The sequence below is a fragment of the Durio zibethinus genome, chromosome 4, assembly GCF_047325235.1.
Source record: "Durio zibethinus cultivar Kanyao isolate XHJ-2024 chromosome 4, ASM4732523v1, whole genome shotgun sequence".
NCBI classification, from domain to species: Eukaryota; Viridiplantae; Streptophyta; class Magnoliopsida; order Malvales; family Malvaceae; genus Durio; species Durio zibethinus.
Window position 1 is genome coordinate 3,606,955 of NC_143165.1, and position 71,401 is coordinate 3,678,355.

At 31.1% G+C, this 71,401-nt stretch overlaps 5 protein-coding genes and 1 pseudogene across 13 annotated transcripts in view; 2 read left to right on the top strand and 4 right to left on the bottom strand.

Annotated features, from left to right (window-relative positions):
- Positions 1-9,910: 9,910 nt before the first annotated feature.
- LOC111288169 (UPF0481 protein At3g47200-like) lies at positions 9,911-13,318 on the bottom strand. 2 transcript variants are annotated; one of them, XR_002690064.2, is made up of 4 exons: positions 12,821-13,318; positions 10,680-12,633; positions 10,411-10,466; positions 9,911-10,177 (listed from the first exon to the last, which is right to left on the bottom strand). XR_002690064.2 is itself a non-coding variant. In XM_022878939.2 (3 exons), exons 1-2 carry the CDS (start codon positions 12,887-12,889, stop codon positions 10,699-10,701), a joined length of 2,004 nt encoding a protein of 667 aa, XP_022734674.2. In that variant the 5' UTR covers positions 12,890-13,239; the 3' UTR covers positions 9,911-10,177; positions 10,680-10,698. The 2 variants fall into 2 exon arrangements, 1 of the variants encoding a protein (XP_022734674.2); XM_022878939.2 differs by lacking the exon at positions 10,411-10,466 and having other exon boundaries at positions 12,821-13,239.
- An 896-nt stretch (positions 13,319-14,214) lies between these two features.
- Positions 14,215-19,099, bottom strand: LOC111287673 (glyceraldehyde-3-phosphate dehydrogenase GAPCP1, chloroplastic). Its single transcript, XM_022878347.2, has 14 exons — positions 18,887-19,099; positions 18,334-18,413; positions 18,162-18,229; positions 17,978-18,016; positions 17,209-17,309; positions 16,810-16,922; positions 16,528-16,627; positions 16,289-16,435; positions 15,905-15,965; positions 15,721-15,818; positions 15,473-15,615; positions 15,228-15,311; positions 14,759-14,848; positions 14,215-14,532 (listed from the first exon to the last, which is right to left on the bottom strand). Exons 1-14 carry the CDS (start codon positions 18,995-18,997, stop codon positions 14,475-14,477), a joined length of 1,293 nt encoding a protein of 430 aa, XP_022734082.2. The 5' UTR covers positions 18,998-19,099; the 3' UTR covers positions 14,215-14,474.
- A 3,587-nt stretch (positions 19,100-22,686) lies between these two features.
- On the bottom strand, positions 22,687-41,851 carry LOC111288672 (uncharacterized). The gene is made up of 20 exons (XM_022879651.2): positions 41,412-41,851; positions 40,959-41,103; positions 39,905-40,236; positions 39,194-39,275; positions 38,824-39,103; positions 37,763-37,821; positions 37,311-37,400; positions 36,818-36,909; positions 36,540-36,638; positions 36,332-36,409; positions 34,209-34,293; positions 34,043-34,101; positions 33,873-33,942; positions 33,589-33,680; positions 30,803-30,865; positions 30,625-30,691; positions 24,659-24,922; positions 24,164-24,280; positions 23,468-23,620; positions 22,687-22,989 (listed from the first exon to the last, which is right to left on the bottom strand). The coding sequence occupies exons 1-20, from the start codon at positions 41,813-41,815 to the stop codon at positions 22,891-22,893; spliced, it is 2,730 nt and encodes a 909-aa protein (XP_022735386.2). The 5' UTR covers positions 41,816-41,851; the 3' UTR covers positions 22,687-22,890.
- Positions 41,852-42,114: 263 nt separating this feature from the next.
- On the top strand, positions 42,115-46,975 carry LOC111288673 (uncharacterized). 3 transcript variants are annotated; one of them, XM_089759143.1, is made up of 6 exons: positions 42,325-42,870; positions 42,985-43,345; positions 43,665-43,806; positions 44,326-44,484; positions 45,719-46,039; positions 46,218-46,975. In XM_089759143.1, exons 1-3 carry the CDS (start codon positions 42,470-42,472, stop codon positions 43,671-43,673), a joined length of 771 nt encoding a protein of 256 aa, XP_089615269.1. In that variant the 5' UTR covers positions 42,325-42,469; the 3' UTR covers positions 43,674-43,806; positions 44,326-44,484; positions 45,719-46,039; positions 46,218-46,975. The 3 variants fall into 3 exon arrangements, with proteins under 3 accessions (XP_089615268.1, XP_089615267.1, XP_089615269.1); XM_089759142.1 differs by lacking the exons at positions 43,665-43,806; positions 44,326-44,484; positions 45,719-46,039; positions 46,218-46,975 and adding an exon at positions 42,115-42,209 and having other exon boundaries at positions 42,468-42,870; positions 42,985-43,360; XM_089759141.1 differs by lacking the exons at positions 43,665-43,806; positions 44,326-44,484; positions 45,719-46,039; positions 46,218-46,975 and adding an exon at positions 42,133-42,224 and having other exon boundaries at positions 42,468-42,870; positions 42,985-43,360.
- Positions 43,338-46,356, bottom strand: LOC149519040 (G-type lectin S-receptor-like serine/threonine-protein kinase At2g19130; annotated as a pseudogene). The gene is made up of 2 exons (XR_016341367.1): positions 44,472-46,356; positions 43,338-43,469 (listed from the first exon to the last, which is right to left on the bottom strand). The product of XR_016341367.1 is annotated as a G-type lectin S-receptor-like serine/threonine-protein kinase At2g19130 (transcript).
- Positions 46,976-61,265: 14,290 nt separating the features above from the next.
- LOC111288601 (RAF-like serine/threonine-protein kinase 20) overlaps positions 61,266-71,401 on the top strand; it is a 10,455-nt gene continuing 319 nt past the window's right edge. Inside the window, exons 1-9 of one of the 5 annotated variants that reach the window (XM_022879551.2) lie at positions 61,266-62,151; positions 63,434-66,415; positions 66,508-66,588; positions 67,723-67,875; positions 68,209-68,372; positions 68,621-68,768; positions 68,861-68,983; positions 69,565-69,652; positions 71,286-71,401. The exon at positions 71,286-71,401 is cut by the window's right edge and continues 319 nt beyond it. In XM_022879551.2, coding sequence (XP_022735286.2) covers positions 63,707-66,415; positions 66,508-66,588; positions 67,723-67,875; positions 68,209-68,372; positions 68,621-68,768; positions 68,861-68,983; positions 69,565-69,652; positions 71,286-71,401 — 3,582 coding nt within the window. In that variant the 5' untranslated portion in view covers positions 61,266-62,151; positions 63,434-63,706. The remainder of the gene's footprint in view (positions 62,152-63,433; positions 66,416-66,507; positions 66,589-67,722; positions 67,876-68,208; positions 68,373-68,620; positions 68,769-68,860; positions 68,984-69,564; positions 69,653-71,285) is intronic. The other 4 variants (XM_022879548.2, XM_022879549.2, XM_022879553.2 and 1 more) reach the window with 4 other exon arrangements.

Below are 71,401 nucleotides of genomic sequence, written 5' to 3' on the forward strand. Positions count from 1 at the left end.
AGAGTATGTTTTTTTAGGAAATAAATGTGTTTGTAGAAAATTATATTATTACATGACTTTTAATAATTTAAAAAAAAATAAAAAATCTCCTAAGATGAGATCTTAAAAAAATTCAAGTAGTGATTCTTTAGGAATCTTTAGTAAGAAAATCTATTTAAAATGTCGTCAGTGTATTGGAGCATTTAGATTAATTTTCAATAAAGATTTTTCGTTTTTGTTTTATAGATAGCATAGAAATGAGTTTTAGAAAATACTATTTGCTTTAAAATTATAGATATCATATTTTATGTTTTTTAAATATAAATGATGATAATAAATATAAACCATCGAGGATAAGATTTTCGAGAATTTCGAGTAGCGATTCTTGAAAATTCTTTAGGTGAAATGGTTCCTTTTAATATTGTCAAAGTATTGAAATATTTTTTGAAATTTTTAATATGTAAGGTTCTTATTTATTTTTCAAGCATACTAAAAAATAAAAATATGTTTTTAAAGAAAATTAATTTTTAAAGACTAAAATTAATACCCTTTTTAATCAAAATCAAAAGATAACACATGATTAATTGGTATCGTTTTACTGTAAGGGTGCTAATTTTTTTTCACGCGTAATTGACTCTCAAACTCAAACTATTTTTGCATACCCAAAAATTATCTTTTAATAAATTTTAATTAATTTTAAAATTTTATTAAGAATGTAAGTTTTAATTTGTTACCAATTACACCTAGCCAAAAAAGATTGGTGGTAACTCCATCTTTTGTTTTCAAATTCATTTAGTGGTCTCCAAAACCGTTACGAGAAGTATGAAAGGCATCTTAGTTCGTTAGAAATTGATTACCAGATTTATTCAGGTACAATCAAGTATGTAAAGAACCAATGGTTGACAAAGTATAAAGACATATTTATAGCTACTTGGACGGATAAAGTAATGCATTTTGATAATGTTACAACAAATAAGTATGATTTATGTTATATTTTTAAGATTATTTATAGTTTAGGGTTTCAAAACAAAACATTAATATACCTTTATTAATTCATTTAGAGCCAAGAGTGCATATGCGAAATTGAAGAGGCACATTGGATCATCTCAAGGAGATTTTGAATTATCATGGAGGATAATCAATGCCTATATTAAGCTTCATCATATAGAGATCGAGGCCTTATTTAAGAAAAGTCTTACGATTGTCAATCATAATTACAAGCCTTCATTATTTAAAGAGTTGTGAGACTTGGTATTTAAAAGCACACTAAATTTGATGAATAAAGGCCAAGCAAGCTAATCATATCTTAGAGTATGTGATTAGAAGCAAGCATGGATTGCCTTGTATTTGTGACATTGCGAAGCATATAAAGGTAAGAAGTCTGATTTTTTTTATTTGAAATGCATTTTTATTTTAAAAAGTTGGATTTAATGCAAAGCCAAGTTAATGATGTCTTTGAAAAGTTGACAATTGACTAAGGTTGACCAAATCATAAAACACTTTAATGAATATGATGAGTTCGATAAAGTAGCCATGAAAAAAAAATTATGAGAACTTGGTTATCTACAAACAACTGCCTTGATTCCACCATTAGAGATGGCTAATTCAAAAGGTTACAAAGCTATAAAAGAAGATACTTCTGCATGACATGACCTGTCACATTGGAATATTGTATTATTCGGTCAGGATAGTACATCACCAACAATCACTACAAATTTAGTGAAAGTTACGATAAAAATAACTAAGCTTCTTATTAGTTAGACAGTTTACCAGTAGAGTTATATTCATATATATAGAGTATCGCTGATGTTAAGGTAGATGGACATTATGGTTTTTGTTATATCGAGGTGAATATGTGACTTTGTATGAATCCATAACGCATGTTGAAGAATTGTTAGAAACATTTTCATGTTTTGACACTTCTACTTTATACGATAAGTGGATGACCTTACCTAATATAGGTCATTTGATTGTCTTGTGATATATCGTCATACTAGTCCAAATCAGTTTGAGACAATGCTGGACATGTCCCTATTATATCTAAACCACCTGCACTATTGGAGTACAGAGTCATTACGATTAGATTTGCTAATGATTGTCATTTTATACAAGTACTAGTAATTAAGGTTGATATTCATCGATTCTATTTTGTGCAGGTGTTAATGAAGTTGTTTTCACCAATATCTCTAATTGCATATAATTAGCATGAGATTCGTTATAATTGTGCTCGAGGGTAGAATATTCCATATGTACCTCTTATAGAGGATTTTACGTAATTGTTTAGTACAAATTCTGATATGGTCACTCAAGAAACAATACGCACTAATTTATTATTTACAATACTTGTTTAGCAAATTAATGTATATGTTAACAGTTTATATAATGTTGTATATATATTGAACATGTTATCTAATAGGATGTGTTACATTAAATAGGTTATCTAATAGATGTTTTATAAACATACTTTATTAAATAAAAATAATAAAGTTACAAAATTACAACTATACTCCACAGTGTCAATACCTTACTTTCTCTCCCTCGACCTCTTGAATTGAATATATACTTGTTATGGACGAATGAGTTTTGCTATCGTCGATGCAGTCAATGCAAAAGGTGGAAAACTCACAAGTAAGGTCGATACTTATGTCACTATTAGGGATGGGGATGGAGTAAGCATGGGCGACCTCGGTAATGCATGTGTTAATGATGGGATTAGGAACAGAGCATGCACGGAAGGCCTGGTTTATGCATGTACCAAAAAGATTGGGGATAGAGTAGGAACGGGCAACCTAGATGATGTATGTGTCGATGCAAATGGTCTAAACTAAATAAGTAAAGGCTTTCTAAATGCCTAAAATGATGGTGTAAGAGTAAACATCCGATGCGATACTATTGGTCTAGACTAATTGCTACTGGCTACTATAGTTGATGACCAAGACAATATAGCATGTGCTCTGATAACTGCATCTCTCTATATGCTAACACTATTGTAATCCACTAGAGAAAACATGCTCAAGAACAGACAAAGCAATTGAGCTCCACTACAAAATATAAATAAAGTAATCAATATCAATAGCATATAATTAAAATTAACAAAGTAACCAATAACCATAAACTCATAAATTTATGACTTACAATATAATTGATAAGGGCATTGTCGATCAGTTGCGACTAAAATTTGAATCTAAGTTCTAAATTTTAAATTCGACGATGCTAAATTGATGCAAATCAAGCATCATAATTTAATGAACACTCACCTGATTTCTGACATCTTTAACCTTGACACTTAACCGACACAACATGCATGTCTCATCTCTTTTAGTACTAGTTCAAAAAGCTATAGGCAACATTGTACGTGTTGGACACTAAACTTCATTCAACTTAAAACGGGGCCAAAAGGGTTGGATGAATAGTTTGCACAAATCCAAATTGTCACAGGATCCTTTACGGATGATATGGCTCTACAATGGCCTCCCTTTTGACACATCCTGTAAAAAATACAATATCATGGTTCCCAAGACACATATGATATCGTCAACTTATTCAATCACTTCTGTAAGGCTAGTAATGTATAAGCATAAGTAAAAGCATTTTATCATTGAGCACACAATTTATCATCTATGTATGTCAATATGCCAACTAGACTTAATGATGGAAAGTACTCATAAATTCACTTTTACATGAAATACATAAGTAATCATTAATCACATGTTTGTTTAATAATAAATCAATCAAATAATTATAATATATTATGACAAATTATGGTAAAAATGTCAGATAACCAACGACTTGATGCATATTTGCCTTACTCATAATATCATGTTGCCTATACAAATATGTTTGGCAAACTGTCCCTCAAGCATATCTACTAATGGCATTGAAGTCGCTCAGTAAGATTAAGTACACATCGATACTTTCATCGTGCTCTTATCAACGAATAATGTACACCCTAGCAGATAAAGTAAAAAAAAAAACCATGATGAATACTCTATTACCTGATCATTTGATGTATTTGTTACATTTTTAAAAATATTTCACAATCATTATAACCTCATAACAAGTAGCAAACCCTATTAGTTTCTCTTGTTGCCTAAGATGCAAAAACTTAAAGTAACCTGACCAATAGTGTAGTCACCTCATCAATCATCAAATAATTAACTGAAATCATGGCCCTAGTGATCAGTATGTATAGAATCACGAACACATTGTAGACACCTAATTTTGTTTAAATCAATTTGAGTTTGTTCGATTTTAAGCTTGGTCTTAACATTTTAATTTGGGCTGACTTAAACATTTTAATTAAATTTATCTAATCATGCTCATTTAAGCTTTGTTTTGGATCAACCGTTTTTAGATCATTTTGCATAAATCAAACCCAATCTAATTTAATTTTGGATCACTTGAGCTTAAGAACCCAATAAAAGTCAAAACTTAATCTTAAAAGCCTAAGTTCAATTTAAGGCCCAGATTCAACTTTAATTAATTAAAAAATTAGAAAATTTCAAAAAAAAAAAAAGCTATAGCTTGGTCTGGTAGCTAGCTTCCACAAATACTTTTCTTTCCTTGTTTTTCTTCCTTTCATTTTGCCAAGCCTATTTTTAGCACACTAATTTCAACCTCTTTTTTTCCCTTTGGCACCATACACATATTTTTGTAAGCTCCCAATCGAAGTGTAGCAATTGTAGTAGCTGTTATTACAATAACAATCCAAAAATTTCAATTACTTTTCAAACCTAAATTGAATTCTCACAAATGTGTGAAAGTAGGTAATCAGGGTTTTGTTAACAAAATCTCATAAGGAATTCAAAAGGGAAGGAATAAAAAAAAAAAGAAATAGAGAAAGCTTCTCTCGACCAATAACCAAACTACCTAAAAAACCAATGCCCTCTATATCATCCATCATCAAGACCCTTATTGTTTTCATCGCTTTCATCCTAACCCATCATCAATCGAAAAGCTAAAAACCCTTCACCGTGCACACCATTGCCTTTGCACATAGCCAACGAACCCTTACCTCACCAATTATTCACCACACAAACCAACCTTAAACCTAACTCCATTCATCTTTTGCCACAACCTAATGTTGACACCTTATTTTGTTTGAGGATTTTTTGAAATTCATTGGGCTTTGATTTTTTATTTTGATTGTGTAATTAGGTTTAATCAAAAAAGTAAATTTTGGACCTAAAGATTAACCGTTAAATTTTATTTATATTTTAATTTTTTTTAATTTAATTTTTTATTTTTTAAGTTAATCAGTAAAAAAAATAAAAAAAACTAAAAAATAAAAAAAGAAAAAATGTGAGATTTTGCATGAAAAATCTTGGATTCAATTGAGCTATTGGATTCTATCTCAGATTTCAATTTTAATGGTTGAATAATTTTGAAAAGACTTAGGGCTCAAGTTATTGAAAAATGGAAGATTGCACAAAAATAAAATTTGAAGAGAAATCCTAGATTCGATTGAATTAATTTCTTCAAAATCAAAAGGAATTCAATCCCTATATAAGAATCTTGAATCTAAGATCAAAATGGGGGGCCTCATAGCAATTGACTTCAAAATCAAACAGAAGTCATTGAAAATAGAGAAAATTTGGGCAAAGTTTTGAATTAATAAGGAATAAGCAATTAAAAAAGAAATTTTTTTGCAAGAAGATCCAATTCGAGTTTTTAGAAGAAATGCTAAGATTTATAGTAGGAAGTATCAATTTTTGAAAGGTAAAAAATTGTTGGAACCAGTGATCCATTAAGGTAATGCTTGCTTCCTTTTTTTTTTTTTCATAACTTTTATAATATTTAATTGCTTCTCTTATTTTTATATTTATTACATGGTATTCATTTTTGTATGAATTTACATGACACATATTATATTTGCATGATAATTTATTTGGTTAATATTTTATTTGCATGATTAATATATTTGTGTGATTTATTAATATATTTGCATAACTATTAATTTATTTGCATGATTATCAATTTATTTATTTGTGTGATTGCATGATTATATATTTAATTGCATATTTTATATTGTTAATTGCTTAATTATTTATTTAGTTGCATTTTATATTGTTAACTGCATCATTATATATTTAGTTGCATGTTTTGTATTGTTAATTGCATGATTATATATTTATTTGCATGTTTTATATTTCTAATTGCATGATTATATATTTAATTGCTTATCTATTTGCATGATTATTAATTTATTTATTTGTGTAATTGTATGATTATTAATATATTTATTTGCATGATTATTATTATTGCATGATTTTATATTTATTGCATTATATGATATTATATTAATTTTCAATGATATCTAATTGCATGTTTTTATAATTATTATGTGCATAATTGCATGATTATAATTAATTACTAATATATTTGTGTGATTATATTTGATTTGCATGATATTATATATTTACATGATTGTTATTGTTGAATGATAATTAATATATTTGCATGACATTCTTGCACGAATATTTTAGCATGATAATTTTTGCATTGTATGATTTAATATTTGCTACATGATTGCTTAATATTTTGACAGAATTTTTGTATCATCATGTTTTGTAAATAAAAGGAATGGAATTGATTTATTTGCATAATAAAAATTATCTTTGATTAAGGCTTAAGTAAGATAACACATAATTAACTTGGTACCAATTTTGGGCATAAAGGGATGCTAATACCTTCTCCGTATGTAACCAACTCCCGAATCTTAGTTTTAATTATGTGAAACAAAACTTTTTCTTTTTAGGAACCCTTGGTTTATACTTAAAACAACCTTAAAAAAAATAAATTCACATAAGTGGTTAATCACACTTAAGTAAAAAAAATTGATGATGATTCCATGATTTTTGTGTTTTATGGGCAGGTTTTCAAACTTAGACGTTATGAAACCTAACATCAACACCTATCTCAAACACCACACTACCTTACAAACCATTACAAACGACCACCTGAAGCCTTATTTTGACCAAAATAGCAACAAAAAAAAAAAACAAAAACCTAACAAAAAACCATCAACCACATTCTTCGTAGGGAAGCCACAAACAAAGAAAACTGAAACCAAAAAGCAACAAAAAATAAAAGGGTAGCTATAGTGTTTTAGGCTAAGGGATTGGTTTTTGGGTTTGGAGATGCTTCTAGGTAGGTTTAGTTTGAGCTCGTGAAGAAAGAAGCAATGACAGCAAGCCATTGTTTGTGAAAAAAGCAACGACCCTAGGTTTGACCTAGTGCGAAGTTTCGTTTTTCTTTTTGATTTGATTTTTCTATTTTTCTATTATGTTTTGTTTGTTTTTATTGTTTTTTGTTTATATATATCATTTTGTAATTTTGTCTTTTAGTTTATTTTTTAATTTTGATCTAATTGAAAAATAATAATAAAAGAAAAAAATTTTGATGCGAACTTTGATTTTGTAATTTTTATATTTTTAATATTTTTTTATGATTGTTTTGTAAATAAATAAAGAGATATAAATAAATTATATTTTCATAAAATATTTAATAAATCTGACAAAGCAATCTCTTTAAGAGAACAACATGTTTCTTCAAATACTCTTAAAGTGAAAGAAATTTTTTTTTTGCTAAAAAAACTAAATACTTTTTTTTTCAATATTTAAATATAAAAAAAAGTAATAAAAAGCATTTGAATTGAGCCTTAGACAAGATAATATAATACTAATTTGGTACCAATTTGTAGCATTGTATGGTGCTTTAACATTATCAATATGCAATAAATTATTGAACTTAGCTCTGAAGATATAGATCAAAACTTATTCTTTTAGAAACTCTTAATTAAGCTTAAAATAACCTTAAAAAATATAAATTCACTTAAAGAATCAATCGTACATAAATAAAAAATATTGATAACGATTTCATATTTTTTTTATGTCTAATGCTCTAGTTTTCAAACTTGAACATTATAACAATCATTATTCTAAAAGTAAATTTTAGAACATTTGTAATTTTATATAAACTTAACAAAATAAAATTTTCAGAAGTTTAGATATGCATCATTTTAAAAGATGACAAACTTATGAGTTCATATCAAATCTCCTAGTAACTTGTAACAAACTTTTACACTATAATTATTCTAACATACATAATATTCAAATTCATGAACACACATTATGCTAAACAAAATAATCATGCAACTAAAATGCATTGAACTCAAATAATATGATATTTCACAATTTATTATAATCTTTTAATAATATCATATTAAATCAACATTATAAAATTATATATCTCATTTAAATAATCTATAATACCACATAACTTGTTAGTCAATATATATAATAAATTTTATTCAAACAAAAATGGATAATTTTGTCATCGCTTTTGCTGTACATTCACATGCCAATTAACATGTTGTGATTTCTCATTAAAAAAATCTTTATAGGTTGTTTTTCAACGTTTTCTTTCATCATTTTACGTGAACATGATTCTTTGATAAAAAAATCAGGTCATAGGAAAATGTAGTCTCAACCAATGACAATTAAATATATATATCCACTTGTTGAAAACTTCAATTCATGTTTTAAAACAAAATTTAAATCATTAATATGCAATTAAACCTTTAATTAACAATAGATACAAAAATAAATCATTTATTACTATCACTTATAGTAATGCAATGAATAAATATGTGCCTTGATGTACCAACAAGAGTTCAAGATTAGAAGAAGAGCAATCTTGAAAGATAATCTTATTCCATGTCAATCAATCTATGAACAAGAACTTGTGACAAACAATCATTGTCTTCCACCATGCACTATGATTATTCTTTAAGAATAAACTATATTGATTTTTTTTAGATCACCAAGTGCATCCTTAATGCTTTCCATAGTAATTCCTTCTTTCCTTTGTGCTTTCCATATTAATTTCTTCACTTCATGTTTGTGAGGCTTGAATGCAAAAGTTACCAAGGAGAAAAATATTGTCCTTAAAGTGTTGTATATGGAGTGTCGGCAACTTATGCAAACTACGTAAACTCTTTAAATTGTTGTGTGCATGTGAATGGCAACCATACAACTTTGTTGAAGATGAAATGAAATAGGAGAATAATTTGAAAATACTGTGAGAAAGCACTTCCAAGAAACTTTCTTAAGGATAATAGTTCCCCCACTAACTGCAAATGGTTACTAGAAATGTTATTTCTAGGATAACAAGCCCAACAAATAAGGATTGATTGCACTTCAACTCTTCTTTGATCTCCCTTGAACTATGAACCAGGAAAAAGAGTGTGAGGAGAAGAAAACTTGATTTGAATTTAAAAAGATGTTAAAGTCCCTTGAAAGTAAGTGTTTTAGGAAGTATATAAGCCCCAAAAGACGTCTCTCATATCCTTACAATGAATGGATGTCTTTTTGATGAAGTAATATAACATTTTGAATGAAAGAACATGTCCAACAGACTTTTTTTTTTTTTTTCAGGATGAGCAATCGACTTTTTTACAAGGGTAGGCTTTTTTCAGAAATAGAAACTTTGATTCTATTGGGCAATTGACTGCTCTTTTGGGCAGTTGATTGCCTACTATAATTTGAGTAAGAGCAGTTGATTGCTCTCAAGAGCAGTCCACCACTTTTCCAAACAGAATATAGGCAAAATAAGCATAAGCAGTGAATTGCCCCTTAAAGGCAGTCGACTTGTTTGCTCAAATAGAATGCAAGTATTTGAATGCCTTCTCTTCGAAAGTCGATTCCTCACTTTTTTAGTTAGAGCAGTCGACTGCTCTTCAAGTACAGTTAACTGCCCATATCTATTTTGTCAAAATGTCAACTACTCAGAGGCAGTTGCTTGGGCAGTTAACTGCTCTCTCTTAGCTGTTGAGAGGGCAGTCAGTTGTTCAAACAGCTGCTCCATCCTTCATTTTAATGTTCTTTCTATAGTTCTACAACATTATTTTTCAATTCTCATGCATAATAAATGATTGTAAAACTATGTTTTAACTTAATAAAATTTTTAAAAAACATATCCTTGGTAATATATACAACAGTATCTCCATGTTGATTGACTTGTTTCTCCCTAATACAACTGAAGCTTCAGATGTTGAAGGCATGATTTCCCCCTCATTTCTGGCGTGATGATTCACCTCCTCTTTAGGAAAATCTTCCTCCGTAGAAAATAGATTGGGATTTTTGTGCCTCCATTTGCAGACATCTCCAGATTTCTTGTATGATCTTTCTACAGTTGCCTGTGAATAACATTGTCTTCAATTTCTCAATTCTCATGCAAAAAGACAACAGCTGAATTAACTTTGAAAACTATATACAGGATACTTCTCTAAATAGGTAAAAACTACATGTACATATAATTAAGAACAAAGTTTAATTTCAAGCTTAGTAAGACTCTGAAAAGAGTTTACTATTTGATATAATGATGATTGATGATGAATAAATATCCATCCAAGAAAAAGAAAATGTTTACATTGATTTCATCAAGATCGAGCTCGGCTTCCAGTTCCTCATGGCACTTGTCTTGATCTAGATTTGAAATATACAAGAGATGTACAAAGGTTTTAAAACAGAAACTTATCAAATATTCTTATCTTTAACAGTGTCAGCAAGATTCAATTCTCAATTCTGATGTAATCATGGTATTCCCTCCAATATTAAGAAACCAAAATAAAATAGATATTTTCTAGTAGATCATTGTTATTGGATTTAAAATTAAAATTCCAAGTAAAGAATACTTACATTAACATGCAAGCTTGGTTCATATGGCTCTCAAAGTGAGATTACAGCTCAACATCCAACATGTTAGCTCAGTAAAATATCCACTGTATTTCTTCATGTATAGGACACAATAATAATTTTCCTCATTTTTGTTGATTGCCTTGCCCTTATGATCAATTTTGATCACCTTTTTGTCTACTGCAGCCATCTCATAAGAACATGACTCTCCACTACCGTCGCTCGTTGATTGTTCACTTTTGTTGGGTGAACATTCAACCTCTATATCTAGCTTATCAAAGTTGGAGGTAGGCTTTGAACTCACAAGGATCATAAGAGTGATCAGATTGAGGAAAAAGAAAACAAAAACCTTGCTAAGGCCCGACTCAGTATTAGGTCTCAACCGAAACTTAAGAAAAACAGGATCAAAGAAAAAACAGATGAGCCCCTGTGACAGTACACATATATTATCACCCAGAAATTTAACTACTTTTACGAAATGAGTTCTCAACTTAATAACCGATCTTAATAGGTTGAAACCAAACATAAAGTTTGTGATGCAGAATAAAATAATCCTCCAATATCTCAGAAAATGGCGCCACAAACACCGTGTTCTTCCATTTACTTCACTGGTATAGTAGCGTTCTGTTTCCATCAATGTCTTGGAAAGATACGAATCTTGAGTGTCGACATCACAAACATTTAACCAAAGCGAATGGAAAGAATCTGCCACCTTTTTATCATTGTGGGAAAATCTTGAGATAATTCCGTTTGAACAAAGCAACTCTACATCTCTAGGTTGTCTAATGAGACTACACATGAAAGAGACATAAGCAGTCAAATCTTTGGAGTTTCTCTTAGAACGCTGCTCGAAGGCCACACAGTTGTTAAGGATGGTGATAAAGAGGTCATTGATGGTTACAGGTGGGATTGTAAGCGCTCCGTTCTTGAAATTGACATCTGTGAACCTATCAGCTCTTCTTGTCCTCAACTCTATACCTGATGTTCGGAGTGCCATTACACTTTTTATTAAGTGAACTGGAGGCGGAGGATAACATTGTTGTTCAAGTTGGACTCTCTTTGAGATTGATGGGCGGATAGACTGGAGAAACAACTCAAGCAAATGGTCCGCTTCCAAATGGTTGGACTTGTAACTGAAATCCATGGATCGAGGGAAAGCTAGATCAAAAAACTTCAAGGCCATAGTCGGTAAAGAAACTGTTGCTGTCCTTTCGCTCTCGGATAAATCAAACAACTCTTCCAAAACAAAGAAAGGAATTTGGTTCTCTAGCATAAGCAGGTCTTGAACAAAAATGGGTATCCTCCATGGTTCAATGGGGAAAACCCCATGATCAGATTCTTCACTCCTACCAAAATGGCGCAGGACCTCTATAATGAAACATCCGTCAACTAACAGCATTTCAACGAATTCGGGACTGGACATTGGCATATCCTCGGCGTAGCATCTTCTTGCACGCCATTCCAGTGTCATCATATGTCGGACAAAGAAGCATAAATCTTTGCCTTGATTTCTTGCCCGAGACATAAATTTGTCAAGAAAGGAGTACTTGTAATTTTCAAGTGGAAGGTTTTTGGACTTGTGATAAGGGCCAATAGAAGCCAACTGAGGCTCCTGGAATTCTAATCCAGGAAAAGGAGTTCTAAAGATGCTGGGATCAGACGAGCTACTACAAGATTTATCTCCATGATGATACACTTTTTCCTCCCCAATCTTAACTGAAGCTTCAGATTTTGAAGGAATGATTCCAGAACAAATTTGAACACCACGATCCACCCCCTCTTCAGATAGATCTCCCTCCGCAGATTCGTGTTTGGGTTTATTCCGCGGTATTGCCTCCAAACGCTGCAACCGCAGTTGCTTCTTAAATTTTGCAATGAAGTCATCCGCATCAATATTCTCTGAAGCTTCAGATAGATCTAACTCCCCAGATTTGAGTTTGGGATTATCTGCCCTTGCCTGTGAAACACTTTGTCTTTAATTTCTCAATTCTCAACCAGAGACAAACCAATGGGAATTTAAAATTAAAAACTATTGGATTAAAAAACTACCTTGTCTCTAACTTCTACAACGAGAAAAAAGCAATTAGTTTTGAACAAAAGGAGAAAAAAAAAGTTCAATTTAAGCTTCATAAAATTGAAATTACCTCCACTTCCCCCGATCCTTCATCGTCAGACTTGGCTACCTGGGTCCTCGATTTGCTCCGCTTCCTCATCGTAAGACTTGTCTTGTTCTTGTCTTGCTTGATCTCAACGGGTGGAGTTCAAATTGCTTTTGCAGAGAAAAAGTGAGTCGCCACTTCAAATTACACTTTGTTTTTTTCTTCAGGGAAATGCTAGGGGCAATCGTCCCTACAATCACCTCTTCAACACTCGCAGATACAAAATGTCATACAAAAAGTCTTTTTTTTATCTTTTACCAAGAAACAACAAATGAATCCCGTTTTCTGTAAGCCGATTTTGCAATCCACGGTAAGTTATTACAATCAGCCGTTGAATTGAGAATTTAATAGTTGGATTAATTCTTAATTAAATATATAATAGTTAATTTGAATAAACTAAATATTTTTTAATTTATCAAATAAGTTTCCTTTTTTTTTATAGAATTGAGAGAATGAGGTTCACGCACGCGTCGTTATCTAACAGGACGCATTGATTTATTTTGATTTGATGTCTTGTTGTCATGGCGAACAAAGTTGTAACAAAGTCATTCTCCTGCCCACCTAACCAAAGCTGACCCTTCTGCCCACCTAACCAATTCCCTCTGAAACCCAAACTAATCTGAGTACAGCCCAATTTATAATATCAGCTAAAGGGATGTTAGAATAGGGAGAAAGTAGAGCTTTTAACATCTTTATTTTGGGATTTTTATATTATATTTATATTTAATAGGTATTTTAAATTTAAATGTATTTTTATTATTTAATGGTATAGAAACTAAACCCATAGCCTGTTAAAAAAAATAATAACTAAATTTTATTTTTTATTTTTTTTGTATATTTAAGTAATTTTTTTACAAATATATATTAGCATATATATTTTAATAAAAATTATTAATTTTAAATAATAATTTATACTATTTTATAAAAAATTTATATACTAAATATATAAAAATATATATAAGGTATGAATACTCCATCTTGATAACTAATAAAAATTTAAAATTATATTTATTTCCAACCACACAATATAATATTCACCCTCATAAAAATTGAATTTCATATCAAATATGGATAAAATTAATATCTCTAACCAAAACTTATTAAATTTGGTAAGTTACTATTGATGAATGGCAATTTTATGCTGAATCATCTTCAACACTATTTGCATTGACAACTTCACATTGACCCTTTTATCTAATTTCAGTTCCCATCATCAAACATCTGATTTTGTCACTATCATATTATCATCCAACAGTCTAATCTTGTATATCCCATACTTAAAAGTTGGGACTTACATGTATTCTTATTCTCCGCAACTAAAGCTATCACCATAACAAATAAATGAACATAAAACCAGATCATATATAGATTTTTAAATATAAGATAATGGCCAACAATGATTTTTTATAAAAAAATAATGTTCCTACTTTCGCCACAAAGGAGTCTTTAAGGTGCTCAAACAAACTTGAATTTTTATTATTTCATAATCGCATTATGGGATGCCCAACCCTTGCATCAGACAAGCAATCCAAACAAAAAACTTTCGGGTACTATCAAATTTATGCCTACCCTCTGAAACAAACTTCCAGCACGCTAAAATTGCAGCGTCCCTCAGTAGCAACAGTGTGCCTCCAAATATTTAGTTGCGATTTGCTCCAACCAGCGCAATGTGCTCAATTAGGTCAAGTACTCGGTTGCTGTAACAGAATTTCAGGAAAACCATCAGACAGGATGGTATGTATTTCGTGTTAGAAAATATAGAACCATCACTCAATTATGTACTCCACTATGGTGTTTGTTTGTGTCTGCACCTGCAGCAGGGCAATACGTGTGTGCACAGGAGTAAGTCATGAAAAGGCTGGGTGTGTGCCTGTGCACGAGTGGGTGAGTCTCTCAGAGAGAGAGAGCTTGCTTAAAACATACCTGTAACCCCATTCATTGTCATACCACGCGACAAACTTCATGAAAGAAGCACTTAACGCTATCCCAGCTTTGGCATCAAAAATGCTCGACCTGGAATAAAAAAGCCCATTAGAACCTTAAATGCCATCAATCAAGAAATAGGAAAAAGCACATACATTAGAATCTATAATTCACTGATCGCCAAATCTAAATGAAGCAGCAAACTTGGAAGCCTTAAAAAATACAGCAATACTAGATAAACCAATTGAACATTAGGGTATACCTGCAAGCATTACTTCTCAATTGTACAAAAAAAATGAACACTTTCTATAAGACAAGAGCACAGTCAAAAACACTAGGACCTTTACTGGCTAAATTATACACAAAAAGGTGGCAGCCTCCACACCTCATATGAATTAGACAATATATCACATCACAGCAAAAGGCATATGCGGATGGATGTGTACATTAGAGAGAGAAAGGAGAATACCTTGAATCACCAACAAAATCATTAGAGACAACATCTTCATCTGTGTATCCAAGAATGCCTTTAAGTGGCCCCTCTGCAGCATACCTTCATTTAAAAATCAATGTAGAATTTCAGTGAATGTGAAATACAATCAAGTAATAAGGCAAATGAAAGAATAAATAGAAAACAAAAAACAAAACAAAAGAATGAATGAAGAGAAAGGAAGGAATAAAAAGGATACTTAAGCCAAAAGTTAGAAAACTCACTTTATGACTGCTTTGACATCTTCATAGGAGGCACTCTTCTGAAGTCGACAAGTTAAATCCACAACAGAAACATTGGGTGTAGGGACACGGAATGCCATTCCAGTAAGCTTTCCATTGAGTTCAGGAAGAACTTTTCCAACAGCCTGTAAGAAAAACACAGAAATCATAATTTAATTTTAATTACAACCATAGTTCTGGATCTCAGAAACCGTGCTGGATTTATAAATCCGGCAATTTCCCTCTCATACCTTTGCAGCACCAGTTGAACTAGGGATGATATTTTGGCCAGCTCCTCTACCCCCTCGCCAATCCTTCATTGAAGGGCCATCGACAGTCTTTTGTGTTGCTGGATATTAAAAACTACAACATTGTCATAACAATGCAATATCACGTGCAATGAAAAAGAATTAGGAGCACATAATGACTGTATACCGGTAGTTGCATGGACAGTTGTCATTAAACCCTCAACAATACCAAATTCCTCATGAACCACCTGCAACATGTTATCACAAAAACTAAGGAAAAATGCTTAAAAAAAAAAGGCAAACCAGATGCTTCGTGGGAAAAATGGCCAGATTAATCAATACTGTCAAATCCAAGCACAAGGAATTGTCATCCGCCGTGAACTCAAACATACAAAAGCAAAATCTCACAAATTAAACGCAATTCCCCATGTTTAAGTCCTACGAAGTGAACAGTAGCCCTTAGAGAACAATGCAAGAACAGATTTAATTTAAATGCCCTTTCAGATTTTAGTTTAAATGCCCTTTCTAATGATGAGATTAATATGCTTAAAATCTGAGAATGCAATTAGACCTTGGCAAGAGGAGCAAGACAATTGGTAGTGCAACTAGCATTAGAAACTATGTCCATGCTTGGCTTGTAGGTCTTCTCATTTACTCCCACCACAAACATAGGTGCATCAGCTGAAGGAGCTGAAATTACAACCTTGTTGGCACCACCCTGCGAAACAACATTCATGGAAGTTCAATTTGCAGCATTTGGACAAGAGCATGCACTTGTGCTATGTGCTGACAGGAACTAAGATAACTAACCTCCATATGTGCTGAGGCCTTAGCTAATGTTGTGAAAACACCAGATGACTCAACAACAATGTCAGCCCCATAATCACCCCAAGGGATATCTGCAGGGTTCCTGGTGGATATTATTTATATGTTATCCCAAGTTGAGATAGTTAATAGCAATAATTTAATGAAATCAAAGAAAAGCATTTTATGTTGTCATTTGTAAATTTTATGCCATGAGAACAACACATCGTAGAGAAGCTAGTTCTAATTCCAATCAATCATTCCAGAACAAACTCTCCCGAATAATACCTTTTGCTTACAACCCGTATTTGCTTGCCATTAATTTCCAAGGTGGACTCATCCAAAGCTCTGATGGTTCCCTTAAAGCCTCCATGAGTCGAATCGTATTTAAACATATAAGCCTGGATTAAAAAAGGATAATATTGAATACAACAATTGTCTAATGACCTAAAGAATAAAAAGGAGAGATCATGGCATGTAATGAAAAGAAAAGAAAAACCAGTGGCCTCCACACTTTATACATGAAATACTGCATATGTCCAGAATTGTTGGCATCTTTGGTAAGCCAGGACAAATATAGATTCATGAAAGAGAGATATCTTATTGAAATTGAAACTAAATATATTCAAATTTAATGGCACTACAAGGATATTGACCAAACCAAAAAGTACAAATCAACATACTTACCATGTACTTGGCATCAATAAAAGGATCATTGACTGCTACCACATCAATATCATCCCTTGAGATTGCTATTCGTAAAACCAACCTTCCAATCCGACCAAAACCTGCCAAGGTTCATTGTCAAAAACGAGTTGTTACATGCTACATCGTGCTGAGTAGAGCAACAGGGACTTCTGAATTAAGGTAAATCTACTTGGTTTTGGACTTCAGGACTTAAAAAAAATACTTTAACAGAATTCTAATTCTCTGCCACCATTAGTCCACTTGCTTACAAGGGCCATCCAGCAAGATTCCCAAAATGTTTTTAGCTCCATCTACCTCAAAAAACAGTTCCTAAGCACATACCAACAGCAACTGAACTAAAGGTCAAAAGCTAACTGAAGCTTAACAAATTATAATGCATCAGAATAGCAATTTAAGCATCAACCTGAATTCCAATTTAAACATATATAGCTTGTGAAACATATCAACCATATATACTCTAATAGTACATATGATGTATGAACTGCAGTTCTTCACAACTTTTTCTTTCCCAGGAAGGGTTGGGTACCACAAGTCTAAGGTTCCTATCAGAAACCCGATCCACACTTACCACATGAGCTAAGCCTGGGATAGTTCTCTTCTATTTTGCAAGCATACCCACAACAACCCAAACACGCAAAATAACTGAATAGAAATAATTGCTATGGAGAATAAAGAAACAACATGGCGAAGATGCATACAATTATCAAATAAAGCAAAGCAAAACTTAATCCAAATAAGAAAAACGCACCATTGATTCCAATCTTTGTCTTCCCACTGCTCCATGACTCTAAACAAATTAAAAACAAGCCAAAAGCAGAACATCAGTGCATACAACTTCTCAACTAATTTGAAGAGAATTAAATAAGCCTCTTTCTCCTTTTTATCCTTCCCTAGCATAAAAAACAAGAAAAAAAAAAAAACGCAATTCTCACTTGGAACTGCAGGAGGAATTTCAGTAGCAGTGGCTTTGATGGGTTGGATACTCCTTGAATAGCATTTCCTAAATGGATGAATAATTTTTTAAAACCCTTTAGTATCGGATGAAAAGACCAAATATTTGCACAATGAAGAAAACCATGAAAAACCAATACGTGATAACTCAACTGTAAGGAAGAAGAAGATCTAGTTGAAACTGCAGCATCAAAAAAGGAGTTGAGATTTCCACCAAAACCAATGCTTGAAACCTAAATAATATATCATTATTATTCAGATTGCCAATAAAAAGTGAGTTGAGATTACCTACTAACAACATAACATAGCATTAGTATGGAAAACAATTAACATAAATAAACTATAAAAAAAATTCATTCTAAATGAGTTTTTCAAATTTCCTATATTCATCAAAATAACGAAAACGACTTAACAAGTAAGGTTCTCTCACCAACCAAAAAAAATGAAACATAACAAAGTAAAAGAAAATCAATATTTGCACATTTAAAGAAAATAAAAAATGCATGACAAGGTATTGTAATTTCTAAGGATCCTTTTGGTTACCGAGAAAACGTCCTAGAAAAATAGCAAATTTCAGTCATTCAGCTTAAGTTTAGCTCAGCTCTTCACATTTGTTTTCCTTTAAAAGCCGCAAAAGAATATACAAGAAAAATCGTGTCACTTATTTTAAAAGGTGTACGGTGTTGATCAGAGGAAAGTAGAGGACCTTGAGGCGATCGGAAGGCGAGGGACAGAGGTCGGACCGAACCGAGGCTTCGATGAGAGGGGTGGTGGCGGCGGCGGCGGCGGCGGATTTGATGAGAGAAGAGAAAGCCATTGCAAAAGCTCTGTGTTGAGAAGAATAAGAAATTAAAAATAAATAAAACCCTAAAGAAACTTGAAGAAGAAAGAACAAATGCTTTTCGGCTTCTGAGAGCCCAAATGAAATGATTATGCTTTTAAAAGCATATAAGATTCAGAGCATGTAAGAGAGAGAAATTTTTTTTTGTTTTTTTATGCATTTTTTATAATTTTAAGTATGACAAAATATTATAATATGAAAAAAATCGTATTTAAATTTAATAAAGATAAAATAAGTATATTTGGTATTTAATTATGAATATAAATTACAAAATAATAATTTTTATATTTTACATTAATTTATAAAAAATTATCAAATTTATTTTTAGTAAAAAAACAATTGTTTTAGAAATTTTAAAATGAAGAAAATAAAGAGCGGAGTTTCTTAAGAACAGTATCGGAAACTACCAACCCTTCTTCGATCTCTCTGAGATTTGACTCATTTTAAAATGATTGAAAACAGCTCACTGGTTTTCCTGTGTGTGCATTCTCATGGTAACCATCGTTGGTTTTCGCTTTCAATATTTGCCACGTGTCGGTTTTGTGAAATCTTGTATGTCCATTTTGGTCATTTGCAAAAGTCGTTTCCATGCTTCCACCTTCCTATAGAAGATACGAATTTTTCAAAGCTCGTCTTGGTAGATATTTTTGCTTTTTATTTTTTATTATTTATTTTATTATTCAATTTTGATAAAAAATTAAGAAAAACATTTCACGTTGTCAAATAATATTTTTTTCCTTAAAGATTTTCACATCAATTTTTAAACCAAAATTTTGTAAATCGCCACTCCAAATCACAATGTAAATTAAATCATAATGTATTTAATCAATTTTATAAGAAAAAATTTATTATTTAATTACATTAATTTTATGTATCTTTTAATTATTTAATTTTCAATTCTCAATAATATAAAATATTTTAATAATATTTAATTTTTAATAAAATATAAAATAATTTTTATAATTAAAATTCAATTTTTTATTTCTAAAATTAAATAATAAAACAAATGAAAGAGCTGAAGGACGTTCCATGAGAGCGCTGGCATTACATGATTTTCCCAAGAAAGAAAAAGTAGTTGAGTTTGTCGCGTAGGTAAGGGAAACCAACTCAAAACTCAGCTGAGTCCTCGAAAGCCACGTTGGAGCGATGTGGCCCAATTTACGGCTCTTGCCGCAGAGAGGTTGGTGGGTGGTAGGTTTGTTTCCACTTCTCTCATTCCCTGCTGCTATCTACCCCGTCAGGGATGGAATCAAGCTAAACTCGTAAATATTTGATTTTTTATTTATATTTATTTATTAAATTTAATAAATAATCATAAATAATATTTTAAAATTTATTATAAATTACAAATATAATAAAATTAGGTTATATATCAATTTATTTATGAAAATTAATAAAATTTCAATAACCAATTTATGAATAAACTTAATTTATGTTTATTTATAAAATTTAAAAAATAATTATGAATAATATTTTATAATTTATAAATTTAATAAATAAATTATTAATATAATAAAATCCATTCATATTCGATTTATTTATACTTATAATCCCATCGTTCTTAACTTATCAAGTGTTAAAATTTTTTTTTATCTATTAAATAGGGGATAGAAGATGATAATATTCGAATTCCTACTTTATATATTTTCTTAAGATTTTTTAATTATTAGATCAAGAAGTTGAAAGCATCAAATGTCTAATTTCACAAACCTAAATTTAGTCCCTTTCCAACAAATCAAATACATCATTTTCATAAAAGATACAATAGTTTGTAAAAATATTTTAGTGATTGAAATTTAAGATTTTATTTTAAAATTTTTATTGAAAATTTTAAAATTGTTGCTTTCTCTTCAAAATTTTAGTTTTTATAAGTGAATTTTTATTTTTTTTAATGATTTTATACAAGATAATTTATGTGATTATTAAATGTAAACATGTCCATTACTTTAAATTATACTCATCAAAATTTATTTATATCTTATAATTTTGTATAAAATAAATTATTTTCAATAAAAAGTAAAATCGTTGTTTTCTTTTAAATAATTTTATTATTAATGATAATGTTATTTTGGTGTTTTATGTTAGATAATTTTTTTTTTATGTAATATCATTAGTAACCAAAACATTTTAATGATTTTATTACTAAAAATAATTAAATTAACACAGTAATCTTTAAAGTGATACCAAACATAATCTTTAATGTCATTTCTGTAATTGCATTTATATGAATTTAAAATTTTCACATCAATTATACTGATTATTGTGTTTGATAAAAAAAAAAAAGATAAATTAAAAATTATAACTTTTTTTTGTACTAAAAAGAATGAGAACTTAAAACTATAAATTTATCGAGTTGGCGACATTTGATTTCTATTCATATTTATTATATTTCTCTATCTCATATCTCACTATTCGTTTTACTCAAATTTAAGATAATACAATTAAATGATTCTAATTATATATTTTTAGGAATTTGATTTGGTATCAAAGACTAAATTTTTAGTTAAAAAAATTAAAATCAGAAGATAATGTAAAATGACGTTAAAAAATTTGTGAATAATATTTTTTTTAACTAGGTAAATAAAAGAGTAAAAAGTTCAAAGTAAATTAAAAAAATTTAGAAGAAAAAAAACATTAAAATAAAAAATATTTATTATTTTTGAAAAATAAAATGGGAGAATCGAAGAAACATGGACAGAACCGAAGGTCATGTGGTCCAAAGTGGGGACGGTCTATTCAAAGGGTGTTGGCTTAGAGGCGACGCCATATTTGTAAGTGAGTAGTTGGGAACAGATCCTCGTCTCCATCTACCTTTTATTTACGTGGAAAGAAGGTTCTGATACCAACTGAACAACGGATCGATTACTTTCTTCAAAGAGACATTAAACATAAACAATTTATACTTCAAGCATAAAATCAAGATATCAAGATATTTTAGTTGATGTCAAGATTAAGTGTCCTATTGACATGACGTCTATCTGATTTTTATGAAATTATACTTTTTATTATAATAGTTTATTTCAATATTCTTTAATACAATAATTTTTTTTTTGTTAAATAGATCAATAATCTATTTACAACTTAAAATTTTAATGCGAAGGATTCAATTGCAAAGTATACCTTATAGAATTTAAAAACTATCTAAGACTAAATGTAAATGGAAAGAAATAGTCAAACTAAGACTAAGATGCAAATGGAAAGAAATAGATGGAAAGAAATAGTCAAACTAAGACTAAGATGCGAATGGAAAGAAATAGTAAAAGGAGAGAGAGTTTAAAAACACATGCTTAATATATCACAATAATTTTTTTACTAGGAAAGGAATTAAATCACATTGTTTAATAATTGAAAAAATAACGTCATAAAAACAGTTCCAAGTTTTGTGGAAACTCACCAAAATTAAATTAATTTTTTAAATAATGATTAAAATTATACTCGTATAAAAAAAAAAAATCATAGCATTTTACAAAACTACACTAGAAAATTTCTGCTCGGGGTTTCAATTTTTTTTTTTTTTTTACGTGGGGGTTTTTTATAAACAGGTATAAAGTAAAGTGTTACTTTTTTTAGTTACTATTTTTCTTTCTTTTTTTTTTTTTTTTGCTTTTTCTAATAAAAAATGAAAAGCAAAAACTAAAACAATAAAAGAACTGAAAGCAAAAGCATCAACCAAACAAAACCAAACTGAATATTATAGATGTGCTCTTGTATAAAACAAATAGCAGCATAATTAAAGCAGAGGAAGATTATGACTGCAAAAGTTTAGCATAAGCTAAAACCAGAAGTTGACATAGTTATGGAAGAAGGGGGGGACCTGAAGTAGATGCTAAATCTCATATCATACTGCAAACTTCCCAACTTCAGACTTTTTAAGTAGGTGTAGTAGACTCTGCTTGGAGTTTCATCTTTACTTCATTAAGGCAAGCTTCTACATTCCTGAATTCTTCAGTGTCTGAAAATATGCCACCCTGAAAAATACAACATCACTAAGCATAAAATATAAGTAATTGATATTTAGTGTTAACCTTGTGGGTAAATTGTAAACTGATGCATAGAAGCAAAGTTCGAGTACCTGCCTAATTAAGAATTTTTAAACTTTCAGGACCTAAATTTAATCAAGAATTCGGCTATCTTTATGTACCAATGTGTCACTAACCCATTGTTTGTTGACATCACAAAATTTCAAATGTTAAACAAATATAATAAAAAACAGTATTCTTGACAGATGTTATGATACAAATATCTTCAACTTAAAACTTCACATGAATGATGAGAATGAATAAATTGTAGAGTTCTACGGCAGATTCGATAAAAACGAATTACATAAAAATGTAACGATTAGCAAATTTATGAACACATTAGAAAGTTTTACATTAAACTAGAAAACATAGAAAAGATAAATGCAGCATCGATGCAATTTATAAATAGTAAAACAAAACTACTTGCCTGTTTTAGAATGTTCTTCAGGTGCATCTCAGCTGTATGTAGTTCTCGAAGACTACCGGTAGAGGAAGAAATATCCATGTAGACCTTGCAAAGATCGAATGAGGCCTGAGCAAACCTTTTAAAGCGGTCTCTGTCTTTCCACAAATCAGATCCCTGAGAGAGAAAATAAGAGCAAACTCATGGCACAATAACAATAAATGATGGCAATTTAAAGCCATTTGAAACAGAGATCATTTGCAGGATAACAATTTTTATTAAACACATCATATAAATCCATTAAATTAGGACATGAAAACAGATGCACAAAAAACAAGAAGGGAGAGAACAAAATAACAGAGATTGAATGACTTCTATTGTTGTCATCATGGTACAGAATTACATTCAAGGTATGCTAAAGTCAATCCTGAATAAAACTTAGAAGGCATAAAAAATAAGCTTCACCACAGACATATAACTTATCACAAAGTCTGAATATAAGTCAACAAAATACACATTAGAGAATATAGAATCACTAAAATGCTCTCTCACAATAAAGGAAACGTTGACAACTTATTCCAGTCCACAGAATTGGAAACTCAAATAAGCATGAAGTCACTCTCCAGGGAAAAAAAATGTGCATGGGGCCCATAAAATGTATTAAAATAATAAAACTGACAATAGCAGAATGTAAGGCATTGTAAATGTTGATGGAGATACCTGATATGATCTAACTTGCTTTAAGAGTGCTTCACAGCACATTGTGAGGTCACCTTTAATTCTATGCCACCTTGCATATAAGCCCCACAATTCTGCCCTACTTTCACTTCGAAGTATCTGTATCAGACAACTCTTATGCATTAGATATAGTGGTGATACTTATTACTGTTTGCAAATGCAAAACTTATTTACTTTATGCATATCTTGGATACATCTACAAAGAGGGTAGCCTCACTATTAGAAGCACAACTGTTTTATTAACATAGGCATAATTTAGCCCACAATTGCACAACCCAAGTAATGTCTGCATAAAGTAGTATGTCAAAGTACTGATGCATCTGACCCACAAATTTAGAAGTTTTGTGATTGACCTTAAGCATTAGAATCCTACAAGGAGACAACTGTTGGCTCCCCATATGAGAGAGTTTAGCATCACTCTCTATAAGAAGAAAAGACAATAGAACATATAACCACAATCATGAAATTATTTCAAACCTGTTGTAGAATTTTTCCAACCAACTCCATCAAATGCTCATTTTCTCTCAATTTCCTCACAGTCGGCTCAGCATTTGCAGATGTATTAACAGAATATACAAGTGAATTCGGACTGGTCTGATTGGAAAGATCATCATCATTGGTTACATCAGACAGTCTAGCTGAAGCCCTTTCCTCCAAATATTGCATGATTCTCTCTAGTAATTCAACATCAATTCTCTTATTATTGGTCATATTTAACACCATCTTAATAGCTTCAAGAGCCTACAAAGATAAATAAATAGATAAAATAGCATATAAATAGAAAGATAAGAGACAAATAGAAGTATAACCATAATCGGAATCAATAGTCATTCAACTGAAGGCTATACGAGGAAAAGCTCCCACGCAGAGAATCTTGAGATTAAGAACCAGAAAGAATAGCAAAACTTTAGTAAATGAATTCCATTTAAGCACTTCTACTTAGATGCAAAAAATTTAAATTTATCTTACTCATAAGGCCTCATTCAAATTCACAAGTTGTTTTCTATCTCCTTTATCTAGCCAAAGTATATACACCTTAAACAGTACTAGTTCCCAATTTAATTTCTATTAGACAAGGGGAACAATTCATATAGCTCATAACAACAGTGTGGTGAAGGCTAAGTACAGTGAACTGTGTTGTAACTTATAACAAGTTATTTGTTGTTACATAACATACCAATTTGAATAATAACACTTGCTATTTGTAAGAATAAAGTTTCTCCTGGGTTCAAAGAAGAGCTGGAAAAAGTTAACCTGACCTGAATGACCCACCCAAACTATCCGAAACTTAAGCCAATTTGAATCTTAAGTATTTGCTTGGCACAACATAAAACTGGAACAATGGAAAAGGGGAGACAAAATGGATTTTAGTTGTGCTTCATAGGGGAGAATTGAGAGGTAAGAACAGGGGAGAGATAGCTGTTTTCTTTCCAAGCCCACAAACTCAATCCATCCACATTCAGAGGATTAGGGGAGAGAAAACAAGGCCTATTTGAATCAAACTTGTCAATGTAGCCTTTTCCAACAGATCTTACTGTGAAAATCTAATCTTCATTGTTACTTGATTAATTGACTTTATCTATTTTAGTTAACTCTCTTATTTTTAGAAGGAGTGGTTTGCGTAATTACACCAAATCCATTATATATTTTCCTATTATGTGTAGAGAGTAAATTACTCATTTGATTAGCTGTTTTAATGCATGAAAATCTTGGATTTTAAGGCTGAGAATATTCAGTCTTTAGCCTATATATTTTCATGCAATTCTAGCATTGTAATAAGAAAAATATAGAAGAATAAAATAGTTTTATTCTAGAGATTTCTTCATGGTATCAGAGCATGATCTGAACCTTTGAAAATTTTCACTCAGAGTCCAATATGGCCAGCAGAAAGGAGAGTCCGGTATCAAGGGTTACCTCTAACCCCAGAGCTAACATTTCCCAATCACTGCAAAACATTACCACTCTTATTCGAATAAGTTCTTTAGCACAAAAAAGTAATTTTCTAAGTATCTCAAGTGTAAAACTAGAGAAATCAAATTCATGGATTGTGGATTCAGGAGCTTCAGACCATATGATTAGGGATACATCTATATTTAGTAAATACAACCCATGTCATGAAAATTTTACAATTCGAATTGCTAATGGGTCATTTTCAAAAGTAACAGGTACAGGCTCTATTATTATTTCCAAAAAGATAACACTTGATTCTGTTCTATTTGTCCCAAATCTAAGTTGCAATATACTGTCTATAAGCAAACTTACAAGACACCTCAAGTGTGCTACTAAATTTCTTCCAAATTTGTGTTTATTTTAGGATTTGGACTCAGAGAAAATGATTGGCAATGCTAAGATGTATGCAAGACTCTATATCCTAAGAGCTAATGATTCTGAAAGACAATATTAAAAAACTTCTTTTGTGCCTTCATCCTCCAATAATAATAAAGATAGTACTATCATGTTATGGCACTATCAGTTAGGTCATTCAAATTTTTTCTACCTTAAAAGGTTGTTTCCCTCATTATTCAATTAAAATCCTAACAACTTTCAGTATGAAGTCTGCCAACTATCCAAACGTACTTGTCCCACATATCCTAATCAGCCTTACAAATCATCCTATCCTCTTTCAATGATACACGGTGACATTTGGGGTCCCTCTAGAGTAAATAATATTACTGGCTCTAGATGGTTTGTCGCATTTATTGATGATCACGCCAGGGTTACTTAGGTATTCCTTATGAAGGAAAAATCAAAAGTGGGCCAACTATTCCAAAACTTCAACAATATGATCCAAACTCAATTCAAAACCAAAATCCAAGTGTTGAGAATCAGCAATGGAAGAGAATACTACAATTCAATTCTTGGACCATATCAAATGAAGTATGGTATAATTCATCAAAGCTCATGTGTTGACACTCCTCACCAAAATGGCATTGCTGAAAGAAAGAATCGCCATTTGTTGGAAGTTGCAAGAACCCTCATGATGACTACCCATGTACCTAAGCATTTTTAGGGTGAGGCCATTCCTACCATTACATATCTTATAAACATAATGCCTTCTCGAGTCCTGAAATTTCAAAGCCTTTGCCAATCCTTTCTTGGTTCTTTATCCTCACCTTTGAATCATCTTGTTTATTCTCATTAAAGTGTCTAGATGCACTACATTTGTTCTTACCAACCAATAAAACCAAAGCAAATTAGATCCCAAATCCATCAAACGCATATTTTTCGGATATTCCCCGAATCAAAAAAGATACAAGTGTTACTCACCAGTAACAAAGAAATTCTACCATTCCATGAATGTTACTTTTTTTTAAAATCAACCTTACTTTCCCAAAACTACTATTCAAAGGGAGAATCCAATCACACAGGAATATCAGCTTTGGGAAGATCTTATTACCGAACCACCAAACACTTCTCAAACTCCCTTTCACGTCCAAAACATCTAACCAAATCCTCCAACTCCCTTTCAAGTCTAAAACATCCAACCAAATCCTCCAGGCCTAAAGTCTCCATAAAGGAAAACAAACAAAGAACTGATTGTCTATTCAAGAAGACATAAAACTCAGAAGGATCTAGGAGAATGTACACCTTCAAAGCAAAACCAAAAATTTGAACCGATTCCAGAAATACTTGAAACCAACACAGGTAACACTTTTACTGAATCTGATTCAATTGAATCTTTTGATGATCTTAATCAACCAATTGCTCTAAGGAAAGGTGTGAGATCATGTACTTAACACCCAATCTATAATGTGGTTTCTTATGAAGGTTTATCACCCGGTTATCGGGCTTTTGTTACCACACTAAACAATATGTAGATTTTCAATAATATTCATGAAACACTTGTGCGACCAACATGGAAGATGGTTGTTCTGGAAGAAATCAAGACCTTAGAAAAGAATGAAACATGGTAGATTTCAGAACTACCTAAAGGGAAAAATCCAGTTGGGGTGCAAATTAATTTTTACTATCAAGCACAATGCAGATAGCAGTACTAATAGATTTAAAGCTCACCTTGTTGCAAAAGGATTTACTCAATCTTACGGTGTTGACTATTAGGAGGCATTTGCTTTGGTTGCTAAACTTAATTCAATCCGGATGTTATTATCATTGGCAGCAAATCTAGATTGGCCACTCCACCAACTAGATGTCAAAAATGCATTTCTTAATGGCAACCTAGAAGACAAAGTTTACATGGAAGTCCCTCTAGGATTCAAAAACCAAGACAATTCTGGCAAGGTATGTAAGCTTCAAAAGTTTTTATATGGTCTCAAACAATCCCCACGTGCATGGTTTAATAGACTAACAAAAGTGGTAAAGAAGTATAGTTTTTCACAATGCTAGATCGATCACACCATGTTTGTCAAACATTCACTTGAAGGAAAAATAGCCATTCTTATTGTCTATGAGGATGACATTATTCTTATTGGAGACCATGTGGAAGAAATTAGCCACCTAAAGAACCTTCTAGCGAAAAAATTTGAAATCAAAGATTTGGGACACCTCAAATACTTTCTTGGTATGGAGGTAGCTTACTCAAGGAATGGCATCTCTACTTCACAAAGTAAGTATGTCCTAGACTTACTAAAGGAAACTGGAATGCTTGGATACAAACCTACTGACACCCTTATGGACACAATGAATAAGGTAAGAATGGAAGAAGGAAGTCCACCAACAAAGAAGGGCAAATATCAAAGACTTATAGGAAACTCATCAACCTCTCTCATACAAGACCAGATATCGGCTTTTCAATTAGCATGGTAAGCAAAGAACAACCCAACCAAGGACCACTTGAGGGTTGTATATCGAATCTTACAGTACCTAAAGAAAAGTCCTGGCAAAAGGTTATTTTTTAAGAAGACATCACACCAAATTGTTGAAATTTACACTGATGCTGATTGGGCTGGATTTGTTACTGACCGAAGATCAACTACTGGTTATTGTACCTATGTGTGGGGAAATTTAGTTACTTGGTGAAGCAAGAAGCAATCTGTGGTGGCTAGAAGCAGCGCGGAAGCTAAGTTTAGAGCTATGTCTCATGGCATATGTAAGGGAATTTGGCTAAAAAGATTGCTAAGGGAGTTAAAGGTCTCTACAGAAGAATCTATAAAGATATTCTGAGACAACAAAGCTGCCATAAGTATAGCAAAGAATCCCGTTCATCATGATAAGACTAAACATGTGGAGATTGATCGTCACTTCATCAAAAAGAAGATAGTGGTAGGAATTGTTAGATTAGTTTATACTCCCATGTGCCTCCAAACTTCAGACATACTCACTAAGGCTCTCTCTCGAAACAACTTCGAGAATCTGAAGTCCAAGCTAGGCATAATTGACATCTACCACCCAACTTTAGGGGAAGTGTGAAAATCTAATCCTCATTATTACTTGATTAGTTGACTTTATCTATTTTAGTTAAATCTTTTATTTTTAGAATAAGGAGTGATTTGGGTAATTACACCAAATCCATTAGATATTTTCCTATTATGTGTAGAAAGTAAATTACTCCTTTGATTAGTTGTTTTAACACATGAAAATCTTAGGTTTTAAAGCTGAGAATATTCAATCTTTAGCCTATATATTTTCATGCAATTGTAGCATTGCAATAAAAAAAATAAAGAAGAATAAAATAGTTTTATTCTAGAGATTTCTTCACTTACAAATAACCAATAAAATCCAAGCACCCATGTTAATGGAAATAACAATTTTTAGTGAATGCTTTTACAAGGGTATCATGGAAAAATTAATTTTCCTTAATTTTCCTTTTTTTGAGTTTTCAATTATACTAAGCAATGGATGGAAAAATTAATTCTTTTTATCCACTCTTCCATCTTTTCTATGCAGCACATCAACGGAAGGAAAAAAAAAAAAAAAAAAAACATGTTTTCCATCCTTCTACCTATCATTTTTCTATCATACCTACCAAGTAAAGCTTAAATCTCAACAACCTAAACCTGAATAAACAGAAAGAAAAAAAACCTCAATAAACCAAAACCCTAAGAAATTTTGATGAACATGAACTCGGGAATATCTAGGCCCAAATTGACCCAAACTGACCCTCAGCCAAACCCCAAATGACATGAAACCTAAATCAAGCATAATTTATATATTAAATTTAATTAAAAATGATAAATAAAATACAAGTTAATGTAAAAAAGTGACACGAACTCAACTCAATTTCAGATAATTTTAAAAATTCAGTTACTTAAACTAGAATAATCTGAAACTCAAAATGACCAGCGAATAATAATTATATGATATAAAATGTTGTCCATCATCCTACATAAAAGGGCCAGATGAAGTGTTCTTTATAATTAGATCTTCGTATGAATCAAGCAGAACCTTCGAAGAAGGGCCAAAGAGAAGACTTGCTTGATGTTAAAACAGATTGGCTGATTAGCTAAGTAACAACTCAAACCAAACTGCATAAGCAAGATTATTACCTGACCAATATTGCCAACATCCAAAGCAACATGGCTGTAGTTCTCCCACATCTGCCAGCTGTCTCGTCTGTCACCAATACAGGTTGTTGGTCACAGTAAAGCAATAAACAGTGTGTTTGCAAATAATGGGCCTGGTGTGTGCACAAGTGCGTTATTGAATCAAAGTGAAAAGTAGTACTTATATTTCAAGGCCTCCTTGAACGCAATAAAGGACTCTTTGCCCTTCTTCTTAATCATATGCCTGCATTGTCAACAAATATGTTCTAATTGATTAAATTTACCATGCACCTAAAATTTATATGATTGAAAACTGTGATAAAATTTCATTAAAACGAAAAAGAGAATGATGATATAGTACACTACCGCATACAATGAAGATATTTGATTCAGATACAAAAGATATGCTGAATACAGTTCAATAAAGTAATATCTCAAAAAGTCATGCAAGAAGATCATGGTTGACTAATTTAGTCACAAATAAAGATATCAAAAGTCTGAATAACACTCCATCCCAGCCTCAAAGAACTCAAAGAGCATGTCTGTAATATCCCATACAAGCCTAAATGAGAACATGGTTTTGTTTAGTTCCATATAAAAAACTCTTCCTTCGCATGACTCCAGTAATAACTTTCCTCAATAGTAGCTAGAATCAAACCAAAATCTCTAGATAAATTGCATTTGTAAGTCCATATTTCCACTTAAAAGATGTCCATTTCTACACAATAATTTTACATTTTGCAATTACATGTGGCACAGATCTAGAATGTGATGTTCCTATAGCTCTTCATTTTCCATAAGTATCCATGTCCAACATGTATCTAGAGGATGTGGTTATGGAGGTTCAACCCTCCAAATATGTGGAAAAACTTATAAAATGTTTAACATGCCTTTATTATTCACATACTCATATCTAACACTTGTCCCCAAGGCAGAGAAAAGTAGATTAAAACCATACTGTGCTACAGGCAATAAGCAATTCACCTACTTTTTTCTCATCCATTAAACCCGTTTTTCTTAATTTTCACAAGTAAAACTTAAATATACATATATATAGACACACACAAATACCCACTAATAACAGTAATATCCAATCTTATGTCGGGTCAAAAGATGCTCCTATTCTTTCTTTTGATTGGACAAAAAACTGAAGACAAGATAAAAAGGTTCATGTTCCTTTCTATTCAATATCTTTTCCCGTAAGGGGATATTATCCACTTTTTCGTCATATCAAAGCACCGACAGTCAATTGTCGAAATATTAACATAACAAGTGAAATATGCTAAACAAATCTAAGGCTATGAATTTTTCTGTGCACAAGATCCAATGAATTGATTTGGGCCCACAAAAACACCTGTTATTACCTCCCCACAGCCAGTTGAGCATTTTTACATGAGAAATCCAAATGCAAACTATCACACTGTTAAAATATTTTTGGTGCCCTATCCAGGAACAATGCATTGTTGAAGGCTCAATTGTGTAGAACTAGGAGTTGACATCAGGTTGCACCAATGAGGGAGACTGAACCAGGAATCTGGATGATTTCAAGAATTCTGAAGCAATTTATGACAAGAATCAGTTCTTGGATTTCCTGTTTATATACTGCAGATACATAAATCAGAAATTTCCTGCAAACGCTTAATCCATCTTAGGATCTAAATCTAATCGAAAAACCTCAGGTTTCGAATGTAATATTAAGATATATTTCCAGTAAAATAGTTTAAAATCTCACTTATGCTTGACTTTGATTCACAGTGAACTTGGGAGTAACAGCTCTCAGAACAAAAGTTAGTTACCCAAGTGGCCAATCAACCGTACTACAAAAACACATCAACTTCACTTTTATGACTCATTTCAACAAATTTTGTTGTCCCAAACATCAAAGCATTATGATGTGGCTTAGTAGAAGGTAGATAGAGAGAAAAAAGTTGACAAAATACAGGGGGATAAATATTGACATCTAACCATTGAGATGTCAGTGGAAAGTACAGGCGAAAAGGAAAATTGTTATGGGCAAGTCAAGTCAGTGGAAAAGGAAAATTGTTATGAGCAAGTCAAGTTAAGGGATCAAAGTTTTGGAATAAAATGATAATCACTCTAAAATAGAAATCCTAGTAATCAATAAGCATCTCAACAAGGGTTTGTAATTTGAAAGCCAAATCTGGCCGTATCAATTTAATCCTTCTCCATCCAGCTAAAGCCTCAGGGATTCAACAAATGGCATCTTTCAAGTTCAAGACAGTAGAATCAGGTTTCCATATAAATAGCAGTGTAATGTATTTTAATAAGTAAATAAAAAAGAGAGAACAAACAACTAACATGGACGCTCAAGACAACAAAAGATCTTGATATTGTTTATAACCAATGCCCTATCAAGATGTTACAATCATTCATGATGTATATACCCTTCCAAATTTGTATATTCATATATTCAGCAATTCATAGGTCATAAGCAAATGCTTATAAAAGATGTTTTCACAAATGGAAGCTAAACAAAGTCTTGAAATCTCATATAACCCATAAGAAGGAAGAAGGTAGAAATATGAGCCCAAAATTTTGAGTTAAGATTTTTCCATTCTCTAAGACTAGACTTTGCAGAAGAGATCAAAACTTTATTAAACCACAGAGTTTTCACTATTCACTACCACATGGACCTAAAATCAGATGACTAGGTGGTAAAAATAATAACCAATCCTTATTACAGCAGTTTAATTCATCTAGATAATGATAATAATCCAAATTTAAGATGCGTATATAACTAAAAATTTTCTTTTTTGGAGCATAGGAAAAAATGTCAAGGCGGCAAAATTTAAAAACCAATCCTCATTTATTAGAGGAACTCCAAACACAGAAATCATTCCATGGATAATAGCAGTGATTGCCATTTCCAGATGAGGAGAAAAAAACAAATATCTTAGGCAAACAAATGACAAGATAAGATCAAAGATCAAAGAGAAAGGAGCATACAAACAAGCAATATTATTCCAAGCCTCTCCATTTTCAGGATCAAGTTGCACCGCACGAGTAAAACCATCAAGCGCCTTTTCAACATCCCTAGCCTGTATGTCATGATCTTAATCATAAGTTTAAAAACTTTAATAGAGAAACAAATTCGCATAACAAAAAGAATTTTTAAAAAATCCATTTTCTTATATATACTCTGAATGGGTAAAATTGGTGCAGAACCTGATAAATAAAGATCAACAAGTTGCCTAGCACAAAAAGCAAAAAAGAAAGATCGAGTTGCACACCTTCAATGCAGCAGCACCAAGTGCAAACCATCCATTTGTATACAATGAATTCAAGGCCATGGCAGACTCCCTGATTCAAGTGTAATCAGTTTTTCAGCCAGATAATCCTTTTCCGTTTTAAGTATCAGTGCTAAACAGAAACACCAGTAGAAGCAAATAAAGCAATATACCATAGGATCTTAGATCTCTCATACTCTCCTCTTTGATATGCATTATAAGCAAGAGATCGCTGACACACAAAAAAAAAAAGTAAAATAAATAAATAAAATATAATGAAAAATACTAAAACAAAACATACTGAAATCTATTTAACTGTAAGCAACATAAGTCAGTCACCTTAGCTCGTGCTGACCTATCATTTGAAACTTCCAAGGCTTTTTCGTAACAGGTATCACTATTTGTAATATCACCCAATGAACACCTAGAAATTAAAAATTTCATGTTAAGATATATTACACTAATTTTAGTATATATATAAAATGTAAAACAAAAGCAACTCAATAAATCTGTGTCCACATGTGCAACAATGGCAACAAAAACCCAAAAGTACCATAACCATCCATCCATACATAAAGGTGAAAAATACTTAATCTGGAGAAAACAGCAGAGGTGGCATAGGTGCCACATTTTAAGTAAAGCCTTTTCACGCATGGAAGCCATGAATATGGAGGACATCCTATAAGAAAATATCAAATTTCATATAGAAAAAAATAATCTATGGAAAGCATAGATAAATTGTCTTTTCTTTTTTATGAACCCTTTTTGTTGGATATAACATAGAGTTAAGGGGCTGGGATAACCCATAAATATGATATCTGATCTTGTCCTATACAAATACAAAATTCTTAAGAGTAGTTCCCTTATGCATATCAAGATCATCTTTACCAAGACTTTATCTATCATGAATATACTATGTAATTCAATTTTAAATTATGCACATACTATCAAAGGCCATCATCTAGTATAACAGTAAAAAATGTGGTGTTGGTTTGTGAGAGAGAATGGTTCAAGCCAAAAGAGGCCATTTAAATAGGCATTCTAGAAGTTAAAATCATATCAACCACTTTAATGGGACTATAACTAGGGTGATGACCCTTTGGCCCCTCAAGAAGAAATCAGGGAGTCGAAAACTACTATACAAAGTAATATAAGCATGTTGCCATCTATTTAATTGGCTTTAACTTGCTTCTGCCTCTTTGGGTCACAATGGGTCAAGGACGAAGAAGATAGATGATTTCTTATGTATTTTCTTATGAATTTATGTCATTATTTATTAGAAAAAATAACTCATTTAAAACTATTACAAATTTCACATTAGTAAAATTGTTATATTTTTGTGTTTGATTTTACATTGAACTATAATTAAAATGTGTACATTTAGTTTTTTGATATAATTATAAATTAATAAGTAATTAAAATACAATAAATTACTTCAGATACTGTAAGAGTTGTTAATTATTCACTTCATTTTATAAGGTAAAATGCCTAAACCAAAAAATCTGATAGCCACCACAACATAAAACCATACTAAAGCAAATTACCTGTAAGCAGTATGTGTTGTAATACAACCCGCTGAAAATAAGGCAAAGAAAATTAAGCATGGGAAGTATAGATGCTTAGATGTTTTAAATTAAGGCTCATATTGCTTTTTCACTCATTTTTTCTTCTAGAAGTAAACCATAAAACACACAAAAAATATTTTTTAATCGGAAATTAAAATTTTAACTATTTTTATTTTAATTTATATCAAACAATTAGAATTGGTGTTGTATTTTTATTTTAGTTAATTATTCATTTTCGAACATTATTTTTGATTTTGCATTTTATCATTTGCTTTCCCCTTTAGGAAGCAAAAGCGAATAGCGAAAACCAAGTAGCAAAAGCAATGAACAAAGAGAGCTCTAAATCATTGATTGTTCCATTTTGAGCAACAACATGCTTCTCAAATGGTACATAATTTGGTGCAAGCATAAAACAAATTTTAGAAAAGGAAAAAAGTCATTAATACTGAAATCAAAATTACATGTGAAAATATATAATACATTTGGTTGTTTATTTTGCTATTTATGTTTTGCTTTCAGAAGCAATAGGCAAAAATGCGTTTGAATACAAAACCAAAAATTATTTTGGAAACACTTAAAATTAAAAATGTGAACATTTTGAAGAACATAATACATGATTTTACTTTTACATAGAATAGTTATGTTAGGATTGCTGTTATGTTTTAGTTATTTGTTCATTTTCAATCAATAATAATTTTGTTTTTTTAGCAAATTTATGATGTAAAAGCAAATAGCAAAAAGCAAGCAACAAAAGCAACAATCAAACAAGCCTAGTAAATGAGACCAACATTTTTAGCCTAGGCACAAGCAATGAAATAAACATGTTTAAATTGAACATAAAATGAACAAAAAAAATACAACATGAAAATATCAATAAGAAAAGGTAAATCCACATACCATAATCTTGGGTCATTTGGCGTTTTGGACAGCCGCATCTTGATGAGTTCAACAGCAGCTGCTTTCTTCTCTAATTGGCTGTTTAAGCATGTCAAATCTCACATGAGATTGAAATAAACAACAAATAGTTCCAAAAGAAACAAAATGTATGGATAAACACAAAGAAGAAAATCTTCACTCAGAAAAGAGATGATATAGTTCCTCATACCAGTAGCAGTATATTAGATTATCCCACAACTCTAAATCCTCAAAGATTTTAAGCGCCTCTCCAATCAAACCACAGCTAACTAAAATGTCACCATATTGCCTAAAATTATGAGGAAAATGAGAAAAAGTGAACCATCATTGAACACAGCAAGAAATTGTTAAAACAACTAGCTTTATTAAAGAAGATGAATAAACAAACTACATAAAAGAAGATTATGAATATGATGCAACTTAATGAAAAACTAAAAGTATAAACCATTGTATAAAAAATAGATTTACTTCTGAAGAGCAGGAATTGTCGGGATATAAACAGCATAACAAAAAGGAAGCCTCAGTGGAACCACAGGTGAAGGCTTATGAATACTCTCAACCTGAAATAATTAAAACAAAAGATAGAGATAAAAGAAGCAACATCTTATAAACACCCAAAGTCAACATCTTATAAAACTCTTGTCCAATGTCATAAAGAGCAACTCATAGAGACAAAATGCATGATTAGTTAGTCAACACAATGGTTGAAATGACATCAAACTTTGGCATTCATCACAATATTTGACGTGGTATAGAGTATAAATTAATATGCAAACTCTATGAGTCTAAACTGTAATAAAATATTATATTAAATAGTACTACATAAAAAATTACTAATTGGACATTGTAATCACAAAAATGGAATATAAGCAAAGAAAAAGCATGGATAGAAAATGACAATGTCACAGTATGTTTTTAAAAGAGACCAGAGAAAGTATCACTACAGGAACATTAGTGTTACCAAGTTATCCATCATCTGTAGAGCACGCTCCTTTGCGCGACTGCGAGTTGACTCCCAACGAATTCTTAATATGTTACAGAAACACTGCAACTGAAAAGTTACAAAGCAAGTAGCAATCAAAATTAATAAAGTTAAAGATCATTTCAATGGTAAAAAGCCTTCTGCATTTAAAAATTTGATAGTTCATTAAAAAGATCATTGTGATGATAGTTAAATCATCTTTCTTCTGGTCAAACCTAATTATCATTTACTATCTTGACTAACTTTAGATTTCATGTTCAATTCTGGCATACTTAATTTAGATAAAGCTCCATATGTAAGGCACAAAAATTTCTAGGAATACAACTCCACACTAATACAGTTACATATTAAAGATTTAAAACCCCCAAACAAACTTGCGGACAAATTTGTTTAACACAGGTAGCAGGGTACTTTTACATTAATCAGCTTACAATGAAGTATGAGGATTGTTGAGAATCAACTGCTTCTATATACGGAGCCATATCCCAACCTGCAACAGTAATTGAGCAGGAAATTGTAAACAATGAAGAAAAGTTGCCTACATATTTACAAATAACAATGTGATGGCATAATATAGAAGAAATAGCTACAAAATCATTCTCAACATATGCCTACAAAGTTCCAAAAACAGTACATCAAATGAAGAGTAACAATAAAGTGATAGTTTCACTTTGCTTGCAACTTCTCTATACTGAAGGGATGAAGGTGAGCAAAATTGGACACGCTAGAACTGCTTTAAAAGTTTAAAATAAGTTTATGGAGGTTTTAAACTGAAACCTCTAAAGAAAGAAGCAATGAATAACTGATAGACAAACCAATAAAAAAAATTAAACAAATAAACTGTGTTCTTAATTATTTCAAATAATTTCAACTTGACAACACTTTTCAAAGTACTTTTTATTGAAACCCCAACCAAGCAAAACAGGCTAAAATTTGAGAAGAAAAAGGAAACAGAAGAGAAAGGATCAATTTATTAATTTGAAATAAGGACAGATTGGGGGTAGACCAATTGAAGGGTGACCAGGAATGAAAAAGAAAAAAGACCTTGGGAACATAAGCTAAGGTTTAAGTATCAGGATGTTATTTTAGGAGGCTATACGTCTGATGCTTGAACAAGAAAATGCATAAATCTAAAACTTTTTGGAATAAATATAACATATACAAGATGAGAGTCATATGATACATAATGAACACAATAATGATGCTGTCAAAACCTTCTCCTTGCTTAGATAACAATGTTAAGCCTAAGTGTTGTCCTTGTTTTACTGAAAGAAGGCACCCTTAATGAATTCAAGTTCATACCTACCGATTACAAGTATTTTAAAGATTTTATTTTTCTGAAGGCTCCTCTTAAGCATTAACAGCACTGTAGCGAAAGATTTATAATATCATGTTACAAAATAGATATAAATAGATAAATAAGTGCAGAGAAAACCAAAAGCAATGCTCATACCAGCAGAAGGTCCAGTCAACAAATATTTGACCTCCTTACCTTGCATTTCATCTTGTCGACCACCCTTTTCGATTAGCAGGCATTGTGCTAAAACCACTGCCTGCTGGACTGCTGTTAAAGTGGCAGCACTACCACCACATTCATTCTTTCCAAAATCATTACCATTCTCTACTAGCTTTGGTGTCATAAATATGTCAGAAGCTTCACTGATGTTTGGACCGGACAACTGTATGCCAGGAGCTATGGAGGAGCAGATATCACCACTTACTGATTTCAAGCTTGTATTTGCAACCAATACCATTTGTGCCTTTGGTTCCACCTATGGACAAATGGTTCCTAATGTTAAGAATAATTGAACAAGAATTCACAACAAAGGCATTATTCATAGTAAGACCTTCTCAACATTTACCTGATGTACAGTGCGTAAGCCAAGAACACCAGTAACAGAGAGATGAAGCCCAGCTGCCACTTCAGCTGACTCCAAGTGTAGCCTGAAATGAACAAAATGACTTCAATGAACAAAAATAAGCTTGAAAACAAAAGCAACTAGCGTACTACTTGGAACTTCAGGCTATGCATAAATAATCATGATTTGTGATAAAGAGAAAAATGCAAAGCATGAGTATCATCTCCTAGAGTGGGAATATTGGGCTCTCAATTTTTTCCCTATTATTGAATAAGCATATTGCCCTCTTCATATTTCACACATGGCATAAAATACTGACACTCAAAATAAAAATTTTAAGCAACTATCATGCCTCAAGAAAAGGTATGGTCCACTTAATACCTGTTAAACATAACTATTTGTTCAATAATACCATCAATACATTTTGACATGCAACAGATGTGACATCTCTCAAATTCTGAAGCATGCAACAAAGGAATCAAAATAATCTGCAATTAATTGCTGGAAAAGAATGTTTTCACATGGATGAAAATCAAGGGAGGAAATCTTCTCAAGATGTGAATAAGCAGCTCCATGCATGTATGTACAATTCCATAAAGATAAGATCAAACAATATATAAATATTCCTAGCAACTCTGTTCAATAAATTTTGAAGTAAAAATTAATATGTTTGTAATAAGCCTATCCAATAGACCATGTTTCCTTGAAACTCACCTACAAGGATCAAGTCGGCCATAAATATATTCTAGCACCCCTGCTTCTAAATGAACCATTGAAACAACTGTAGATGCTTCCCCATCTTGCAATTGAGCATCCCAATAACTTGTCACTTTTTCCAAACTTCCAAAATGACTAGAAGTTTCACCCTTAAATACTTGTAATAAGTCAAAAAGAGAAGAAGACCGCTCATCCAAAATTCGTTGGTGAATAAGCAGAGTTCTAAACAGCCACCATGAAATGCTCTTGATTTTAAATGTGTACTCGGCACTTGCTTCAAATAGTAGATCCCTTGTCTTCAGGAGCAACATTTTGGCAAAAACTATGTACTACAAAGCAGAAAAGACGATTTTAACTAAATTTAAAGAACCCAAAGCGTAAACTTGAAAACAAGATCATGCAAAATGACACAACTAGATACTCAAGCCAAAGGTATGCAAGGAACAGATTTCAAATTTTATATAGAGAAGTTAATATTATCATATACAACAATAAAGAGTTGACATCACCTAGATATGCATATGTAGGCATTAATGAACCATAATCAGGCTCTCCTAGAAAAGAATTCACTTTTATAACAGATAATTAATTAAGAATTGTTTGGTCATTTTTAATGATATATGATTTGCATTTCACCGTCTGCTTCGGTTTTAAGGAAAAAGAAAACAAATTGCTAAAATCAATTAACAAAAACAAGTAACTAAAGCCTAATACTTTACCTGGTTAAAACTATGGGAAAATGAGAGGAAAATGACAAAAAGGAATGAAAACATCAGTTTTTTTCAACTAGTGTACTTGTTTTTTTCAAATATAATTATTTAAATAAAAAGATTCATTTAAGGTTTTAATTATTTAAAATTCTCTCTCTTTTACTTTTAGATCTCAATGTAAATTTTTGCTCATTGCTTCAAAAGGGAAAAGTGAATAGTAAAAGTAGCAACAAGAAAAAGAATTAAACATTTTTTATTTTTCATCAATTGAAGGATATGTTTATGAATTGATAAAAAATATACATAAATATATATATATATAGATATAGATATAGATATACCTGAAGATAAGAGAACTTGCCAAGCAAGTCAGAGCCAGCAGCAGCCATGAGTTTATTCCTCGCCCAATTCTCCCACTCCACCATCTCACTTCCTTCCCACCACGCCTTCATTGGTAGTGGACGCTTCGGCAACCCAGTCGCCGGCCTAATTTTCAAATTCAATATTTATTAAGAAAAAAGGGAAAAAAATCAACATCATTTAGTCATAACATTACAACTTCCTTATCATTATTATTATTGTACATACAAAAGAAAATTCATAACCGATTAAAAACAAACAAATAACTAAATACAATTTCAATTCTAACTTATTTCTCACACAGACTAAAATAATATCTTTTCTTCTCTGAACCACAAAAAAAAAAAAAAAACACATGTTCTTTTTTTATAAGAGTAACAAACAAACAAACAATAGCATTCACTTTTACATTTACAAGTAATTGAAGGCTTTACCCAGTCAAATTGCACTGAGTGAACCAGAACAAAGAGGCCACAGCAACGCATAGAACAAGAACAACTCTACAAGCTTTCTCCGCATCGTCAATGGAAGGTTCGTTGATGAACGATTCGACTCGGTCGAGTAACTCGGAGTAAACACGGTCAGGCGAGTCAGAAGAGAGGTCAGAGTCGGACGAGGCAAGCACGAGTCGTGCCGAGTCCGAGGAAAGGGCTCCGAGGTAGTCCCCGGACTCGATGGAAGTGAGGATGATGGAGATGAGAGCGTGGAGAGGAGGGAGAGAGGCATCGAAATCTGAAGGTTGATACTGAGAAGAGGGTTCAGACGGCGGTGGACGGAGGGTGCAGCGTAGGAGTCGTAGCTCATGCCCGCGTAGGACTTGTGTGTCGTACTCCGTCATGTTCGCGGAGGTACCGGAGAAAGTGAGAAATCAAGCAATTTCAATTTGGGGTTTAAGGGTTTAAGAAACGATAAAATGGACTCGGGACTATTTTCATTTCGTAGTATGATATTGATAAACCAATTATAATGTGACACTTGTAATCAAATAATTATATTAGATATTCAATAAATAAAGGCACCGAATTGTGGACAAGTGTCGGGTATTGTCATTTCTCAGCCAAGCACACAGTTGGCAGCCACCGCTTCCTGCCTTCCTCGGTTCCCGCCGGCGGCCACCTTGTTGCCATTCTAATTTCTTAATAAATAATTAGGTTCAGAAATGGATACCTCAAAAATAGCGGAATCTTAATTTCTTGGAATCAGGAGGCGTTAGAATTCAAAGAGTTTTCCAGGTGGCTTAGGCCTAGGTTTTCCTTCTTAGTTACTCAAGCACAAGCACATTTGTTGGCTTAAGCCATGTGATTGTGGTTTAATTTGCAGGTTTATTGGTTTTGAGGAAAAGGAAGGTTTTGGGCATGGTTGATAAATTTGTAGCCTGGAAAGATTTTTTTTATTGCTACTCATTGTCTCATGTTGTTTGCTAGTTCAGGAATATTTTTATGATAAAACAGTCATAACCTTCAATTTCATTTTTCTTTCCATTGGTCCAGAAATGGATGGAGAATCATTACCAGATTTCAATGGACCAGAAGATGTTTTGCGGCCTTTACTTAGCGCATCAAATTCATCTTCCTTATGTGCTGGAGAAGTTGCCAATCAGAATGCATTTTTGGAGCAAAATGGAATTGAAGTTCTTTTTGTTTCAAGGTCTGCAGTAGTTATTTCTAATCCAGAATTTAGGGTTATTCGTATTGGTTTGCAAGTTTTGGCAAATGTTTCATTGGCTGGAGAAAAACATCAGCAGGCTATTTGGCTTAAGTTCTTTCCGAATGAGTTTTCCTTGCTTGCAAGAGTTCGTAGTCTGGAGACTAGTGATCCTTTGTGTATGATTTTGGCTGCTGAGCTATGTAGAGATTCTGGCTTGCCTATGTATAATATGGACTATTGTTTCAGGTACAGATGATTAGCCTTTGATCTGAGTTTTCATTATTCTATTCCCAACTTACTTTGTTTTCAATAGATTTAGATCTTCCAATAGCTAACTCTAAATCCTTCTTTTTCTTTGAGTTTTTTTTTTCTGTTGTTGTCATACCGGTTGGCTTTGGAGAAGATTGGTTTAAGTTACTTCTCTCAAGATTTTGTTTGGAAGATATTCACTTCCCTCCACTCTTCTTTAAATTATGTGAAGACAGTTCCTTTTGAGAATTGTGGAAATACTGATTCAGGGGATGATCTTTTCCCACCAGAGCGGGCTTTTCTTCTAAGAATCATATCAGTGATCCTAAATGAACGAATTGAGGAAATAAGAGTTCCCAGTGTTGGTATAAAGAATTCCGGAAAGATATGGGAATTATGCATGGAGCTTGGTGTTGGTATAAAGCCATTGCTCGGAGGCAGTTGGGCTTTTGCCTTCCGCATTGAATCTCAGGTGCTTTGGTATTGATTTGACAGATATAAACACTGTCAATACATTGGCAGAATACTCAAATTCTTCAATTCATTATCTAGAAAACCCTCTTAAAGATGAGAAGTTAAGGTCCATTTGATATCACCTGCGAGTTTTATTGATCCAAAAAAGCCTTAGAATAAGTTATAACAACAACAACAAAAAATTAAGCCTTATATCCCATAATTCTGGGGTTGGCTGAATGAAAAGTCAAAAAAACTCATTTTAGGTCGTAGTTTTGAATCTCTTGCACCACAATATGTTATGGTTTTTTTTTTATTTATTTATGAATTATATGCAGGTTAGTTAGTTCAGTGGATCACATCAATGAAGGTGCATGCCTTTCTTATGCATTGGAAGTTTGGTTTCTCATAAAAGATCTCCAAGGCAATTTTTCCTTGTGCTACTATGGTGTTTAATGGTCAGACCTTTTGACATGTTTGGTGAGGTCTTTTATCAATGCCTACATTAAGTAGCTATACTTGAGTTATCTGAGTTTTGAGTTACATGAGTTATGAGTATTTAAAATTATTTTGATTTCATTTTTATTATCTACATCAAGTACCTCTAGTATTTTTATTATATGAGTTTTGAGTATTTAAAACTCATGGATATTTTTCATAAAAAAATATTTTATACTAAAGAAGGAAAAAACATCTCATGAAAATAGAGACATGGTTATTGTTATACCAATTCCATCTCATAAATTCACCCCAGCTGAGTTATGATTCAAACTTCATTTTTAAGTTGAGTTTCAAATTCAAAAATTAGTACTGCTATTAGATGAGATTTAGATTTGACATACATGAATAAAGAAGGATTTATCTTTGGGAATGGGAAGGAGTGGTATAGGATTAACCAGTCTGCTACTGCCATGTGGTTATTCACTTATTTTAATCAGTGAATGGAAATTGTAAACAGCATTAGTTGCATATATACTGATGTTCTTTTTTTGCTACCAGGAAGAGTATGGTACCTTGGTCTAAATCAAACTAAATAGCACAAAAATTCATACCAACAAGCAACAAACAACTACAAATAGGAAGAAGTTGAAGTTTCCTGGTAAAATGTTCCTTTCACAGGATCATCTTTGAGGCATTGGAAGTACCTTGGAATTGGAGGTATGTCCACTTCTATGGATCCCTCTAGAATTTTTACTACTTGCCCCACGCTTGGTCTATCCTTCTCATCATCTTGAATACACCAACAAGCAACTTTGCAAGCTCTAGTGAGCTCGTTAGCATCGATACCATCCTCTAAGCTGTAACTTAACAATGATAGGATATCCACCCCTTTGCTCAATGCATTTGCAACCCGATAAGGAAAGTAATTGCGTATATCATTGCCAGCTACTGTATCCATATTTCTCTTTCTTGATACAACCTCAAAAAGAAGCTTCCCATAACTGTAAACATCTGCCTTTGATGAGATAGGTAAGCCTGACATCCATTCTGGTGCAAGGTATCCTCTAGTCCCTCTAATGGTTGTCAGAACCCGACTAAAATCTCGGCCTAAAAGCTTTGCAAGACCGAAATCAGCCACTTTAGGGTTAAAATATGCATCCAACAGAATATTTTCAGGCTTATATCACAGTGTATAATGCAATCTCTGCACTTGTTATGGAGGTATGCAATTCCTCTGGCAGTCCCAACTGCTGTTTGATATGCTGTCCTCCAGTTTGAAATATCATCGTGGTTTTGGAACAAAAGAGATGCTAGAGAACCATTTGGCATGTAATCATAGACCAAATATCTCTTGGAAGCTTCAGCACAAAATCCTCGAAGGCGAACTAGATTAATGTGCTGTATTTTTCCAAGTGTGTTCACTTCTGCAAGAAATTGCTTTTCATTTTCACCTGGACCTTTTAGTTGTTTCACCGCTATGGCTGTTGAATTTGGTAGTGTCCCCCTAAATACCAAGCCGAATCCTCCTTCTCCAAGTTTTTCAGTGAACTTCTTTGTTGCCATTTTCAAATCCTGGTATTTGAACATCACCAAAAAACCACCTCCTGCTTCTAATTCACTATAATTTTTTTTCTTCTTCGATTTTCTAAATGCAACACATAAAAGAGTAAAAACCACTGCAGCTGCCCCTATAACAATTGAAGTAGCAATGCATGTAGCTTTCCTCTTTGTCATAACGTTGATCTTAGTCACCTCAGACTCGGAGGCTGCAACGCGAACATAGATATTTTTTCCAGTAGCATCATCCACTGAAAGTTGTTGTAGATGTGGTGGATTTCCTTTCCAAATCAAACATACATCATCATCAAAGAAATCATAATAAGAATAAGCAATACATGAACAGTTCCTTAAGCATGCTAACTCACATTCTTTAATGTTTTCAACTTTTAAGTTCTCTGGAGCCGCTGTATCTGTATCCAAAAAGAAGTTTGTGTTACGCACGACAATGAAGCTATCTTCTCTTCCACTTTGGCATCCTAATGGTGTTCTCCTAATACACCCATGTTGTGACGTATTGGTTATGAATCCTCCCTTCAAGCAAACACAAATCGGTACACTATATCGATTGTAGGCACTGAAAGGACCACAAAATATTGGTTTTTCCCATAGTAAAACCCATTTCAGTGAAGAATTTTCCCATGCAAATAGTTGGATCTGCCCCGAGGAATCTAGCACGAAACGCATAAGGGTATTTGGAAGCAGAGCACTATAGGTAAAATAAAATCCTCCTTCTGTGGAACCGTAAGAGAGGTTGACCATGTTATAGAGCTCCCCTTTTACGGGCATTAATTGTTTGAAGTACTTCCCATTCTCCAAATCTGATATATTCCAATACATTTCATGTCTACCTCCTGGTTGTTCTAACATCACTGAATACTTTCTGGCCGCAGGATCTTGTAAAAATTTCCAAGTTTGAAGAGAAGTATTAAAGCCCAACTTGGCATCTGGAAGCCATGTATCAGTTGGATCATCAAAACTCTGCCACACTATGTTAGAAGGGTTCAATCTTTTACACGACAAAGTTTCCATTATCAAGAAGCATAGCTACAGTTAAATTATGCATGTTGGGCATCATCACATTTGATGACCAAGTTTCCATTTTTGATGAATTAAGAAGGAGCAAATTACCATCTTCTGATAGCCTTAATTCAGATGAGAAGGGATCTGAAACAGGCTGATCTCTGTTTGCAACCCAAACAACTGTTTGTGTTGGTTGTCCTTTATACCAGACACCAATGTAATAGTTTTTGGAGTTACCTGGCGTAAAGAAACCCAATTCAAAGACTCCACCTTGAGAAGTCAACCGTTGGTTACCGGAGATATGCTGGCCTGGAACCATGGCATCAATGCCAGCAGAGAGATGAGTGTTCAAGGCTACAAAAAGAACTAAATGAAAGAACAATATTTGGTCCTTGCTCAAGGCATGCATTTCACTTGAAACTTCTTCTCTATGCCAGAACCAAGTTGCCATCTTTTCTCTTGGCTTAAAGTTCTCATGGATTTATGGTTGTACTGTATTGTCTATGAAAAGCTTGACATTCAACTTTGGTAGTCTTCGTTGTTGTATTCACGCGGAAAGTCATACGATACAACGCGGAAAAGTCATAATCCTCCTCATAAAATTGAAGAATGAGTTGCTATTGTTGTCTTCTGCTTCTACTTTTTGGGATGATGGGTTTTCATTGAAATTAGTCAATAGTTAATGAAACAATAATATGTGAAAAAAAAATTAATGAAAAAAGTTTTCATAAACAATAAACTAGTCAATAGTTATTTAATGATATAAAATTTATCATAATTTTTAATTGAAATACCTATTTATATACAGAATTAGAATTTCTTCAAACAATTCAAATGTTTATATATTTAATTAATTTAACAAGTTATCTATGAATTTTAATTTTCATTTAGAATTTTGTCCGCGCTTCGAGGCAAATATTTCTTATTTAAAAATGTTTTTAAAAATATTTATATTTTATACATATTTTAGTTAATATAATTAATTAAACCTCTAAAAATTTTTCTTTAATAAAATAAAATATGAAATTAATTGTTAAATATTTTATTTAATGATAAAGATAAATATATGTCTATCAAAGAGTTAGTTTTGAATTTTCATTCTTCCAAAATTGCACTATAAATAAAGTTAAACATGAATATAATTTTCTTACATTATATCATTTCTTATTCAATAAGTATAAGAGATTATTTCAAATGCATTATTTAATTTAATTTTATATTTTTTTATGCTTTCAATTCTTTTTTGAAATTATAAAATAATAGTATAAATAAAATATTTTAATAAAATATATAATTTATGGAAATAACATATAAGCAAAAAATAAAATTAATTTAAACTTTTAAATTATAATAATTTAATATAATTATATATTTTACTATTTATCATCACAAAATTAATAATTGATTGATATTTATTGTATTTGATTAAGCGCAGATCTATATCAATATTTTATTTTAATTTTTATTTAAATAAAAAATTATCTCTTTTGCGTTCGTATGAACTTTTAGTTTATTTTTTAATTAAAATAATGATATTTTTTATTGTTTTGGTGATTTTTGAGGATTTTGTGAGCTTTTCTGCTCATCTTTGTTTTTGTGATTCTTTTTAAAAAATTGAAAGAAGCGTTAATTTGGCTGTGAAATGGCAATTAACTAAGGCTTTAATTGAGCCATTAAAAAATAATAAAAAAATTCAAATTTAATATGTTGGTATAGATACAAAATTTTATTTTATTGATATGATAATTTTAAATATACATAATGATATAATACAAAAATGATATAAAAAAATATGAAAGTAATACAATATAAAATTTTAACAAAATTGTAAATTAATTTAACAAAATAAAAAAAATGTGTTATATTTAACATATTGATATAATTATGATATGACAATTTTTATATTTTACATATATTAAATATAAAATAAATAATATAAATATACAAAATATCATATCTATTATTTTACCAAATTTTGACATTCATTGAAAACTTTTGGAAAAGCAACTCCACTTAAGTATTAATTCATAATTTAAGCATAAAAAATTACCGAAACTTGTGTCGACGAGTTCAACTCATCCCTTGAAGGCAAGTTACCAAACTAATCCATGATAAGTATAGCTATCAAAATCGATTCGAAATTTAAAAATGTGCTTAATTCGTTCAACCAAACTTGAATAAATGTGATTTAACAAAAAAGAAAAATCCAACAACTCAAATTAACCTAAATGTAAAATAATTTAACTCACAATTATCTAATCTAAACTTTAAATGGTTTTAACTCAAATTAATCCGAATCTAAAATAACTTTAAATTATATTATTTTTATTTTAAGGTTCAATAATTTAGATCCAAAATGAAGCAAACCCAATGATTCGAATTTGAATAAATTGAGCGTTAAATTCAAAAAATCCAAACTCAAAACAATCAAAATTTTGTTTTAACCCAAAATGATGTTAGAAAATATTTTTGAAATATGAAAATATGATTAAATAAATAATTAATTAAAGAAAAGTAATGTTAAGTTATTAAAATAACTTAAGGTAATATTCCATAATTAATAGTATTGATTCTAGACTTAAAAAAATCATATTGAAAAGACTTTAAATGAAAGCAGTCGACTGTCATACTAAAATGAGTTGACTGTTTTAGGCATTAAGAGAGAGCAGTTGACTGCCAAAGATATGGAATCGACTATTTGGACAAACAGAAGCAAAAACTTAGATTCTGTATAAATAGTAGTCAACTGCCACCTATGAATCAAATGCTATTGATTAATTGTCTTTCGAAAAATTGACTTATGTTATAACAATCGACTGCCATTAAAAAGTAATTGACTCCTTTATAGGAAATCAAATATGGAACCTTTCTGGATCAATAGTAGAATTGACTACCTTACTAAAAGAGTTAATTGCCCTTCTTTTAGTATTTTTTGAAAATAAAAAATATAAAAAAGTAGTCAATTGTCTTACATGTAAAGTTACAAATTTCAAAAAAACGTAAAAAGTGATTTCTCTTAAGAATGAAAAGATTAACTATTCAAATAAGTCTTAATAATTCAAAAATAAATCTTTTTAATTAAAAAAAATATTTTTTTTATTAAAATAACACAATTAAAGAGTCACAATTTTATGATTTAACCTCTATAAATAGAGATTATAAGTCGTATTTGCAATGGTTCAAGGAGTTTAATATATTGAATAATTCAAAAACTCTTTTTTCTTTTCTTTTATTCTTACACAAATAAAGTAAAGTTACTTTGACATTATTTTTACAAAAATTAATGTTTAAAGTTTGATGTTTTCATTCTCATATAGAGATCTTTAGTGGTTTGATGCAAGGCAACATCAAATAAGACTTCATTGAATCTTGGAGGTGTTTTAGTTATATCCGTTTTACATCCATAATTGGTAGGAATGAAATAAGCCTTAAGGAAAGTGACATTTGTAGCACACCTTGAAGTCATTTTCTTATCATTTGAAGGTTTCATCTTAAGTCTAATTAAGATGTGGAAGGGAAGACTACAACTAAAGATACAAGTGGAATATCATCATTAAGATATAAAATTCGTGATAAAGATTATACAAGTCTTAGAATTTTCTAACAATTTTAAGGGTTATATTCATTTATACAAACTTAAGATGGAAAGGTTCAAAAGTACTAAAATATGGTTTTAGTATTGCAAAAATTGAAAAAAGATTAATGAAGCCATTTGTAAGGAGAAGAAATGGTTCACATATGAAGGTATGTTAAGCAAGAAAAAAAGAACGGTTTTCACCAAAAATTGGTTGTGAACAGTTCTCACCAAAAATCATATAAGTTCTATCTATTTTTTTTGTTTTTATGCATGATTTTATGATCATATTATTTGTTGTTACTTTTATTTATAAGATGTGGTAACAACTATAAATGGTTATGGATTTTCTTAAATTCACTGTTTTTATCATAATTCATGTATGTCCATCATTATTAGATTTTCAAATGAAAGGTAATTCTTGAAATGTTTATGTGTAATTTTTAAATAAGAAGACTAGAAACATTAAAAGAATAAAAACTATTATAGTCTATTATTCATAAAATGGAAGTTAAGTTAGTCTTATTCAAAGAAAAAATTTTAATGCCATAAGGGTCCATGGTTTATGGAAATAAAGACATTAAAATGACTATAGAAACTTTTTAAATGAAAAATAGTGCACCGATAATAAAAAGTTTTAATGTGTTACAAGTTTTTGTAAAGAGTAGTCGATTAACCATATAAATGAGTTTATTGCCCATTGCTTTTAAGAAGGATGTTGGCTTTCTGTTTGAAAAAGATTTGATAGCTTTATACTAATCAATTGACTACCTTATTTTAAATGTTAGATAATCAGCTAGCATGACTACTTAACTAAAAAGAATATATTGTCATTGATAGAAAGCATTTTGGAAAGCAAATTACAATATCTAAGTTATATGTAAGGTATGGTAAGTAAAGTCTAAGAAATTTTTAAAAGCATTTCAATTATGTAAAAAAAGAAATGTGACAAATATGGGATTCCTTCATATTGAAATCAAAATTAAATAAATATAAATTTATAATTTATAGTATGTTATAAGGATTGGTTTCAAGATAATTTTTATAATAAAAGCAAATTTTGCTTCGTTTAAATATGAATATAATTTATAATGGAATATGCTTTGAATATTCCAAAATTTTGAAAAATATGAAAAAAAATTAACTATTCAAATGTCTTAATGATTCATAAAGGTATATTTTTTTATTAAGAAAATGATCTTTGATTGAAATAACATAATAAAAAGGTCACAACCTTAGGATTTAAATCCTATAAATAAAGATTATGAGTAGTCATTTGAGATGGTTCAATGAATTCAATAGATTGAATAAGTTAGAAACTCTATTTTCTTTCTCTTATTATTTAAAAAATAAAATAAAGTTATTTTGATATTATTTCTGAAGAAATTAATGTTCAAAGTTTAATATTTTCATTCTCATTTAGAGATATTTAGTGGTTTAATGTTACAAGTGCAAGGTAACATCGAACAAAGATTTATTGTATCTTGAAGGCATTTTAGTTATATCTTTTTTGTATATCATAACTGAAAAGGACAAAATCAACTTTAAGAAAAATGGCATTTGTAGCTTGACATAAAATTATTTTTTTATTTTTTGAAGCTTCATTTTAAGTTTAATTAAGGCTTGAAAAGGAAAGATACAATAAAAAATACAAGTGAGAGATCATCATCAAGATAGAAAGTTTATGCTGAAGATTATACAAGTCTTGATTTTAATAGATCCAAGAGATGAGAGAGATAAGTAAAAAAACAAAAAATGATTTAATCACATCTATTAGATCTATTAAAATTAATGGTTAAAAGATACGTAAAAGTAAAAAAGTTTTACAATGCATAAGTTGATCCTTCCTTATATATATATATGTATATGTTATATATATTACTAAAGAATAATGTTTTCTAAGTTAATAGGTTGGTTTTCTAAATCGTGAAGAATGCATTTATGATAAAATTGCATTTAAAAAGTATAAATAATCTTTGAAATGAAATGGTAAAGGGACATTCGATTATTTTATTCCAAAATGATAAAATTTGAAAGTAAGAAAGAAGACATTTGATTGCCCTAAGTTGGGCATTCGAATACCCACATTCTGGATTCAAGAATTGAAAGTCTGAGAGAGAGCATTAGAATACCATAAGTTGGGCATTCAAATACTCATATTTAGGTAAACAGACCTTCAAATACCCTAAGTTAGGTATTTGAATACCCACTTTTTGGATGAAAATAATTGAAAGTAAAAAAAAAAAAGCATTCAAATACCTTTCGAATATCCACACCTAAAAACTAAAAAAATAAGTTCGTTGAAAGTGTTCTTTCATTTCAAAAGTTGTATTAATTCGTTTAAATGATGTCTTTATGTAAAAAGTAGTTTAAGGCACCTTTTTAAGGTCTATAAATACTTCTTTAAACATATTTTTAATGACAACATGTTTACAAAGATTAAAATAAGTTTTTCTTTCTTGCCTTCTTCTTTGTATTTTTGGTTCAAATGAGTTCAAGAAGATATAAATGTGCAATCTCTTTTTTCTTCATAGTAGGCATTGTATTATGAGGATAATGTCTTCAAGAGTCCATTTGCAATGTAATGGAAAAGACTATTATCTTTAAGAAAAAATTTTGGAAGTGTCTTACCTACAATTTTATTCTTTATTCTTAATTTTTTTTTATGGTTTTTATTGCCATAACTACACCCAAATACAATAATTTAAGGATAATAAACCTCATCATTAACAACATCTACAATCAAACTACATGTTTATGAAGTTGAGAAACTTGAAAGGCTCAATTGACTAAATTACAAGGGTTGAAGAATAAAGCTATATTACCAAGTTAGTTTGTTGAAAGTGACATGTCCTTCATAAGTACTATCCATAAAAACAAATGAAAATGATCAACTTTTAGCAAGATAACAAAAATGGATTTAAAATAACTATATTTACCGATTGACAATCCTTTAAGCACTTAGCAACTCACTATTTAATGTGTTTCGCAAGTATAATACTACTTGAAAACTTTGAATTGCCATATAAATGAGGTATGAGAAAAAAATGCTACAAACAGGTCATTCCTAATAAACATGTATGTTGATTATAAAATGATAAATATTAAACCTATCATTAATCAAGTAAATGAATTATATGATATTATAACTGAGTTCAATGAAGTTGAAAAACCAATTTTTGAAACTTTTCAGGTGTTAACCATCATTAGTAAGTTGCCTCCATCTTGGAAATATTATCAAAGGGATTTGAAACATAAAAAGAAGTCATTTAATTATATGAATTAGTTCAATATATCCAAATTGAAAATGCAACCCAAATGAAAAATGAAGTTTCTAATAAGGACAACAATGTTCACAACATTAAATGTCCTAGTTCATCTACTCTCAAAGACAAGAAAAACAAGAAGCAGAAAAATTTTTTTACGAAAAAAGAAAAGTTCAACAAAGCTAGAAAAGATTTTAAGAAAAAAAAGTCCTTACTTTGTATGTAAAAAGGATGGGCACTTTGTAAGAGTATCATTTTTTGTAATGACAAGTAAAATGAAGCCAACATAGTGGCTGAAAATGACATGATTGCCATGATCACCAAAATTCTCAAAGTTGAAAACCAAGAAGATTGGTAGCTTAACTTCGGTACAAAATGTCATGTCACTCATTTTAAAGGTATTTTCAAGACATATGAAGAAATGAGTAGTGACAAAATAGTTTTCGTGAGTAATTCACATGATTGTCATGATCACCAAAATTCTCAAAGTTGAAAACCAAGAAGATTGATAGCTTAACTTCGGTACAAAATGTCATGTCACTCATTTTAAAGGTATTTTCAAGACATATGAAGAAATGAGTAGTGACAAAATAGTTTTCGTGAGTAATTCCTTCACTTATAAAGTTGTTGGCAAAAAAACCATGAAAATTTCTCTTCTAACTGGTAAGGTCTTAACTTTATAAGATGTATATTACATCCCCAATCTTAGAAAAAGTTTAATTTCTGTAAAAAAAAAATTGATGACCATGGTTTTAAAGTTGTATTTGACTCTTAAAAAGTGATCATTTCTAATATGGATCTTTTTTAGGGAATGGATATGTTAAAAACTATATATATGTATATATATATGTGTGTGTGTGTTTTTAATATCAATAAAGATGCTTTTAATTGTGCCTATGTTGTTGATGTAATGATTCTAATTATTTGTGTTATTATAAACTAAGACATAAATACATTGGCAAGAATGTCTTTACATGCTTTGATTCCTAAATCATCTTTTTCCTTTTTTAATACAAAAAACATGTGAATGTTGTGCTCAAGCAAAAATTACTAAATCATTTTTCAAAAAAGTTTTTAAAACAAATTCTTTATTAGATTAGTATATATTAATTTGTGTGAAAACAATGATGTTTTAACTAGAGAGGTAAAAGGTATTTTATTACTTTCATAGATGATTTTTCAAAGTTTCCTTATGTCTATTTATTAAAAACAAAAAAATGAGGCTTTTAAAAATTTTAAGATTTTTAAAAAGGAAATTAAAAATTTAACTAGTAAAAAGATTAAAAGACTAAGATAGAATAGAGGTGGATAATTCTTGTTAAATGAGTTTATTGCATTTTGTAACTTACATGGCATTGTTAAACAGATTTATGCACCCAACACACCACTACAAAATGAAATAGCAAAATGAAAGAATAAACCTTTGCTAGAAATGATAAGTGTTATGATATTGCATGCTTATTTACCTTTAAGTTTTAGGGTGAAACTTTATATATAGTATGTCATATTACAAATAGAATTTTGTATAAAGGTTGTGATAAATCACTTTATGAATTGCTTAAAGGTAGAATACCTAATATTGATTATTTTAAGGTGTCTGGTAGCATTGCATATGTTTTAGATGCTATAAGTAAAAGAGTCAAAGTTAAAAGTAAAGCTATTAAGTTTATATTTCTTGGTTATGTTTTGAATAGTAAAGCATATAGGTTTCTTAGCTTAAATAGTAATAATGTTTTTAAATCTATTCATGCTATCTATTTTGAGCATTTGAATATTCAGGATGCTAGTAATCATGAGTTAGAAAATAAATAGTCAAATAATATGATAGAGCCAGAACATGATGATGCATCTTTGAATGATTATGACTTTGATGTTAATGCATCTAATGATAATGCATTTAATGCATCAATTGATGCTGAATTAAGAAAAAGCAAAAGAAAGAGAATTAAAAAGAATATAGGACTTGACATGTATAATTACATGCTAGAGAGGATCCTAAAACTTTTTAAGAAACAATGATCATGCATAATTCCATATTATGGAAAAAAAGCTATGGATGATGAAATTAAATCCATAATTGAGAATAATACTTGGTCTTTAGTATATCTACCTCCTAACATTAAACCTATTGGCTCTAAGTGGATTTTGAAAAAGAAACTCAAAACTAATGGTACTATTGATAATTATAACGTAAGATTGGTAGCCAAAGGTTATAATAAAAAAGAAATGTTAAATTACTTTGAAACCTTTTCTTGGATCATTAAGTTTACTTCTATAAGAATAATGTTTACTATAGTTTCAATTTATAACGTTGAAGTACATCAAATGGATGTAAAGACAACCTTCCTTAACGAATAACTAGATGAGAAAATCTACATCCAACAACCAAAAGGTTATGTGGTTGAAGGTTAAGAACGCAAGATACGTAAACTCAACAAATCTCTTTATGGCATTAAACAAGTGCTTAGGTAATGGTATAAAAAGTTTAAGAAAGATAAAAAAATTTTGATTTTAAAAATAGCAAGATTGAAAGCTTTGCTTTTACTAAATTCATGTATGAGTTCAAAATCTTGATTACCCAAGGCTTAGGGACTATTTGAATAGGCAGTGAGATTGATTTTGGTAAGATTGAAAATAGTAATAAAAGTTATTGTAACTATGATTGAAAAAAATTATTGTAGCTACTATTAAAAAAAATATCATAGAGAAATTTATACTAAATGGATCTCACTAAAATTGACATTTGAATTCAACTGATGATGCGATAAACTCAACTACACTCTATTAAAAGTATGGTGGAATCCAAACCTCCACTTAATCTCATTAGTTAATATGAACAATTATGAAAGTGCAAATTGATAAACTACACATAAAGCAAACGAATTTGTGCATAGAAAATTAAAAAAAAAAAGGTGTGTTACTAAAAAAAATTGAAAATGTGGCTACCAATTAAAACATGTATGCCCTTACATCATCTTTTGTCTTATCTTTGTCTAAAAAAATTTAACAAAAAAAAATAGAAAGCGATGGGAATCGGATGGGAACTGACCTAAAAAAAGTTGCTTTCTTGAGATTACTCATTCAAAAATTAATAAAATAATTTTTTTGAGAAATAACCAAAACATTAATAAGCTTAAGCTCATGATTATTAAATTAATAGTTTTTAATAACATTGTTATACCTAATAAATTAATAATAAATGTAAGAAATGTAGTAACAAAAAGCATAAGAAGGTCAAAGCCATTTTCATTTTTTTTCTATAGATCATTATTAATATTATTATTGTCTTTCTTAACTTTGAAGGTGGCTGTAACTTCTCTAGGTCTTTATTGAAAGGAAATAATTGGTGGACGTGATACAATTGAATGCAATTGGATAGATTCCACTATTTGCTTACTTTGGTTGAAAAACAATGGACTTTTTTTGTTCTTATTCTTGAATTGTAAAAATTGTTTTAAAAATTGGACAGAAAGTTAAATTGTTGATATTATCAACTTTTAGTTTAACATATTCTTTTGATCTAATCAGTTTAACTAGTTGATACAATTAAAACAGATTTTGTTGTTTATTATTAGTCAAGAAAATAACACCTGTAATTCTTAAATATTGAATACAATTTTCCTTTAGTCTCTAATTTTTAAAAAGTTTTAATTAATTTTTTAATTGCTCAAAATTATCCTATTTGGTTTCTTCTATCTATGAAATTGTATAAATTGAAGATAAATGCTAACTGACATTACATGAATGATATCGGGTAATATCACATATAGTATATGTGGAGACTACAATAGAATCTAGCTTAAAGTTATGGTATTTTTAATTAATACTTTAAAATGATATAGAGTTTATTATTTGATTTTTTAAAACGATAAGAATTTTTTAAAAGGTTTTCAAAATTTTAAATCAATTTTAATTTTTTAAAATTCATTTTCCATTAAAAATAGTATTTTACTGATAAATAATATTGTAATAAAAATTATTTTAAATTATAATAATATATAAAATATATTTGAAATATAAAAATTGATTGTTTCTTTAATTATTTTTTTTTATTTTTTGGTTTTTCTTCTTTATAAAATATATTTTATAAATTATATTAGAAAAAGGAAAAGAAAAAGATATTTAATATTTTTCACAAAAAATTAATTTTTTTGGTTAGACAATAATGTTTTTTAATATGATTTATTAGTAAAATAATTTTTTAATGTAAAATATTGATATGAAATTTTTTAAAAAGATTTTGAAAATTTTCATTTAATTTTAATTTTTGAAAAAATATTTTTATCAAAAACAAAAAATATTTAAAAAATAAATTTGATTACAATAAAAAATATGAAAATATTATTTTAATTTAAATATTTTATAAAAATATATTTGAAATATAAAAAAATTTTAAGGTAACAATATTTTTTGTTCTTAAATTTTGAGCAAATTTTTATGTTAATCCTTATATTTGCCACATAAAATACTAACTAATACCATCCACTTAACGTTAGCTGTAATTTACTGTCAATTTAGATAGTTTCATAGATGAAATGATAAAATTATGATAATTTTACGTAATTAGGGATCTAATTAAAACTTTTTAAAAAATTATGGACTAAAATATAATTTAATTCAAAGTTTAGGAACCACGAATGCTATTAACTTTTATTATTATATATAAAAAAATGTTCAAGTTTTAAAATTCTATCCTTTATAATTTTTAAAAAATAGCCTGTATTTACCATAAATTTAAATAGTTTTATAGACGAAATGATCAAATTATGATAATTTTATGTAACTGAAGATCTAGTTAGAACTTTTTAAAATTTAAGGATTAAAATAAAATTTGACTCAAAATTTAGGAATTACGAATGCTATTAACTTTTATTATTATAAAAAAAGAGGTTAGGGATTCAAAATTCTATCCCTTGTAATTTTTAAAAAAATATTAAATAATAAAAAATTATGTGAAATTTTTATTTTTTAAAAAATTATTAATTGTGATGATGAATGTGAAATTGTAGTAATAATTCTCAATTATAATTGAGATTTCCATTTTTTTTTCAAGTTACAAGTAACAAAATAACATAAAACACCTTAACATCTCATGAAAAAAAAAGAAAAAAAAAAGCAACCACCCACTTAAAATAATTAAAATAATATTCATTATATAATTATATATTTTTTACACTTTTTTCATTTATCCCTTTTATTATCAATGCTTAAATACTAGTAAATATTAAGTTTATTTAATTGTAAAATAACATATTTCATAGGTTAAAGTATGAGGATACTTGGGGAATAATATGTGGGCTCTTGCTAAAGAACAAATTTATTGAACATGGCTCACTATGAGAACAACATTTGGTATCTCACTTAAATGTCTATAGAAACATTCTTGTATGTTAGTTGTATAATTAGTCTTTCGATTTGAAACACCAAGTCATTTTATATGTGAATCATTATACTTTGATTTTATTTTTACAGGTCATGCACTTAATGTCTAAAAAGAGTGTTTTGGTTATGGTCTGAAGCATACGAAAATAGATAAGTAGTCAATAGAGGATCCATCACCTTAAATGATATGAAAAGACATGTCTCATTTACTCTTGACTTTAGTTAATTTTATAAAGTTTTTAACCAAAGCAAGTTGATGAATTTAGAATAAAGAATTTCTTGCTAAATCCATACATGCGGATTAATAGCTGCTAAAATTAATATAAAAGGTATTTGTGAGTAAATATTGTACTATGCTCATGATCTTCTGGGATATTTGAGGGAAGGATTAAATTATACTATTAGACTGGACATTGAAAGGTCAAGATAACATTGACTCTCCAATATTTTGATGGTCAAGACGTATTGCTAAATGCCGTTCATAATCTATGAATATATATATATGTTGGTTATCTTTAATCAATTTGAGTTTTATTTATTCCCAACATATTGAAAGCCTAATGGGTCACACACATGAGGTAATATTGCCAAATTAAATTGGAATTACTCAATTAAGTTAGACTTTATTGGAAGAAACCAAAAACAAAGAGGTTAAAAATTAGGATTTTTATGGACTTAATTGAAAAGATGTAAAAGTTACATCTTTAAGTGCTAAAACTGAAAATTGAAGAGAATTATAAATAGACCTCTTAGGCCTTTAGTCGAAGAGAACACAAGAGAATTGCATGATTGTGAAACGATTGGTGACTTGCGACAAAAACCTTAATTTTTTTAGGTTTGGTTGCAACTTGTGTTATTTTTGAAAAAAAAAAATTTTCTTCTCCTTGATACTTTTAAGGCATTCAAACAAGATATGACTGTTTTCTTTTGATTTGTGAAATAAAAATTTTTTTTAGCACGAGTTTAGAATCCTAACTTTAGAAGATTTTAGCAAAAATTATTGTGTGGATCATTATTGGAGGCTAAACAATTGGGTGATTTTAGTCTTGATCCTTTTCGGTTTTCAATATCTACATTGGGCTAATTTTACTTAAGATTACGATATCTTTGAATACTGATATGATTCAAACTAATGTGTGTTTAAAAATTTTAAATTATAAGTACAAATACAAGTATGATATTAGATATATTCGCCTGTTCTCTGTTTATTTATTTTATCACATATTTGATACATGTGATGTATGTTTTAATTAATAGCTAATTGCATGATCCCAAATACAACCAATAAATCATAGTACTCTACTTAAGTATTATATAAATGATGCTTATGCAATTGCAAATAATTTAACATTAATTAACCTAAGTCTAGATTAAATGACTTTGATAGTTTGCACCAAAAAAATAAAGTACAATACTCTTCCTTCAAGGGCATGCTATCAAAATACTCCATCTAAAAGTAGAGTTATCAAAATTGATCCAAATCTTAAAAATTTGTCCAACTTTGACAAATTCAAACTAAATCCAATATGATAAAAAAATTCAAATTTATCAAACCCAAACTCTAAATAATTTTACTTTGAATTAATTAAAATTTAAAATAATTCAAATTTGAAATTTATTGATTTTACTTTAAAATTTAATAATTTAAATTTAAAATATGTCAAATAATTTAAATTCAAAAAATTTGAATTTAAAATAATTTAAACTGAAATCTTTCTAAATTTTAACTCAAAATGATAAAATCCAAACCTACCCCTATATACCATTTACAACCTTTAATCTTAAAGTCTCATCGGCACCACGCAAGTATCAGCCCCTTTAATTAATGCGAACAATTATGAAAGTACAAATTGATAAACTACAACTAAATCAAATGAATTTGGCAATACAAAATTGAAATGTGGCTTCCAATTGAAACACGTATGCCTCACATCATCTTCTGTCTTAACAAAAGATTGCTTTCTTGGGATTGCAAATTCAAAAAATAATAAAAAATAATTATTATTTTGGGGAATAACAACGAATTTGATGTTCAAAATTAAGTACAACAAGATTCCTTAATTGATAAGCATAAGCTCATATGATTAATTAAATTAATTAATACTTAAGTATATTGTTTTCCTAATAAATAAATAAACGTAATAAATGCTTAAGAAGGTCAAAGCTATCTCCAATTTTTAATGCATTACCATTATTGTCTTGCTTTGCTTGGAAGATGGCTGTAACTTCTTCTCTACCTCTTTATTGAAGAAATGTGATAAAATTGAATCAATGAGATTACCGAATTTTAGTCTAATAAATTCAATTGATTTTGATCAATTCATTTCTTGTTACAAAGCCCGAAAAAACATTGTGAATACCGTCGTATGAACATCAAATGCTGAATATTTTACTGTTGCTAATGCTGCACCCTTACTCCCCCACCGTCAGTTGATCAAAGTTGATTTTCTTCATCAAGACAACAGATCACCGTTTGTTCGTTTTATTTATTCCACATAAAAAGGGGACCATTGACAAGGAAGAGAACAAAGAAGCAAACTAGAATGAGAAACACTTGATCCTACAGAATAGGGGTAACTTAGTCACTAAATAAAAACTGAAGTTAGGACAAAGTAAATAGCTCTTAAACTAAAGGGTAATATAGGAATTAAATAATAGCTCCTTCTTTTCCTTTTTCTGACTACTTAGCAGAAGATAGAATAGATTTGCAGAAAGGAGTCAGAGATTGAAGAAACGGAGAGAGATTTGTGAACTCATTTTATCAGTCTAAAATAAAATAAAGGTTTCAAATTTCGAAATTGGTTTTTTTTTTTTTTTTTTTTTTGTTTTTAAATTGAAACCCAATTCTTTTGCCAAGTCTAGAGTCTTTCAGACAACAGTGATGGCGGCTGATTTATGTAATCCCTCTTCAAACCTACAATCATAAACCCATTTATCTTTCAGCTTTCAGGTATTCTTTTTGCAACACAAAAGGGGTTTTTTCCTTTTTTTGTTTTGATGTTTTTACCTTTTGTTTCTCTAAGTCTAGTTATTTATATGAAGTTAATGAGCTCATTCTATTTTGATCTCTACAAAATGCAAAGATTAGGGTTTTTCTGGTAGGAAAATTTAAAACCCAAATTTGCAATTAGGTTTCCAATCCCAATTTTCAAGCTATCTTTTAGCTTTTATATCTCTATCTCTATTTGTAAGTAATGATTATACAAAATAAGGGTTTTTTTGTCCATTCTTCCTTGATAAGGTTTTTTATAACAGTTTTGATTTGTATGTGAATCTTACTTTTAGTTTTATAGTTTTTATTTAAAGTTAGTAGATGTGAATTATATTGAAATATCGAGCATTAATTTAATTTATAGTTGTTTTTATTGTTCATATTATTACTTGGTGCTTCTGGTTTAAATGCAACATACATTTACCAAAAAAGAGAAAGTAGTTTCAAGTTTAAAACAGGAAAAAAGAGCTTATATTTCTTTTCATTTTCATTTTCATTCTTCTTTTGGAGCCAATAACAATTAATGTTTGAAGGAGAGATTAGAGAAAGTAAAAAAATTGATATCCAGGTTACTTGATGAAATGAATGAGGTATTTAGGGTTCTATTTGTGAGGTTTACTGTACTGTACTAATGTCTAAAAAAAGTGTAAACAGTATCTTTGTTTTAGACTGTTTTGTGTATTTATTCTTTTATTTACTTTTTTGGTGTGAGGGATGAGATTGGAGGATTGATATTCTATTCCAATGCCTTTCTTCGCTATAACTAAGTTTGGACTGCAAAGTTATGTAATTCTGCTAAATAGCCGACAAACGAACTTTCTATGTGTCATAATGAAGAAGACTAGAGTCCAGGCTAATTGATAGGGAGCTTATTTTCTGTATCTCTGCCATTCTCCCCCCTTCATGTCTTTGGTTGGATGGTCTTACAAGTGTTTGGGAGATTTGGTGATCCTATCTATTCTATCCTCTCAGTTTAGACTAATGTTGTTTTTCCCCCTTAGCAACTAGTTTTCACATTGATTTTTTGTATTTGGAAAAATGGGGTATTCGAAGCCAGCTCTTTGAGCAGAGGGACATGTGCACCTGCAATTGAGCGAAATGCTTGGGGTGCTTTTATTCATTGATTTATCTTAAAAAAAAAAGAGAAACATGAAAAGAAAGGTTTTCAGTGACTTAGGCATTGGGTGAAAGGGGAAAATAGGGAAGCATTCTTTAAAAGGGCTTGTCTCGTTCAGGGTTGTAACTTTTTTATCATTTGATCTGTTGCTTATGTCTTTTTTGTGAATTATATCCTTTGGGACTAGGAAAAGGTGGGAGAACCTTAAGAAAGATAAGTTGGATTTGAGTTATTAATTTCTCTTTGTTGCTGTTTAGCATCTGAAATGGTGAACAATAAGCATCAAATTACAGATATCAACTATCCCATGAGTGGATTTAGGCTTCTCTTATTCCTTCACATTGAGTTTCTTTAATACCAATCTGAATTTTGGTGAACAATAAGCATCAAATCAAATATCTGTGCCCTCCTCTACTTCCTTTGTTTCTTTAGGCTTTTCTTTTATGACTTCATTCAATTTCTTAATACTATTTTTCTAAGTCCTGAAAAAGCTAGGATTTCACGTTTCAATTACAGTCTTGCTTCTAATCAATTTAAGTTAATATTAAGGTGTTAATGATTGAAAAATGATGTGGTGTTAATGGTATTCAGCATCACATTTTCTTGTTAAAATTATAAAGGTGTCTTTTTTGGGTTCACATTGCACATTGGTTCCTAGATTCTTTCTTCTTTGTATTACTTTCTCATTACTCAAAACTTAGTTCTGAATTCTGTTACGTGCAGCGAAATCTGATTTAAAGTTTGTCTTGTTGCAGGACCAATAGCAGTTATTTGTCATAAATGTTCCTGATGGCTAGTGCCATCTTGTTTTTGGTTCCGAAACTGGAAAATGAATAGAAAGTGCTATCGAGTTGCGGTTGTGTAGCAAGTTTGACTGTTCTGTAGTTAATTGTGATTATTTGTTTGCGGAAGAAGTTTGTGATTTCTGTACGTATTTATCAGCCTATTTTTATATGTGAGTGATGCCATGTGGGCACCTGGACCCAATTGAGACTAAATGAACGGAGAAAAATCCCAACACTATTTTCATGGAACAATCAATAGTTCGTAAACAATACAACTCTGTGGAGCATGGAAATGGGGAACTCCCTCATGCAACTCAAGCATTTATGCTAGATCCTATGAGTAGCTTAAATATGAGTATAAGACCTGCTGAGCTAAATGGATCAGAAGTTAAACCTGTACTTAATTATTCCATACAGACTGGTGAGGAGTTTGCTCTTGAATTTATGCGGGATCGGGTATATCCTAGGAAGCCTTTCATCCAAAATTCTCTGGGTGAATCCAGTTATGCAACAGAATATATGGATCTAAAAGGTATTTTAGGCATTAGTCATACAGGGTCTGAAAGTGGGTCTGAAATTTCAATGCTTAACATGGTGCAGAAAGGTCCAAAGGGGTTTGAAAGAAAAGACTCTATACAGGAAAACCAAAGTAATTATGGGTCACTTCAATCAGTACGACATACTACATTGGGCTATGACAATAATAGAGGACTTTTGCATGTGTCACTTGGTAACTCTGATAGCACATCACCAAAGATGAAGGTTCTCTGCAGCTTTGGTGGGAAAATCATACCTCGACCGTGTGATGGAAAGCTAAGGTATGTTGGAGGTGAAACACGTTTAATTCACATCAGAAAGGATATTTCATGGCAGGAACTTAAGCAGAAGATATTAGCTATTTATGACCAAGCTCATGTGATTAAATATCAGCTTCCGGGAGAGGACTTTGATGCTTTAGTTTCTGTGTCTTCAGATGAAGATCTGCAGAATATGATAGAGGAATGTAATGAACTTGAAGACAAAGAGGCCTCTCAAAAGCTGAGGATATTTCTGTTCTCACTGAGTGATTTGGAGGATGCTCAGTTTGGTCTGGGCAACATGGATGGTGATTGTGACATTCAGTATGTGGTAGCTGTAAATGGAATGGACTTGGGAACAAGGACAAGCTCTTCTCTGCATTGGTTGACAAGCTTTTCAGCTAACAATCTGACAGAACTAGATAGCAAGAATATAGAAAGGGAAACAAGCAGAGTTGCAAGAGACTCGGTTGTGGTTAGCTCTTCAAACATTCCCAGTATTATGGTGTCATCAACTTTTCAGTCTTCTCAACCAGTTCTATCAAGTTCCTCCGGTGCCTTTGAAACCCATCCACAGTTTTACCATGGCCCGACGATGGGGTATCCATTACAGTACGGTCATGATTGTTCTAATTATTCCTATATTGCAGAATTCTCTAATTCAATTCCTCCTAATGGGTTTATGAATAGACATGAATGCTTGAAAGAAGTGCAACCATACAATGGCCTACAACAGCAGAATCTGCCAGTGCCGGTGAATGAGTTGAAACCAAAACCTGATGGTTCAGGTTACCGGGGTAATGACCTTGAAAAACATCATCTCTTGGAAACAGATCACCTAGGTTCTTCTCAGCCACACGATAGAAAGGTGATAAATCATTTTCCGCTTGAAGAAGTGCCAGTTGCAGTTGCTTCACAAGATCTGCCTTTTTTTACTTCAAAAAATGAAGCTAAAAACCAGGAAAATGAAAAAGTTGTGTCTTCTGTTGATGCTGTGAATCAAGTGCTGGTTCCTAAACAGGGTAATGATGACTATCATTCTACATCTGGTGGTGCATTTGATCAAGGTTATGTTGATTCTGATTCTAATCCAACTGATTTAAGCTACCTCGAGTCCCCAGTGCCTCCTCACAAGGTTTACTATTCAGAGAGAATACCTCGGGAGCAGTTAGACTTGCTGAGTCGATTGTCAAAGTCTGATGATTCATTAGGTTCTCAGTTGCTGTTATCTCACCCAAAATCTAATGTAGCACAGCAAGATCCAAATGCAGAAACTGTTGAAAATTTATGTGATAGTAATATCGCTCCCCATGCTGAAGGCTCAGTTTCAAAACCTTCAAATATAGATCATCAAACCATTGATAATGGTCTTGCAAAACTGCAAAAGTGCAAAGAATTTGTTGATGCTACTTCTAAGATGAACTCAAAGCTTTCTGAAGAAGTGTTGGACACAGTTTTGAAGCAGGCAGTTTCAAACGCTGTGGACAATATGCAAGCTGCAAACAAGGATACGTTTCAGGTTGATTGTCTGAATGATAACCTTCCAGATGATCAAAAGATACTCACATTTGATGAGAAAGCAGAAACTGGAGTGGGACTTCATGCAGTATGCGAAGCAGATTTTCCTATGCACCATGAGGACAACTTGACTAGCAAAAACCCTCCAGGGCATCTTCATGTTGATTTGAAGACAGAGAGTTCAACTAAAGATGATTCTAAAGAGAACCATCAAACTGGTTTTTCCAGGACAGAGCAGGGAGACATTCTTATTGATATCAATGATCGATTTCCTCGTGACTTCCTTTCTGATATGTTTTCCAAAGTAATGCTTTCTGAGGAGTCCTCTGGTGTTAGCCCACAGCAGACAGATGGAGCTGGCTTGAGCTTGAACATGGAAAACCATGAACCAAAACGCTGGTCGTATTTTCAGAATTTGGCACAAGATTATGGTGAAAAAGATGGTTCCCTCATTAACCAAGATCACAGATCAGATCAGCTTACCCCAGTAAATGTAGTTCCATTGAGCCAAGTTGATTCCGATCAAAATTTTGGTGAACACAACCAGAAGGACAATCAACCCCAAGTGCAAATCAGTGAAAGTATGCAGTTTGATGCCATGATTGAGAACCTAAGAACACCAGACTTAGAATATGAGGTACTTAATTTCAATGGTCAATTGATTTTGTACACCTTGTTTTCTCGAAAGATATCTGCTAACAGAATTTATGACTACTTGGGTTCTTCTAGAAGGGGAAGTCAGAAAAGAGAAATCTTGGTCTACCTCCTTTGGATCCTTCTCTGGGAGATTTTGATATCAATACATTGCAGGTATGCTGCCTATGTTGCAGGTTTTCCTGCTTTTATTGATTCGTGCATTTGAAATGAATAATGCCTGTGTTGGAGTGGGCTACCGTTGGTAATTTGCAACAAACAAATGATTTATTTAAAATTTCAAATTTTGTTCTGGATTTTTATGTTGCATCTCTGTCTGCCTTGTGGGACTTAAAACGTGAGGTTGACAGCATTTTCTTACAACTTTTTCTGATTCCAACTCCCCAACTGAACCCAATCCTAAAACCCTTTGTGCAAACTTTTCATCTTGTATGACTACTTCCCAAATAAATAGTTTTGTATGTGAAAGTGAAACTTGTAGGCTTGACCACAAATTTAGTAAGACCTGTGAGTTTTTTAGAGATAAGCAGCTAAACTGTAACATTATTATGTTGGCTTCAACTTATTTATAGCAGGTAGTGGAACAGTACTTTGCAGTGCTTGCTTGTCTTTGCAGGAGCTTTCTGTTTGAGCATGTTTATTTATGGGTGTGACACATAATAATCTAATAAAAACCTAGAATGCAAGGGACGGCCTATATTGATGCATAGCTTTTAGCTCATATTAAATGTATATTCTGATCCTTGATGAAGCTATATATTTTTGTTGTGCTGTATCTAAGAAAAGAACAAGCACAAAATTTGATTCTGATGGCTCTGATTTGCCAGATAAAGTTCTAGAAGAATAATAGTCAACTCCAGCTCTTGAATGGTTTCTTAAATTGAGAAAGGCATTCAAATATGTTTTGTAGAAATTTTGTTCTTTTATAATGCTAGCTTAGATTTTGTTCTTTCTTATATGTTTTAGATTCTGTATTTGTTTCTCATTATAAACTTAATTTTGTTGACTCAAATGCAATGGGGTATAAACTTTTGGAGTATCTTACTGGCCATTAAATGCTTTAAAGCTCCATGGATATGTTTCTGGTATTCATTTTGCTTTTGGACACTTCTGCACATACAAACTGAAATGAAAAAAAAAAATGCATGTCTCTTCTTGCATTCTTGATGTATTTTGGGCCTCAAACTATTTCCAACAATATTAAATGTATTGCGTAATAAATGCTTACTTCCAACAATATTAAATGTATTGTGTATTAAATGCTTACTTGTTTGTCCTGGATTGATGTAGTTCATAAAGAATGAAGATCTTGAAGAGTTGATGGAACTGGGTTCTGGTACATTTGGGACTGTATATCATGGAAAGTGGAGGGGATCAGATGTTGCTGTCAAGAGAATAAAAAAAAGCTGCTTCACAGGTCGATCATCTGAGCAAGAAAGATTGGTAATTTGCCCTCCTCACACATTAATATTTCTTATACATGTGATGTGATACATTTTCTGCATATTCTTTCATGAAACCATTGGACAAAAGCCTGTTGATCTTAAAAAGAAGTTAACAAACTAGAACTATTACCAATTTTTCTTTATCTCTTTTTTTTTTTTTTTTTGAAAAGGGGGGGAGGGGGTCCAAATAGAAGTGCAATAATTTCATTTCTTTATTATTATTTAATTGTTTTTTTTATCTCAGCTAGTTATTGCCACTATTGTTCTCTCCAAGTCTGGTATTATTTTCATACTTAGTACCATTCTAAAAGGTTTATACTTACATTCTCAGACCATTGAATTCTGGCGGGAAGCTGACATTCTTTCAAAGCTTCACCATCCAAATGTGGTGGCATTTTATGGTGTGGTCCAAGATGGTCCAGGGGGAACGTTGGCTACTGTTACAGAGTACATGGTTGATGGTTCCCTTAGGCATGTTTTACTTCGCAAGGATAGGTAAATTCTCTTTTCATATTGTTACTGGGTAATAGTTTGCAATCCTACCTGTTTTACATGGTGTCTTTTATATTAATTATTGAAACCAACAGAGCGGATGTTCAGATATTATCCAAAAATGTAGTATCACCTTGGTGGGGTTTGGGGGGGGGGGGGGGGGGGGCATGTATTTCTGAAATTTTCTCAAATGCTTGTCATTACTTCATGAATGCCTCCCGATTACTTTTCTGCCTAATCTAAATTTGCAGGTATCTTGACCGTCGTAAGAAGCTCATAATTGCTATGGATGCAGCATTTGGAATGGAATATTTGCATTCAAAAAATATTGTGCATTTTGATCTGAAATGTGACAACTTGCTTGTTAACTTGAAGGATCCTTCTCGACCAATTTGCAAGGTAACCTCCGGGGTCATCCATCCTGTGCAAATTTAGTGTGGTTAAAATTTGGTGCTAATTAAAACATTTCTAAGATATTCTCTCTTTCCTAGGTTGGTGATTTTGGACTGTCTAAAATCAAACGTAATACATTAGTTTCTGGCGGTGTTCGGGGGACCCTACCATGGATGGCCCCAGAGCTCCTGAATGGGAGCAGCAATAAGGTTTCAGAAAAGGTAAGATGTCATTCATTAAATTTCCTTGAAGTGGCATGATAAGCTATTTGCTTTTCCTGAGTCTTCCCTTGGATCCTCTGGAAGATTTTACCTAGTTAATGCAATCTTAATAAATGGTCCTTAAAGCTCAATGGAGAGAAGTCTGACTTTATCTTATTATTTTCTATTATTTCGTTAAGAAACCATTGCTCTGATCAGTATATTCTGAATTGCTGCCATTGCATTAAGTAAGAGCAGCTACTAATGGAAAATTAGGATAATAATAGTGAAAATGGCTGCTACTGCTTAATAATGGCCCGTATAGTGGATCATAAGAGGGCAGTTTGTGCTGATTTTTGCAAATTACAGGAGAGCATTTTACTAAAGATGTATTTTTGCAAAATGTTTGTCCACATCTTTATATTCATCAAGTTGGTTTGAGCATCAGATGGAGAATCTAGATATCATTTCAAAATAACATTTAACCAATGTAATGGCTTCAGATTTACATTGTTGTTACTTATTCTGCCTAAGGTATATAGCTAGTGAACATAATGTCCCTTTTGAGTACTCTTTATTTACATTTCTTTGTTGATCTGCAGGTTGATGTGTTCTCCTTTGGTATTGTTCTATGGGAGATTCTCACTGGGGAAGAGCCTTATGGCAATATGCATTATGGTGCAATCATAGGTGTGACTTGAGTGCTTTTTCTTGTACCTTTTATGGTTGTGCTTGTATCAAAAGATTTTCTCACCAGTTATAGAGCCAAATGAGAAACTAACACTGTCATAGGATCGTAATTTGGAGTAACAGGCTATTTTTTTTCCATCCATTGGGCTGAAAATTTTGTTTTAGAGCCAAAATCTGATACTAATAGTAGTTTGGCACTTTTGATTGACCCACTTGCAAAAACTTTTAAGGCTAGTCTGTTTTATTGACCATGAGGCATTGAGACCTGTTAAATGGCATCTGATTTTTAGGCTTAATACCATGGAAAGTATCTGTCCTATGCTGATTCCTAACCTGGATATGCTGGATATCTGGCATTTATCCTTTGTCATGCCAAATGCCAGACAAAATGTGTATGCTTGGTGGTGCAATACCATGAACATCTTGCATCATTTGATACCTATGCAAGAATTTAATAAGTTATTGTACATACACAAGTACATATACATGCATACTTCTGTATGTATAAACATTTATACATGTACATCATACATATGATGCGCATGCATGTGTATTACTTGGTCATGCCTATGGTCGGAGGTGACAAACAATTTTTAACCAGACTTGATTGGCAATGACGCATGTCTGACCAGCCTATAGGATCATTGACTCGATTATTTTCTCTAATATTATCTTTATCAGAGTGAAAGTGTCAAAGCTGACCAAACTTGAGTGACTTTACTCAATCATTTTGAAAGGCTGAAACACGCCAACTTCCATTGGCTTAAGAACTCAATTACCTGAAATCAAACCTCATCTGATCCATTCAGTCGTGACCTCTGCGATATATGTTAAATATTTAAATCTTATAGCTTCTAAAAGATAGAGCTTATGAGGTATTTAAATTATTTCCTTTAACTGATGTATTCCTTGCATACCGTTAAAACAAAATTTATTAGACTTCTTAGGACTGATTAGCTTTTAATTTTGGGATATAGTCGAGCATGTGAAGTTGATTGATTGTGGAAAGCGTACTTGTGTGCATCTTCATGTAATTAACCCTTGATCAGCATTTCTTTGTTTAAGTACTTGGTGACAATCCTTGTCTTTACATTTTAGTAATATTCCTTTCCTGCCTTCTGTTGGCTGGGACTGGTGCATTTGCAATTTCACAGTGCTAATGCCAAACTCTTTTTAAAATTTCTGTTAATCTTTTTATAGATTGCTGCCATATCCTTTTCTCATGTATGCATTGCGTTGTTCTTTTATATTATTTATAAAGTCATCTGCTTTAACAGTCAGATTTTAGCCATTCTTTTTTCATATGCTTGTTTGGAGCCCCAAAATCAACCTCAGATGGTTTTGCTGATATCCTAAGATATGATGGAAGTCGTGAAAATAATTTAGTACTCCATTTGCTTATCACAAGTTTGAGAACAAGGGCCAGAGACTGTTCTTGGATAGATCTTAACCTCCATTAATTTCCAATTGAACATAGGTCTGCCTCTAAGATGGTTAGATGCAATTTCCTGCTTTGGCATTTTTTGTTCCCTGTTTGTGATGCATACATTTATCTTCCTAGGTTTTAGACATTCTTTTTCTCTTCACAATCTAAAAGTTGTAGATTAATCTAACTATATTTGTTGCCATACAGGAGGAATTGTAAGTAACACACTGAGACCGACAATTCCAAGCTTCTGTGATTCTGAATGGAGAAAATTAATGGAACAGTGTTGGGCACCCAATCCTGCAGCAAGGCCATCATTCACA

Excerpts from the sequence above, each read along its gene's own strand:
- LOC111287673 (XM_022878347.2), bottom strand. The coding sequence starts at position 18,997 with ATGGCTTTCTCTTCTCTCATCAAATCCGCCGCCGCCGCCGCCGCCACC. Across the intron at positions 16,628-16,809 it reads ATACGGGTTGTAAGCAAAAG|GAACCCTGCAGATATCCCTT; the intron begins GTATTATTCGGG and ends AATATCCACCAG. Across the intron at positions 14,533-14,758 it reads GACAATGAATGGGGTTACAG|CAACCGAGTACTTGACCTAA; the intron begins GTATGTTTTAAG and ends ATTCTGTTACAG.
- LOC111288169 (XM_022878939.2), bottom strand. The coding sequence starts at position 12,889 with ATGAGGAAGCGGAGCAAATCGAGGACCCAGGTAGCCAAGTCTGACGAT. Across the intron at positions 12,634-12,820 it reads AAGGATCGGGGGAAGTGGAG|GCAAGGGCAGATAATCCCAA; the intron begins GTAATTTCAATT and ends AGTGTTTCACAG.
- LOC111288673 (XM_089759142.1), top strand. The coding sequence starts at position 42,470 with ATGGATGGAGAATCATTACCAGATTTCAATGGACCAGAAGATGTTTTG. Across the intron at positions 42,871-42,984 it reads AATATGGACTATTGTTTCAG|TTTTTTTTTTCTGTTGTTGT; the intron begins GTACAGATGATT and ends TTTTTCTTTGAG.
- LOC111288672 (XM_022879651.2), bottom strand. The coding sequence starts at position 41,815 with ATGACGGAGTACGACACACAAGTCCTACGCGGGCATGAGCTACGACTC. Across the intron at positions 39,276-39,904 it reads GGCCGACTTGATCCTTGTAG|GCTACACTTGGAGTCAGCTG; the intron begins GTGAGTTTCAAG and ends TGTTCATTTCAG. Across the intron at positions 23,621-24,163 it reads AGCAAGTTAGATCATATCAG|GGATCTGATTTGTGGAAAGA; the intron begins GTATCTCCATCA and ends TTTCTCTCTCAG.